Source organism: Phalangium opilio, unplaced genomic scaffold (assembly GCF_054372755.1).
Source record: "Phalangium opilio isolate 3A_F unplaced genomic scaffold, DU_Popi_V2 ptg001421l_1, whole genome shotgun sequence".
Lineage (NCBI taxonomy): Eukaryota > Metazoa > Arthropoda > Arachnida > Opiliones > Phalangiidae > Phalangium > Phalangium opilio.
Window position 1 is genome coordinate 3,835,179 of NW_028324258.1, and position 72,089 is coordinate 3,907,267.

Sequence of the window (72,089 nt, forward strand, 5' to 3'; positions counted from 1 at the left end):
CCATTGAGCCACGGAAGCTCAGAAAATAAATGGTTGTCACGTATTGTGGAAAGGTTTTGACTTTTTACGCTACATCTAAGACCACACAACACCTCTCCCGGGTGGGCTCGAACCACCAACCTTTCGATTAACAGCTGATCGCGCTAACCATTGCGCCAAGGAAGCCCAAAAATTAAATGTTCGTCAGGTATTCTGGAAAAACTCTGACATTTTACGTTACATCTGAAACGTCACAACACTGCTCCCGGGAGGGCTCAAACCACCAGTCTTTTGAATAGCAGCTGAACGCGCTAACCATTGCGCCACGGAAGCCCAAAAATTAAATGGTCGTCAGGTATTGTGGAAAAACCTTGACTTTTTACTTCACATCTGAGACGTCACAACACCGCTCCCGGATCGGCTCGAACCACGAACCTTTCGGTTAACAGCCGAACACGCTAACCATTGCGCCACGGAAGCCCAAAAATTAAATGGTCGTCAGGTATTGTGGAATAACTTTGGCTTTCTACGTTACATTTGAGATCCCACAACACTGCTCCCGGGTGGGCTCGAACCACCAACCTATTGTTTAACTGCCGAACGTGCTAACCATTGAGCCCCGCAAGCTCAGAAAATAAATGGTTGTCACGTATTGTGGAAAGGTTTTGACTTTTTACGCTACATCTAAGACCACACAACACCTCTCCCGGGTGGGCTCGAACCACCAACCTTTCGATTAAGAGCTGAACGCGCTAACCATTGCGCCACGGAAGCCCTATTATTAAATGTTCGTCAGGTAATGTGGAAAAACTCTGACATTTTACGTTACATCTGAGACGTCACAACACCGCTCCCGGGAGGGCTCAAACCACCAGTCTTTTAAATAGCAGCTGAACGCGCTAACCATTGCGCCACGGAAGCCCAAATATTAAATGGTCGTCAGGAATTGTGGAAAAACCTTGACTTTTTACGTCACATCTGAGACTTCACAACACCGCTCCCGGATGGGCTCGAACCACCAACCTTTTGGTCAACAGCCGAACGCGCTAACCATTGAGCCACGGAAGCTCAGAAATTAAATGGTTGTCAGGTATTGTGGAAAAGTTATGACTTTTTACGTTACATCTGAGACCCTACAACACATCTCCAGGGTGGGCTCGAAACACCAACCTTTCGGTTAACAGCCGAACGTGCTAACCATTGCGCCACGGAAGCCCAAAAATTAAATGATCGTCAGGTATTGTGGAATAACTTTGGCTTTCTACGTTACATTTGAGATCCCACAACACTGCTCCCGGGTGGGCTCGAACCACCAACCTATTGGTTAACAGCCGAACGCGCTTACCATTGAGCCACGGAAGCTCAGAAAATAAATGGTTGTCACGTATTGTGGAAAGGTTTTGACATTTTACGTTACACCTGAGACGTCACAACACCATTTTGAGTATTTTTTCACTATTTTCAAATATAACCACTGAACCTATTATTTTATTACTTTTTGCTTTATTTTAAGCAAATGTAACGATATTCATTCAAAAAACTGTTAAAATTCAATTTTCAATAAGACATCGTTGTGACGGGTTTTGTATGTAGAAGAAAAAAAACATGTAATTTTTTCGGTACACTTTTGAATGCATTTTTTTCTGGACAAATTTTTGACCGAATTCAGCTTAATTCCCTATAAAACACTCATTAAAAGTGATTTCATCTCGATTGAACAATAAATAAAAATGTACCTCGATATTTAATAATATTTTCAAAATCGACGTTTCTCGGCCAGAGAAACACATTTTGAGTATTTCTTCATTATTTTCAAATCTAACCACTGAAACCATTATTTTTGTCCTTTTTGCTTTAATTCAAGCAAATGTAGCGATATTCATTCAAAAAACTGTTAAAATTCAATTTTCAATAAGAAATCGTTGTGACGGACTTTGTATCTAGAAGAAAAAAAACATGCAAAATTATTGGTACACTTTTGAATGCATTTTTTTCTGAACAAAGTTTTGACCGAATTCAGCTTAATTCCCTTTAAAACACTCATTAAAAGTGATTTCATCTCGATTGAACAATAAATAAAAATGTACCTCGATTTTTAATGATATTTTCAAAATCGACGTTTCTCGGCCAGAGAAACACATTTTGAGTATTTCTTCACTATTTTCAAATATAACCACTGAAACCATTATTTTTGTCCTAGTTGCTTTATTTCAAGCAAATGTAACGATATTCATTCAAAAAACTGTTAAAATTCAATTTTCAATAAGAAATCGTTGTGACGGATTTTGTTTCTTGAAGAAAAACAACATGCGATTTTTTCGGTACACTTTTGAATGCATTTTTTTCTGTACAAATTTTTGATCGAATTCAGCTTAATTCCCTATAAAACACTCATTAAAAGTGATTTCATCTCGATTGAACAATAAATAAAAATGTACCTCGATTTTTAATGATATTTTCTAAATCGACGTTTCTCGGCCAGAGAAACACATTTAGAGTATTTCTTCACTATTTTCAAATATAACCACTGAAACCATTATTTTTGTACTTTTTGCTTTAATTCAAGCAAATGTAACGATATTCATTCAAAAAACTGTTAAAATTCAATTTTCAATAAGAAATCGTAGTGACGGATTTTTTATCTAGAAGAAAAAAAAACATGCAAAATTATTGGTACACTTTTGAAATCATTTTTTTCTGGACAAAGTTTTGACCGAATTCAGCTTAATTCCCTATAAAACACTCATTTAAAGTGATTTCATCTCGATTGAACAATAAATAAAAATGTACCTAGATTTTAATGATATTTTCAAAATCGACGTTTCTCGGCCAGAGAAACACATTTTGAGTATTTCTTCACTATTTTCAAATTTAACCACTGAAACCATTATTTTTTTCCTTTTTGCTTTATTTCAAGAAAATGTAACGATATTCATTAAAAAAACTGTTAAAATTCAATTTTCAAAAAGAAATCGTTGTGACGGATTTTGTTTCTTGAAGAAAAACAACATGCGATTTTTTCGGTACACTTTTGAATGCATTTTTTTCTGTACAAATTTTTGATCGAATTCAGCTTAACTCCCTATAAAACACTCATTAAAAGTGATTTAATCTCGATTGAACAATAAATAAAAATGTACCTCGATTTTTAATGATATTTTCAAAATCGACGTTTCTCGGCCAAAGGAACACATTTTGAGTTTTTCTTCACTATTTTCAAATATAACCACTGAAACAATTATTTTTGTCCTTTTTGCTTTAATTCAAGCAAATGTAACGATATTCATACAAAAAACTGTTAAAATTCAATTTTCAATAAGAAATCGTTGTGACGGATTTTGTATATAGAAGAAAAAACATGCAATATTATTGGTAAACTTTTGAATGCATTTTTTTCTGGACAAATTTTTGACCGAATTCAGCTTATTTCCCTATAAAACACTCATTCAAAGTGATTTCATCTCGATTGAACAATAAATAAAAATGTACCTCGATATTTAATAATATTTTCAAAATCGACGTTTCTCGGTTAGAGAAACACATTTTGAGTATTTCTTCATTATTTTCAAATTTAACCACTGAAACCATTATTTTTGTCCTTTTTGCTTTAATTCAAGCAAATGTAACGATATTCATTCAAAAAACTGTTAAAATTCAATTTTCAATAAGAAATCGTAGTCACGGATTTTGTATCTAGAAGAAAAAAAATGCAATTTTTTCGGTACACTTTTGAACGCATTTTTTTCTGGACAAAGTTTTGACCGAATTCAGCTTAATTCCCTATAAAACACTAATTTAAAGTGATTTCATCTCGATTGAACAATAGATAAAAATGTACCTCGATTTTTAATGATATTTTCAAAATCGGCGTTTCTCGGCCAGAGAAACACATTTTGAGTATTTCTTCACTATTTTCAAATTTAACCACTGAAACCATTATTTTTGTCCTAGTTGCTTTATTTCAAGCAAATGTAACGATATTCATTCAAAAAACTGTTAAAATTCAATTTTCAATAAGAAATCGTAGTCACGGATTTTGTATCTAGAAGAAAAAAAATGCAATTTTTTCGGTACACTTTTGAATGCATTTTTTTCTGGACAAATTTTTGATCGAATTCAACTTAATTCCCTATAAAACACTCATTAAAAGTGATTTCATCTCGATTGAACAATAAATAAAAATGTACCTCGATTTTTAATGATATTTTCTAAATCGACGTTTCTCGGCCAAAGTAACACATTTTGAGTATTCTTCACTATTTTCAAATATAACCACTGAAACCATTATTTTTGTCCTTTTTGCTTTAATTCAAGCAAATGTAGCGATATTCATTCAAAAAACTGTTAAAATTCAATTTTCAATAAGAAATCGTTGTGACGGACTTTGTATCTAGAAGAAAAAAAAACATGCAAAATTATTGGTACACTTTTGAATGCATTTTTTTCTGAACAAAGTTTTGACCGAATTCAGCTTAATTCCCTTTAAAACACTCATTAAAAGTGATTTCATCTCGATTGAACAATAAATAAAAATGTACCTCGATTTTTAATGATATTTTCAAAATCGACGTTTCTCGGCCAGAGAAACACATTTTGAGTATTTCTTCACTATTTTCAAATATAACCACTGAAACCATTATTTTTGTACTTTTTGCTTTAATTCAAGCAAATTTCACGATATTCATTCAAAAAACTGTTAAAATTCAATTTTCAATAAGAAATCGTTGTGACGGATTTTGTATGTAGAAGAAAAAAAAACATGCAATTTTTTCGGTACACTTTTGAATGCATTTTTTTCTGGACAAATTTTTGATCGAATTCAGCTTAATTCCCTATAAAACACTCATTAAAAGTGATTTCATCTCGATTGAACAATAAATAAAAATGTACCTCGATTTTTAATGATATTTTCTAAATCGACGTTTCTCGGCCAGAGAAACACATTTTGAGTATTTCTTCACTATTTTCAAAAATAACCACTGAAACCATTATTTTTGTACTTTTTGCTTTAATTCAAGCAAATTTCACGATATTCATTCAAAAAACTGTTAAAATTCAATTTTCAATAAGAAATCGTAGTCACGGATTTTGTATCAAGAAGAAAAAAAATGCAATTTTTTCGGTACACTTTTGAATGCATTTTTTTCCGTCAGATGTAACGTAAAAAGTCAGAGTTTTTCCACAATACCTGTGAACATTTAATTTTTGGGCTTCCGTGGCGCAATGGTTAGCGCGTTCGGCTGTTAACAGAAAGGTTAGTGGTTAAAGCACACCCGGGAGCGGTGCTATGAGGTCTCAGATGTAGCGTAAAAAGTCAAAGTTTTTCCACAATACCTGACGACCATTTAATTTCAGAGCTTCCGTGGCTCAATGGTTAGCGCGTTCGGCTTTTAACCGAAAGTTTGGAGGTTCGAGCCCATCCGGGAGCGTTTTGTGAGGTGTCAGATGTAGCGTAAAAAGTCAAACCTTTTCCACCATACGTGACAACCATTTAATTTCTGAGCTTTCGTGGCTCAATGTTTAGCGCGTTCGGCTGTTAACCAATAGGTTGGTGGTTCGAGCCCACCCGGGAGCGGTGTTGTGGGATCTCAAATGTAACGTATAAAGCCAAAGTTTTTCCGCAATACCTGACGACCATTTAATTTTTGGGCTTCCGTGGAGCAATGGTTAGCGCGTTCGGCTGTTAACCGAAAGGTTGGTGGTTCGAGCCCACCCAAGAGAGGTGTTGTGGGGTCTCAGATGTAGCGTAAAAAGTCAAAACGTTTCCACAATACGTGACAACCATTTAATTTCTGAGCTTCCGTGACTAATGGTTAGCGCGTTCGGCTGTTAAGCAATAGGTTGGTGGTTCGAGCCGGCCCGAGAGAGGTGTTGTGGGGTCTCAGATGTAGCGTAAAAAGTCAAAACTTTTCCACAAAACGTGACAACCATTTAATTTCTGAGCTTTCGTGGCTCAATGTATAGCGTGTTCGGCTGTTAACCAATAGGTTGGTGGTTCGGGCCCACCCGTTAGCGGTGTTGTGAGGTCTCAGATGTAACGAAAAAAGTAAGAGTTTTTCCACAAATTCTGACGAACATTTAATTATTGGGCTTCCGTGGCGCAATGGTTAGCGCGTTCAGCTGTTAACCGAAAGATTGGTCGTTCGACCCCACCCTAGAGAAGTGTTGTGGGGTCTCAGATGTAGCGTGAAAAGTCATAAATTTTTCACAATACCTGACAACCATTTAATTTCTGAGCTTTCGTGGCTCAATGGTTAGCGCGTTCGGCTGTTAACCAATAGGTTGGTGGTTCGAGCCCACCCAGGAGCGGTGTTGTGGGATCTCAAATGTAACGTATAAAGCCAAAGTTTTTCCACAAGACCTGACGACCATTTAATTTTTGGGCTTCCGTGGAGCAATGGTTAGCGCGTTCGGCTGTTAACCGAAAGGTTGGTGGTTCGAGCCCGCCCGGGAGAGGTGTTGTCGGGTCTCAGATGTAGCGTATAAAGTCAAAACATTTCCACAAAACGTGACAACAATTTAATTTCTGAGCTTTCGTGGCTGAGTGTTTAGCGCGTTCGGCTGTTAACCAATTGGTTGGTGGTTCGGGCCCACCCGTTAGCGGTGTTGTGAGGTCTCAGATGTAGCGTAAAAAGTCAAAACTTTTCCACAAAACGTGACAACCATTTAATTTCTGAGCTTTCGTGGCTCAATGTATAGCGTGTTCGGCTGTTAACCAATAGGTTGGTGGTTCGGGCCCACCCGTTAGCGGTGTTGTGAGGTCTCAGATGTAACGAAAAAAGTAAGAGTTTTTCCACAAATTCTGACGAACATTTAATTATTGGGCTTCCGTGGCGCAATGGTTAGCGCGTTCAGCTGTTAACCGAAAGATTGGTCGTTCGACCCCACCCTAGAGAAGTGTTGTGGGGTCTCAGATGTAGCGTGAAAAGTCATAAATTTTTCACAATACCTGACAACCATTTAATTTCTGAGCTTTCGTGGCTCAATGGTTAGCGCGTTCGGCTGTTAACCAATAGGTTGGTGGTTCGAGCCCACCCAGGAGCGGTGTTGTGGGATCTCAAATGTAACGTATAAAGCCAAAGTTTTTCCACAAGACCTGACGACCATTTAATTTTTGGGCTTCCGTGGAGCAATGGTTAGCGCGTTCGGCTGTTAACCGAAAGGTTGGTGGTTCGAGCCCGCCCGGGAGAGGTGTTGTCGGGTCTCAGATGTAGCGTATAAAGTCAAAACATTTCCACAAAACGTGACAACAATTTAATTTCTGAGCTTTCGTGGCTGAGTGTTTAGCGTGTTCGGCTGTTAACCAATAGGTTGGTGGTTCGGGCCCACCCGTTAGCGGTGTTGTGAGGTCTAAGATGTAACGAAAAAAGTAAGAGTTTTTCCACAAATTCTGACGAACATTTAATTATTGGGCTTCCGTGGCGCAATGGTTAGCGCGTTCAGCTGTTAACCGAAAGATTGGTCGTTCGACCCCACCCTAGAGAAGTGTTGTGGGGTCTCAGATGTAGCGTGAAAAGTCATAAATTTTTCACAATACCTGACAACCATTTAATTTCTGAGCTTTCGTGGCTCAATGGTTAGCGCGTTCGGCTGTTAACCAATAGGTTGGTGGTTCGAGCCCACCCAGGAGCGGTGTTGTGGGATCTCAAATGTAACGTATAAAGCCAAAGTTTTTCCACAAGACCTGACGACCATTTAATTTTTGGGCTTCCGTGGAGCAATGGTTAGCGCGTTCGGCTGTTAACCGAAAGGTTGGTGGTTCGAGCCCGCCCGGGAGAGGTGTTGTCGGGTCTCAGATGTAGCGTATAAAGTCAAAACATTTCCACAAAACGTGACAACAATTTAATTTCTGAGCTTTCGTGGCTGAGTGTTTAGCGCGTTCGGCTGTTAACCAATAGGTTGGTGGTTCGGGCCCACCCGTTAGCGGTGTTGTGAGGTCTCAGATGTAACGAAAAAAGTAAGAGTTTTTCCACAAATTCTGACGAACATTTAATTATTGGGCTTCCGTGGCGCAATGGTTAGCGCGTGCAGCTGTTAACCGAAAGATTGGTCGTTCGAGCCCACCCTAGAGAGGTGTTGTGGGGTCTCAGATGTAGCGTGAAAAGTCATAACTTTTTCACAATACCTGACAACCATTTAATTTCTGAGCTTTCGTGGCTCAATGGTTAGCGCGTTCGGCTGTTAACCAATAGGTTGGTGGTTCGAGCCCACCCGGGAGCGGTGTTGTGGGATCTCAAATGTAACGTATAAAGCCAAAGTTTTTCCACAATACCTGACGACCATTTAATTTTTGGGCTTCCGTGGAGCAATGGTTAGCGCGTTCGGCTGTTAACCGAAAGGTTGGTGGTTCGAGCCCACCCAAGAGAGGTGTTGTGGGGTCTCAGATGTAGCGTAAAAAGTCACAACTTTTCCACAATACGTGACAACCATTTAATTTCTGAGCTTCCGTGGCTCAATGTTTAGCGCGTTCGGCTGTTAACCAATAGGTTGGTGGTTCGAGACCACCCGGAACGGTGTTGTGGGGTCTCAAATGTAACGTTAAAAGGGAAAGTTTTTCCACAATACCTTACGATTATTTAATTTTTGGGCTTCCGTGGCGCTATGGTTAGCGCGTTCGGCTGTTAGTCGAAAGGTTGGTGGTTCGAGCCCATCCGGGAGCGGTGTTGTGAGGTATCAGATGGGACGTAAAAAGCCAAAGTTTTTCCACATTACCTGCCGACCATTTAATTTTTGGGCTTCCGTGGCGCAATGGTTAGCGCGCTCAGCTGTTATTCAAAAGGTTGGTGGTTCGAGCCCACCCGGGAGCGGTGTTGTGAGGTCTCAGATGTATCGTAAAAAGTAAGAGTTTTTCCACAATACCTGACGAACATTTAATTTTTGGGCTTCCGTGGCGCAATGGTTAGCGCGCTAAGCTGTTATTCAAAAGGTTGGTGGATCGAGACCACCCGGGAGAGGGGTTGTGGGATCTCAAATATAACGTACAAAGCCAAAGTTTTTCCACAATACCTGACGACCATTTAATTTTTGGGCTTCCGTGGCGCAATGGTTAGCGCAATCAGCTGTTAACCGAAAGATTGGTCGTTCGAGCCCACCCTAGAGAGGTGTTGTGGGGTCTCAGATGTGGCGTGAAAAGTCATAACTTTTTCACAATACCTGAAAACCATTTAATTTCTGAGCTTTCGTGGCTCAATGTTTAGCGCGTTCGGCTGTTAACCAATAGGTTGGTGGTTCGAGCCCACCCGGGAGCGGTGTTGTGGGATCTCAAATGTAACGTTCAAAGCCAAAGTTTTTCCACAATACCTGACGACCATTTAATTTTTGGGCTTCCGTGGGGCAATGGTTAGCGCGCTCAGCTGTTATTCACAAGGTTGGTGGTTCGAGCCCACCCGGGATCGGTGTTGTGAGGTCTCAGATGTATCGTAAAAAGTAAGAGTTTTTCCACATTACCTGCCGACCATTTAATTTTTGGGCTTCCGTGGCGCAATGGTTAGCGCGCTCAGCTGTTATTCAAAAGGTTGGTGGTTCGAGCCCACCCGGGAGCGGTGTTGTGAGGTCTCAGATGTAGCGTGAAAAGTCATAACTTTTTCACAATACGTGACAACCATTTAATTTCTGAGCTTTCGTGGCTCAATGTTTAGCGCGTTCGGCTGTTAACCAATAGGTTTGTGGTTCGAGCCCACCCGGGAGCGGTGTTGTGGGATCTCAAATGTAACGTACAAAGCCAAAGTTTTTCCACAAATTCTGACGAACATTTAATTGTTGGGCTTCCGTGGCGCAATGGTTAGCGCGGTCAGCTGTTAACCGAAAGATTGGTCGTTCGAGCCCACCCTAGAGAGGTGTTGTGGGGTCTCAGATGTAGCGTGAAAAGTCATAACTTTTTCACAATACCTGACAACCATTTAATTTCTGAGCTTCCATGGCTCAATGGTTAGCGCGTTCGGCTGTTAACCAATAGGTTGGTGGTTCGAGACCGACCGGGAGAGGTTTTGTGGGGTCTCATATGTAGCGTAAAAAGTCAAAACTTTACCAGAAAACGTGACAACCATTTAACTTCTGAGATTTCGTGGCTCAATGTTTAGCGCGTTCGGCTGTTAACCAATAGGTTGGTGGTTCGAGCCCACCCGGGAGCGGTGTTGTGGGATCTCAAATGTAACGTACAAAGCCAAAGTTTTTACACAATACCTGACGACCATTTAATTTTTGGGCTTCCGTGGGGCAATGGTTAGCGCGCTCAGCTGTTATTCACTAGGTTGGTGGTTCGAGCCCACTAGAGAGCGGTGTTGTGAGGTCTCAGATGTAACGAAAAAAGTATGAGTTTTTCCACAAATTCTGACGAACATTTAATTATTGGGCTTCCGTGGCGCAATGGTTACCGCGGTCAGCTGTTAACCGAAAGATTGGTCGTTCGAGCCCACCCTAGAGAAGTGTTGTGGGGTCTCAGATGTAGCGTGAAAAGTCATAACTTTTTCACAATACCTGACAACCATTTAATTTCTGAGCTTTCGTGGCTCAATGTTTAGCGCGTTCGGCTGTTAACCAATAGGTTGGTGGTTCGGGCCAACCCGTGAGCGGTGTTGTGAGGTCTCAGATGTAACGAAAATAGTAAGAGTTTTTCCACAAATTCTGACGAACATTTAATTTTTGGGCTTCCGTGGCGCAATGGTTAGCGCGTTCAGCTGTTTACCGAAAGGTTGGTGGTTTGAGCCCTCCCGGGAGCGGTGTTGTGGGGTCTCTGATGTAGCGTAAAAAGTCAAAACTTTTCCACAATACGTGACAACCATTTAATTTCTGAGCTTCCGTGGCTCAATGGTTTGCGCGTTCGGCTGTTAACCAATAGGTTGGTGGTTCGAGCCCTCCCGGGAGCGGTGTTGTGGGATCTCAAATGTAACGTATAAAGCCAAAGTTTTTCCACAATACCTGACGACCATTTAATTTTTGGGCTTCCGTGGAGCAATGGTTAGCGCGTTCGGCTGTTAATCGAAAGGTTGGTGGTTCGAGCCCACCCAAGAGAGGTGTTGTGGGGTCTCAGATGTAGCGTAAAAAGTCAAAACTTTTCCACAATACGTGACAACCATTTAATTTCTGAGCTTCCGTGGCTCAATGGTTTGCGCGTTCGGCTGTTAACCAATAGGTTGGTGGTTCGAGACCACCCGGAAGCGGTGTTGTGGGGTCTCAAATGTAACGTAAAAAGCGAAAGTTTTTCCACAATACCTGCATGACGACAATTTAATGTTTGGGCTTCCGTGGCGCAATGGTTAGCGCGTTCGGCTGTTAATCGAAAGGTTGGTGGTTCGAGCCCAACCGGGAGCGGTGTTGTGGGATCTCAAATGTAACGTACAAAGCCAAAGTTTTTACACAATACCTGACGACCATTTAATTTTTGGGCTTCCGTGGGGCAATGGTTAGCGCGCTCAGCTGTTATTCACAAGGTTGGTGGTTCGAGCCCACTCGAGAGCGGTGTTGTGAGGTCTCAGATGTAACGAAAAAAGTATGAGTTTTTCCACAAATTCTGACGAACATTTAATTATTGGGCTTCCGTGGCGCAATGGTTAGCGCGGTCAGCTGTTAACCGAAAGGTTGGTGGTTTGAGCCCTCCCGGGAGCGGTGTTGTGGGGTCTCAGATGTAGCGTAAAAAGTCAAAACTTTTCCACAATACGTGACAACCATTTAATTTCTGAGCTTTCGTGGCTCAATATTTAGCGCGTTCGGCTGTTAACCAATAGGTTGGTGGTTCGAGCCCTCCCGGGAGCGGTGTTGTGGGATCTCAAATGTAACGTATAAAGCCAAAGTTTGTCCACAATACCTGACGACCATTTAATTTTTGGGCTTCCGTGGAGCAATGGTTAGCGCGTTCGGCTGTTAATCGAAAGGTTGGTGGTTCGAGCCCACCCAAGAGAGGTGTTGTGGGGTCTCAGATGTAGCGTAAAAAGTCAAAACTTTTCCACAATACGTGACAACCATTTAATTTCTGAGCTTCCGTGGCTCAATGGTTTGCGCGTTCGGCTGTTAACCAATAGGTTGGTGGTTCGAGACCACCCGGAAGCGGTGTTGTGTGGTCTCAAATGTAACGTAAAAAGCGAAAGTTTTTCCACAATACCTGCATGACGACCATTTAATGTTTGGGCTTCCGTGGCGCAATGGTTAGCGCGTTCGGCTGTTAATCGAAAGGTTGGTGGTTCGAGCCCAACCGGGAGCGGTGTTGTGGGATCTCAAATGTAACGTACAAAGCCAAAGTTTTTCCACAATACCTGACGACCATTTAATTTTTGGGCTTCCGTGGCGCAATGGTTAGCGCAATCAGCTGTTGAGCCACGAAAGCTCAGAAATTAAATGGTTGTCACGTTTTGTGGAAAAGTTTTGACTTTTTACGCTACATCTGAGACCCCACAACACCTCACCCGGGCGGGCTCGAACCACCAACCTATTGGTTAACAGCCGAACGCGCTAACCATTAGCCACGGAAGCTCAGAAATTAAATGGTTGTCAGGTATTGTGAAAAAGTTATGACTTTTCACGCTACATCTGAGACCCCACAACACCTCTCCCGGGTAGTCTCGAACCACCAACCTTTCGGTTAACAGCTGAACGCGCTAACCATTGCGCCACGGAAGCCCATAAATTAAATGTTCGTCAGGTTTTGTGTAAAAACTCTTACTTTTTTTCGTTACATCTGAGACCTCACAACACCGCTCCCGGGTGGGCTCGAACCACCAACCTATTGGTTAACAGCCGAACGCGCTAACCATTGAGCCACGAAAGCTCAGAAATTGAATGGTTGTCAGGTATTGTGAAAACGTTATGACTTTTCACGCTACATCTGAGACCCCACAACACCTCTCTAGGGTGGGCTCGAACGACCAATCTTTCGGTTAACAGCTGAACGCGCTAACCATTGCGCCACGGAAGCCCAATAATTAAATGTTCGTCAGAATTTGTGGAAAAACTTTGCCTTTGTACGTTACCTTTGAGATCCCACAACACCGCTCCCGGGTGGGCTCGAACCACCAACCTATTGGTTAACAGCCGAACGCGCTAAACATTGAGCCACGAAAGCTCAGAAATTAGATGGTTGTCACGTATTGTGGAAAAGTTTTGACTTTTTACGCTACATCTGAGACCCCACAACACCTCTCCCGGGTGGTCTCGAACCACCAACCTTTCGGTTAACAGCTGAACGCGCTAACCATTGCGCCACGGAAGACCAAAAATTAAATGGTCGTCAGGTATTGTGGAAAAACTTTGGCTTTGTACGTTACATTTGAGATCCCACAACACCGCTCCCGGGTGGGCTCGAACCACCATCCTATTGGTTAACAGCCGAACGCGCTAAACATTGAGCCACGAAAGCTCAGAAATTAAATGGTTGTCACGTATTGTGGAAAAGTTTTGACTTTTTACGCTACATCTGAGACGCCACAACACCTCTCCCGGGTGGTCTCGAACCACCAACCTTTCGGTTAACAGCTGAACGCGCTAACCATTGCGCCACGGAAGCCCAAAAATTAAATGTGCTTCAGGTATTGTGGAAAAACTTTGCCTTTGTACGTTACATTTGAGATCCCACAACACCGCTCCCGGGTGGGCTCGAACCACCAACCTATTGGTTAACAGCCGAACGCGCTAACCATTGCGCCACGGAAGCTCAGAAATTAAATGGTTGTCACGTATTGTGGAAAAGTTTTGACTTTTTACGCTACATCTGAGACCCCAAAACACCTCTCCCGGGTGGTCTCGAACCACCAACCTTTCGGTTAACAGCTGAACGCGCTAACCATTGCGCCACGGAAGACCAAAAATTAAATGGTCGTCAGGTATTGTGGAAAAACTTTGGCTTTGTACGTTACATTTGAGATCCCACAACACTGCTCCCGGGTGGGCTCGAACCACCATCCTATTGGTTAACAGCCGAACGCGCTAAACATTGAGCCACGAAAGCTCAGAAATTAAATGGTTGTCACGTATTGTGGAAAAGTTTTGACTTTTTACGCTACATCTGAGACCCCACAACACCTCTCCCGGGTGGTCTCGAACCACCAACCTTTCGGTTAACAGCTGAACGCGCTAACCATTGCGCCACGGAAGCCCAAAAATTAAATGGTCTTCAGGTATTGTGGAAAAACTTTGCCTTTGTACGTTACATTTGAGATCCCACAACACCGCTCCCGGGTGGGCTCGAACCACCAACCTATTGGTTAACAGCCGAACGCGCTAAACATTGAGCCACGAAAGCTCAGAAATTAAATGGTTGTCACGTATTGTGGAAAAGTTTTGACTTTTTACGCTACATCTGAGACCCCACAACACCTCTCCCGGGTGGTCTCGAGTCACCAACCTTTCGGTTAACAGCTGAACGCGCTAACCATTGCGCCACGGAAGACCAAATATTAAATGGTCGTCAGGTATTGTGGAAAAACTTTGGCTTTATACGTTACATTTGAGATCCCACAACACCTCTCTTGGGTGGGCTCGAACCACCAACCTTTCGGTTAACAGCCGAACGCGCTAATCATTGCTCCACGGAAGTCCAAAAATTAAATGATCGTCAGGTATTGTGGTAACTTTCGCTTTGTACGTTACATTTGAGATCCCACAACACCGCTCCCGGGTGGGCTTGAACCACCAACCTTTCGGTTAACAGCTGAACGCGCTAACCATTGCGCCACGGAAGCCCAATAATTAAATGTTCGTCAGAATTTGTGGAAAAACTCCAAATATAACCACTGAAACCATTATTTTTGTACTTTTTGCTTTAATTCAAGCAAATGTAGCGATATTCATTCAAAAAACTGTTAAAATTCAATTTTCAATAAGAAATCGTTGTGACGGACTTTGTATCTAGAAGAAAAAAAACATGCAAAATTATTGGTACACTTTTGAATGCATTTTTTTCTGAACAAAGTTTTGACCGAATTCAGCTTAATTCCCTTTAAAACACTCATTAAAAGTGATTTCATCTCGATTGAACAATAAATAAAAATGTACCTCGATTTTTAATGATATTTTCAAAATCGACGTTTCTCGGCCAGAGAAACACATTTTGAGTATTTCTTCACTATTTTCAAATATAACCACTGAAACCATTATTTTTGTACTTTTTGCTTTAATTCAAGCAAATTTCACGATATTCATTCAAAAAACTGTTAAAATTCAATTTTCAATAAGAAATCGTTGTGACGGATTTTGTATGTAGAAGAAAAAAAAACATGCAATTTTTTCGGTACACTTTTGAATGCATTTTTTTCTGGACAAATTTTTGATCGAATTCAGCTTAATTCCCTATAAAACACTCATTAAAAGTGATTTCATCACGATTGAACAATAAATAAAAATGTACCTCGATTTTTAATGATATTTTCTAAATCGACGTTTCTCGGCCAGAGAAACACATTTTGAGTATTTCTTCACTATTTTCAAAAATAACCACTGAAACCATTATTTTTGTACTTTTTGCTTTAATTCAAGCAAATTTCACGATATTCATTCAAAAAACTGTTAAAATTCAATTTTCAATAAGAAATCGTAGTCACGGATTTTGTATCAAGAAGAAAAAAAATGCAATTTTTTCGGTACACTTTTGAATGCATTTTTTTCCGTCAGATGTAACGTAAAAAGTCAGAGTTTTTCCACAATACCTGTGAACATTTAATTTTTGGCTTCCGTGGCGCAATGGTTAGCGCGTTCGGCTGTTAACAGAAAGGTTAGTGGTTAAAGCACACCCGGGAGCGGTGCTATGAGGTCTCAGATGTAGCGTAAAAAGTCAAAGTTTTTCCACAATACCTGACGACCATTTAATTTCAGAGCTTCCGTGGCTCAATGGTTAGCGCGTTCGGCTTTTAACCGAAAGTTTGGAGGTTCGAGCCCATCCGGGAGCGTTTTGTGAGGTGTCAGATGTAACGTATAAAGCCAAAGTTTTTCCGCAATACCTGACGACCATTTAATTTTTGGGCTTCCGTGGAGCAATGGTTAGCGCGTTCGGCTGTTAACCGAAAGGTTGGTGGTTCGAGCCCACCCAAGAGAGGTGTTGTGGGGTCTCAGATGTAGCGTAAAAAGTCAAAACGTTTCCACAATACGTGACAACCATTTAATTTCTGAGCTTCCGTGACTAATGGTTAGCGCGTTCGGCTGTTAAGCAATAGGTTGGTGGTTCGAGCCGGACCGGGAGAGGTGTTGTGGGGTCTCAGATGTAGCGTAAAAGTCAAAACTTTTCCACAAAACGTGACAACCATTTAATTTCTGAGCTTTCGTGGCTCAATGTATAGCGTGTTCGGCTGTTAACCAATAGGTTGGTGGTTCGGGCCCACCCGTTAGCGGTGTTGTGAGGTCTCAGATGTAACGAAAAAAGTAAGAGTTTTTCCACAAATTCTGACGAACATTTAATTATTGGGCTTCCGTGGCGCAATGGTTAGCGCGTTCAGCTGTTAACCGAAAGATTGGTCGTTCGACCCCACCCTAGAGAAGTGTTGTGGGGTCTCAGATGTAGCGTGAAAAGTCATAAATTTTTCACAATACCTGACAACCATTTAGTTTCTGAGCTTTCGTGGCTCAATGGTTAGCGCGTTCGGCTGTTAACCAATAGGTTGGTGGTTCGAGCCCACCCAGGAGCGGTGTTGTGGGATCTCAAATGTAACGTATAAAGCCAAAGTTTTTCCACAATACCTGACGACCATTTAATTTTTGGGCTTCCGTGGAGCAATGGTTAGCGCGTTCGGCTGTTAACCGAAAGGTTGGTGGTTCGAGCCCGCCCGGGAGAGGTGTTGTCGGGTCTCAGATGTAGCGTATAAAGTCAAAACATTTCCACAAAACGTGACAACAATTTAATTTCTGAGCTTTCGTGGCTGAGTGTTTAGCGCGTTCGGCTGTTAACCAATAGGTTGGTGGTTCGGGCCCACCCGTTAGCGGTGTTGTGAGGTCTCAGATGTAACGAAAAAAGTAAGAGTTTTTCCACAAATTCTGACGAAAATTTAATTATTGGGCTTCCGTGGCGCAATGGTTAGCGCGTGCAGCTGTTAACCGAAAGATTGGTCGTTCGAGCCCACCCTAGAGAGGAGTTGTGGGGTCTCAGATGTAGCGTGAAAAGTCATAACTTTTTCACAATACCTGACAACCATTTAATTTCTGAGCTTTCGTGGCTCAATGGTTAGCGCGTTCGGCTGTTAACCAATAGGTTGGTGGTTCGAGCCCACCCGGGAGCGGTGTTGTGGGATCTCAAATGTAACGTATAAAGCCAAAGTTTTTCCACAATACCTGACGACCATTTAATTTTTGGGCTTCCGTGGAGCAATGGTTAGCGCGTTCGGCTGTTAACCGAAAGGTTGGTGGTTCGAGCCCGCCCGGGAGAGGTGTTGTCGGGTCTCAGATGTAGCGTATAAAGTCAAAACATTTCCACAAAACGTGACAACAATTTAATTTCTGAGCTTTCGTGGCTGAGTGTTTAGCGCGTTCGGCTGTTAACCAATAGGTTGGTGGTTCGGGCCCACCCGTTAGCGGTGTTGTGAGGTCTCAGATGTAACGAAAAAAGTAAGAGTTTTTCCACAAATTCTGACGAACATTTAATTATTGGGCTTCCGTGGCGCAATGGTTAGCGCGTGCAGCTGTTAACCGAAAGATTGGTCGTTCGAGCCCACCCTAGAGAGGTGTTGTGGGGTCTCAGATGTAGCGTGAAAAGTCATAACTTTTTCACAATACCTGACAACCATTTAATTTCTGAGCTTCCGTGGCTCAATGTTTAGCGCGTTCGGCTGTTAACCAATAGGTTGGTGGTTCGAGACCACCCGGAACGGTGTTGTGGGGTCTCAAATGTAACGTTAAAAGGGAAAGTTTTTCCACAATACCTTACGATTATTTAATTTTTGGGCTTCCGTGGCGCAATGGTTAGCGCGTTCGGCTGTTAGTCGAAAGGTTGGTGGTTCGAGCCCATCCGGGAGCGGTGTTGTGAGGTATCAGATGGGACGTAAAAAGCCAAAGTTTTTCCACATTACCTGCCGACCATTTAATTTTTGGGCTTCCGTGGCGCAATGGTTAGCGCGCTCAGCTGTTATTCAAAAGGTTGGTGGTTCGAGCCCACCCGGGAGCGGTGTTGTGAGGTCTCAGATGTATCGTAAAAAGTAAGAGTTTTTCCACAATACCTGACGAACATTTAATTTTTGGGCTTGCGTGGCGCAATGGTTAGCGCGCTAAGCTGTTATTCAAAAGGTTGATGGTTCGAGCCCACCCGGGAGAGGTGTTGTGGGGTCTCAGATGTAGCGTAAAAAGTCAAAACTTTTCCACAAAACCTGACGAACATTTAATTTTTGGGCTTCCGTGGCGCAATGTTTAGCGCGTTCAGCTGTTAACCGAAAGGTTGGTGGTTCGAGACCACCCGGGAGAGGGGTTGTGGGATCTCAAATGTAACGTACAAAGCCAAAGTTTTTCCACAATACCTGACGACCATTTAATTTTTGGGCTTCCGTGGCGCAATGGTTAGCGCAATCAGCTGTTAACCGAAAGATTGGTCGTTCGAGCCCACCCTAGAGAGGTGTTGTGGGGTCTCAGATGTGGCGTGAAAAGTCATAACTTTTTCACAATACCTGAAAACCATTTAATTTCTGAGCTTTCGTGGCTCAATGTTTAGCGCGTTCGGCTGTTAACCAATAGGTTGGTGGTTCGAGCCCACCCGGGAGCGGTGTTGTGGGATCTCAAATGTAACGTACAAAGCCAAAGTTTTTCCACAATACCTGACGACCATTTAATTTTTGGGCTTCCGTGGGGCAATGGTTAGCGCGCTCAGCTGTTATTCACAAGGTTGGTGGTTCGAGCCCACCCGGGATCGGTGTTGTGAGGTCTCAGATGTATCGTAAAAAGTAAGAGTTTTTCCACATTACCTGCCGACCATTTAATTTTTGGGCTTCCGTGGCGCAATGGTTAGCGCGCTCAGCTGTTATTCAAAAGGTTGGTGGTTCGAGCCCACCCGGGAGCGGTGTTGTGAGGTCTCAGATGTAGCGTGAAAAGTCATAACTTTTTCACAATACGTGACAACCATTTAATTTCTGAGCTTTCGTGGCTCAATGTTTAGCGCGTTCGGCTGTTAACCAAATAGGTTGGTGGTTCGAGCCCTCCCGGGAGCGGTGTTGTGGGATCTCAAATGTAACGTATAAAGCCAAAGTTTTTCCACAATACGTGACAACCATTTAATTTCTGAGCTTCCGCGGCTCAATGGTTTGCGCGTTCGGCTGTTAACCAATAGGTTGGTGGTTCGAGACCACCCGGAAGCGGTGTTGTGGGGTCTCAAATGTAACGTAAAAACGAAAGTTTTTCCACAATACCTGACGACCATTTAATGTTTGGGCTTCCGTGGCGCAATGGTTAGCGCAATCAGCTGTTAACCGAAAGATTGGTCGTTCAAGCCCACCCTAGAGAGGTGTTGTGGGGTCTTAGATGTGGCGTGAAAAGTCATAACGTTTTCACAATACCTGACAACCATTTAATTTCTGAGCTTTCGTGGCTCAATGTATAGCGTGTTCGGCTGTTAACCAATAGGTTGGTGGTTCGGGCCCACCCGTTAGCGGTGTTGTGAGGTCTCAGATGTAACGAAAAAAGTAAGAGTTTTTCCACAAATTCTGACGAACATTTAATTATTGGGCTTCCGTGGCGCAATGGTTAGCGCGTTCAGCTGTTAACCGAAAGATTGGTCGTTCGACCCCACCCTAGAGAAGTGTTGTGGGGTCTCAGATGTAGCGTGAAAAGTCATAAATTTTTCACAATACCTGACAACCATTTAGTTTCTGAGCTTTCGTGGCTCAATGGTTAGCGCGTTCGGCTGTTAACCAATAGGTTGGTGGTTCGAGCCCACCCAGGAGCGGTGTTGTGGGATCTCAAATGTAACGTATAAAGCCAAAGTTTTTCCACAATACCTGACGACCATTTAATTTTTGGGCTTCCGTGGAGCAATGGTTAGCGCGTTCGGCTGTTAACCGAAAGGTTGGTGGTTCGAGCCCGCCCGGGAGAGGTGTTGTCGGGTCTCAGATGTAGCGTATAAAGTCAAAACATTTCCACAAAACGTGACAACAATTTAATTTCTGAGCTTTCGTGGCTGAGTGTTTAGCGCGTTCGGCTGTTAACCAATAGGTTGGTGGTTCGGGCCCACCCGTTAGCGGTGTTGTGAGGTCTCAGATGTAACGAAAAAAGTAAGAGTTTTTCCACAAATTCTGACGAAAATTTAATTATTGGGCTTCCGTGGCGCAATGGTTAGCGCGTGCAGCTGTTAACCGAAAGATTGGTCGTTCGAGCCCACCCTAGAGAGGAGTTGTGGGGTCTCAGATGTAGCGTGAAAAGTCATAACTTTTTCACAATACCTGACAACCATTTAATTTCTGAGCTTTCGTGGCTCAATGGTTAGCGCGTTCGGCTGTTAACCAATAGGTTGGTGGTTCGAGCCCACCCGGGAGCGGTGTTGTTGGATCTCAAATGTAACGTATAAAGCCAAAGTTTTTCCACAATACCTGACGACCATTTAATTTTTGGGCTTCCGTGGAGCAATGGTTAGCGCGTTCGGCTGTTAACCGAAAGGTTGGTGGTTCGAGCCCGCCCGGGAGAGGTGTTGTCGGGTCTCAGATGTAGCGTATAAAGTCAAAACATTTCCACAAAACGTGACAACAATTTAATTTCTGAGCTTTCGTGGCTGAGTGTTTAGCGCGTTCGGCTGTTAACCAATAGGTTGGTGGTTCGGGCCCACCCGTTAGCGGTGTTGTGAGGTCTCAGATGTAACGAAAAAAGTAAGAGTTTTTCCACAAATTCTGACGAACATTTAATTATTGGGCTTCCGTGGCGCAATGGTTAGCGCGTGCAGCTGTTAACCGAAAGATTGGTCGTTCGAGCCCACCCTAGAGAGGTGTTGTGGGGTCTCAGATGTAGCGTGAAAAGTCATAACTTTTTCACAATACCTGACAACCATTTAATTTCTGAGCTTCCGTGGCTCAATGTTTAGCGCGTTCGGCTGTTAACCAATAGGTTGGTGGTTCGAGACCACCCGGAACGGTGTTGTGGGGTCTCAAATGTAACGTTAAAAGGGAAAGTTTTTCCACAATACCTTACGATTATTTAATTTTTGGGCTTCCGTGGCGCAATGGTTAGCGCGTTCGGCTGTTAGTCGAAAGGTTGGTGGTTCGAGCCCATCCGGGAGCGGTGTTGTGAGGTATCAGATGGGACGTAAAAAGCCAAAGTTTTTCCACATTACCTGCCGACCATTTAATTTTTGGGCTTCCGTGGCGCAATGGTTAGCGCGCTCAGCTGTTATTCAAAAGGTTGGTGGTTCGAGCCCACCCGGGAGCGGTGTTGTGAGGTCTCAGATGTATCGTAAAAAGTAAGAGTTTTTCCACAATACCTGACGAACATTTAATTTTTGGGCTTCCGTGGCGCAATGGTTAGCGCGTTCGGCTGTTAGTCGAAAGGTTGGTGGTTCGAGCCCATCCGGGAGCGGTGTTGTGAGGTATCAGATGGGACGTAAAAAGCCAAAGTTTTTCCACATTACCTGCCGACCATTTAATTTTTGGGCTTCCGTGGCGCAATGGTTAGCGCGCTCAGCTGTTATTCAAAAGGTTGGTGGTTCGAGCCCACCCGGGAGCGGTGTTGTGAGGTCTCAGATGTATCGTAAAAAGTAAGAGTTTTTCCACAATACCTGACGAACATTTAATTTTTGGGCTTGCGTGGCGCAATGGTTAGCGCGCTAAGCTGTTATTCAAAAGGTTGATGGTTCGAGCCCACCCGGGAGAGGTGTTGTGGGGTCTCAGATGTAGCGTAAAAAGTCAAAACTTTTCCACAAAACCTGACGAACATTTAATTTTTGGGCTTCCGTGGCGCAATGTTTAGCGCGTTCAGCTGTTAACCGAAAGGTTGGTGGTTCGAGACCACCCGGGAGAGGGGTTGTGGGATCTCAAATGTAACGTACAAAGCCAAAGTTTTTCCACAATATCTGACGACCATTTAATTTTTGGGCTTCCGTGGCGCAATGGTTAGCGCAATCAGCTGTTAACCGAAAGATTGGTCGTTCGAGCCCACCCTAGAGAGGTGTTGTGGGGTCTCAGATGTGGCGTGAAAAGTCATAACTTTTTCACAATACCTGAAAACCATTTAATTTCTGAGCTTTCGTGGCTCAATGTTTAGCGCGTTCGGCTGTTAACCAATAGGTTGGTGGTTCGAGCCCACCCGGGAGCGGTGTTGTGGGATCTCAAATGTAACGTACAAAGCCAAAGTTTTTCCACAATACCTGACGACCATTTAATTTTTGGGCTTCCGTGGGGCAATGGTTAGCGCGCTCAGCTGTTATTCACAAGGTTGGTGGTTCGAGCCCACCCGGGATCGGTGTTGTGAGGTCTCAGATGTATCGTAAAAAGTAAGAGTTTTTCCACATTACCTGCCGACCATTTAATTTTTGGGCTTCCGTGGCGCAATGGTTAGCGCAATCAGCTGTTAACCGAAAGATTGGTCGTTCGAGCCCACCCTAGAGAGGTGTTGTGGGGTCTCAGATGTGGCGTGAAAAGTCATAACTTTTTCACAATACCTGAAAACCATTTAATTTCTGAGCTTTCGTGGCTCAATGTTTAGCGCGTTCGGCTGTTAACCAATAGGTTGGTGGTTCGAGCCCACCCGGGAGCGGTGTTGTGGGATCTCAAATGTAACGTACAAAGCCAAAGTTTTTCCACAATACCTGACGACCATTTAATTTTTGGGCTTCCGTGGGGCAATGGTTAGCGCGCTCAGCTGTTATTCACAAGGTTGGTGGTTCGAGCCCACCCGGGATCGGTGTTGTGAGGTCTCAGATGTATCGTAAAAAGTAAGAGTTTTTCCACATTACCTGCCGACCATTTAATTTTTGGGCTTCCGTGGCGCAATGGTTAGCGCGCTCAGCTGTTATTCAAAAGGTTGGTGGTTCGAGCCCACCCGGGAGCGGTGTTGTGAGGTCTCAGATGTAGCGTGAAAAGTCATAACTTTTTCACAATACGTGACAACCATTTAATTTCTGAGCTTTCGTGGCTCAATGTTTAGCGCGTTCGGCTGTTAACCAAATAGGTTGGTGGTTCGAGCCCTCCCGGGAGCGGTGTTGTGGGATCTCAAATGTAACGTATAAAGCCAAAGTTTTTCCACAATACGTGACAACCATTTAATTTCTGAGCTTCCGCGGCTCAATGGTTTGCGCGTTCGGCTGTTAACCAATAGGTTGGTGGTTCGAGACCACCCGGAAGCGGTGTTGTGGGGTCTCAAATGTAACGTAAAAACGAAAGTTTTTCCACAATACCTGACGACCATTTAATGTTTGGGCTTCCGTGGCGCAATGGTTAGCGCAATCAGCTGTTAACCGAAAGATTGGTCGTTCAAGCCCACCCTAGAGAGGTGTTGTGGGGTCTTAGATGTGGCGTGAAAAGTCATAACGTTTTCACAATACCTGACAACCATTTAATTTCTGAGCTTCCGTGGCTCAATGGTTAGCGCGTTCGGCTGTTAACCAATAGGTTGGTGGTTCGAGCCCGACCGGGAGAGGTTTTGTGGGGTCTCATATGTAGCGTAAAAAGTCAAAACTTTTCCAGAAAACGTGACAACCATTTAATTTCTGAGCTTTCGTGGCTCAATGTTTAGCGCGTTCGGCTGTTAACCAATAGGTTTGTGGTTCGAGCCCACCCGGGAGCGGTGTTGTGGGATCTCAAATGTAACGTACAAAGCCAAAGTTTTTCCACAAATTCTGACGAACATTTAATTGTTGGGCTTCCGTGGCGCAATGGTTAGCGCGGTCAGCTGTTAACCGAAAGATTGGTCGTTCGAGCCCACCCTAGAGAGGTGTTGTGGGGTCTCAGATGTAGCGTGAAAAGTCATAACTTTTTCACAATACCTGACAACCATTTAATTTCTGAGCTTCCATGGCTCAATGGTTAGCGCGTTCGGCTGTTAACCAATAGGTTGGTGGTTCGAGACCGACCGGGAGAGGTTTTGTGGGGTCTCATATGTAGCGTAAAAAGTCAAAACTTTACCAGAAAACGTGACAACCATTTAACTTCTGAGATTTCGTGGCTCAATGTTTAGCGCGTTCGGCTGTTAACCAATAGGTTGGTGGTTCGAGCCCACCCGGGAGCGGTGTTGTGGGATCTCAAATGTAACGTACAAAGCCAAAGTTTTTACACAATACCTGACGACCATTTAATTTTTGGGCTTCCGTGGGGCAATGGTTAGCGCGCTCAGCTGTTATTCACAAGGTTGGTGGTTCGAGCCCACTCGAGAGCGGTGTTGTGAGATCTCAGATGTAACGAAAAAAGTATGAGTTTTTCCACATTGCCTGCCGACCATTTAATTTTTGGGCTTCCGTGGCGCAATAGTTAGCGCGCTCAGCTGTTATTCAAAAGGTTGGTGGTTCGAGCCCACCCGGGAGCGGTGTTGTGAGGTCTCAGATGTAGCGTGAAAAGTCATAACTTTTTCACAATACGTGACAACCATTTAATTTCTGAGCTTTCGTGGCTCAATGTTTAGCGCGTTCGGCTGTTAACCAAATAGGTTGGTGGTTCGAGCCCTCCCGGGAGCGGTGTTGTGGGATCTCAAATGTAACGTATAAAGCCAAAGTTTTTCCACAGTACCTGACGACCATTTAATTTTTGGGCTTCCGTGGAGCAATGGTTAGCGCGTTCGGCTGTTAACCGAAAGGTTGGTGGTTCGAGCCCACCCAAGAGAGGTGTTGTGGGGTCTCAGATGTAGCGTAAAAAGTCAAAACTTTTCCACAATACGTGACAACCATTTAATTTCTGAGCTTCCGCGGCTCAATGGTTTGCGCGTTCGGCTGTTAACCAATAGGTTGGTGGTTCGAGACCACCCGGAAGCGGTGTTGTGGGGTCTCAAATGTAACGTAAAAACGAAAGTTTTTCCACAATACCTGACGACCATTTAATGTTTGGGCTTCCGTGGCGCAATGGTTAGCGCAATCAGCTGTTAACCGAAAGATTGGTCGTTCAAGCCCACCCTAGAGAGGTGTTGTGGGGTCTTAGATGTGGCGTGAAAAGTCATAACGTTTTCACAATACCTGACAACCATTTAATTTCTGAGCTTCCGTGGCTCAATGGTTAGCGCGTTCGGCTGTTAACCAATAGGTTGGTGGTTCGAGCCCGACCGGGAGAGGTTTTGTGGGGTCTCATATGTAGCGTAAAAAGTCAAAACTTTTCCAGAAAACGTGACAACCATTTAATTTCTGAGCTTTCGTGGCTCAATGTTTAGCGCGTTCGGCTGTTAACCAATAGGTTTGTGGTTCGAGCCCACCCGGGAGCGGTGTTGTGGGATCTCAAATGTAACGTACAAAGCCAAAGTTTTTCCACAAATTCTGACGAACATTTAATTGTTGGGCTTCCGTGGCGCAATGGTTAGCGCGGTCAGCTGTTAACCGAAAGATTGGTCGTTCGAGCCCACCCTAGAGAGGTGTTGTGGGGTCTCAGATGTAGCGTGAAAAGTCATAACTTTTTCACAATACCTGACAACCATTTAATTTCTGAGCTTCCATGGCTCAATGGTTAGCGCGTTCGGCTGTTAACCAATAGGTTGGTGGTTCGAGACCGACCGGGAGAGGTTTTGTGGGGTCTCATATGTAGCGTAAAAAGTCAAAACTTTACCAGAAAACGTGACAACCATTTAACTTCTGAGATTTCGTGGCTCAATGTTTAGCGCGTTCGGCTGTTAACCAATAGGTTGGTGGTTCGAGCCCACCCGGGAGCGGTGTTGTGGGATCTCAAATGTAACGTACAAAGCCAAAGTTTTTACACTATACCTGACGACCATTTAATTTTTGGGCTTCCGTGGGGCAATGGTTAGCGCGCTCAGCTGTTATTCACAAGGTTGGTGGTTCGAGCCCACTCGAGAGCGGTGTTGTGAGATCTCAGATGTAACGAAAAAAGTATGAGTTTTTCCACATTGCCTGCCGACCATTTAATTTTTGGGCTTCCGTGGCGCAATAGTTTGCGCGCTCAGCTGTTATTCAAAAGGTTGGTGGTTCGAGCCCACCCGGGAGCGGTGTTGTGAGGTCTCAGATGTAGCGTGAAAAGTCATAACTTTTTCACAATACGTGACAAACATTTAATTTCTGAGCTTTCGTGGCTCAATGTTTAGCGCGTTCGGCTGTTAACCAAATAGGTTGGTGGTTCGAGCCCTCCCGGGAGCGGTGTTGTGGGATCTCAAATGTAACGTATAAAGCCAAAGTTTTTCCACAGTACCTGACGACCATTTAATTTTTGGGCTTCCGTGGAGCAATGGTTAGCGCGTTCGGCTGTTAACCGAAAGGTTGGTGGTTCGAGCCCACCCAAGAGAGGTGTTGTGGGGTCTCAGATGTAGCGTAAAAAGTCAAAACTTTTCCACAATACGTGACAACCATTTAATTTCTGAGCTTCCGCGGCTCAATGGTTTGCGCGTTCGGCTGTTAACCAATAGGTTGGTGGTTCGAGACCACCCGGAAGCGGTGTTGTGGGGTCTCAAATGTAACGTAAAAAGCCAAAGTTTTTCCACAAATTCTGACGAACATTTAATTGTTGGGCTTCCGTGGCGCAATGGTTAGCGCGGTCAGCTGTTAACCGAAAGATTGGTCGTTCGAGCCCACCCTAGAGAGGTGTTGTGGGGTCTCAGATGTAGCGTGAAAAGTCATAACTTTTTCACAATACCTGACAACCATTTAATTCCTGAGCTTCCATGGCTCAATGGTTAGCGCGTTCGGCTGTTAACCAATAGGTTGGTGGTTCGAGACCGACCGGGAGAGGTTTTGTGGGGTCTCATATGTAGCGTAAAAAGTCAAAACTTTACCAGAAAACGTGACAACCATTTAACTTCTGAGATTTCGTGGCTCAATGTTTAGCGCGTTCGGCTGTTAACCAATAGGTTGGTGGTTCGAGCCCACCCGGGAGCGGTGTTGTGGGATCTCAAATGTAACGTACAAAGCCAAAGTTTTTACACAATACCTGACGACCATTTAATTTTTGGGCTTCCGTGGGGCAATGGTTAGCGCGCTCAGCTGTTATTCACAAGGTTGGTGGTTCGAGCCCACCCAAGAGAGGTGTTGTGGGGTCTCAGATGTAGCGTAAAAAGTCAAAACTTTTCCACAATACGTGACAACCATTTAATTTCTGAGCTTTCGTGGCTCAATATTTAGCGCGTTCGGCTGTTAACCAATAGGTTGGTGGTTCGAGCCCTCCCGGGAGCGGTGTTGTGGGATCTCAAATGTAACGTATAAAGCCAAAGTTTTTCCACAATACCTGACGACCATTTAATTTTTGGGCTTCCGTGGAGCAATGGTTAGCGCGTTCGGCTGTTAATCGAAAGGTTGGTGGTTCGAGCCCACCCAAGAGAGGTGTTGTGGGGTCTCAGATGTAGCGTAAAAAGTCAAAACTTTTCCACAATACGTGACAACCATTTAATTTCTGAGCTTCCGTGGCTCAATGGTTTGCGCGTTCGGCTGTTAACCAATAGGTTGGTGGTTCGAGACCACCCGGAAGCGGTGTTGTGGGGTCTCAAATGTAACGTAAAAAGCGAAAGTTTTTCCACAATACCTGCATGACGACCATTTAATGTTTGGGCTTCCGTGGCGCAATGGTTAGCGCGTTCGGCTGTTAATCGAAAGGTTGGTGGTTCGAGCCCAACCGGGAGCGGTGTTGTGGGATCTCAAATGTAACGTACAAAGCCAAAGTTTTTACACAATACCTGACGACCATTTAATTTTTGGGCTTCCGTGGGGCAATGGTTAGCGCGCTCAGCTGTTATTCACAAGGTTGGTGGTTCGAGCCCACTCGAGAGCAGTGTTGTGAGGTCTCAGATGTAACGAAAAAAGTATGAGTTTTTCCACAAATTCTGACGAACATTTAATTATTGGGCTTCCGTGGCGCAATGGTTAGCGCGGTCAGCTGTTAACCGAAAGATTGGTCGTTCGAGCCCACCCTAGAGATGTGTTGTGGGGTCTCAGATGTAGCGTGAAAAGTCATAACTTTTTCACAATACCTGACAACCATTTAATTTCTGAGCTTTCGTGGCTCAATGTTTAGCGCGTTCGGCTGTTAACCAATAGGTTGGTGGTTCGGGCCCACCCGTGAGCGGTGTTGTGAGGTCTCAGATGTAACGAAAATAGTAAGAGTTTTTCCACAAATTCTGACGAACATTTAATTTTTGGGCTTCCGTGGCGCAATGGTTAGCGCGTTCAGCTGTTTACCGAAAGGTTGGTGGTTTGAGCCCTCCCGGGAGCGGTGTTGTGGGGTCTCAGATGTAGCGTAAAAAGTCAAAACTTTTCCACAATACGTGACAACCATTTAATTTCTGAGCTTTCGTGGCTCAATATTTAGCGCGTTCGGCTGTTAACCAATAGGTTGGTGGTTCGAGCCCTCCCGGGAGCGGTGTTGTGGGATCTCAAATGTAACGTATAAAGCCAAAGTTTTTCCACAATACCTGACGACTGTTTAATTTTTGGGCTTCCGTGGAGCAATGGTTAGCGCGTTCGGCTGTTAATCGAAAGGTTGGTGGTTCGAGCCCACCCAAGAGAGGTGTTGTGGGGTCTCAGATGTAGCGTAAAAAGTCAAAACTTTTCCACAATACGTGACAACCATTTAATTTCTGAGCTTCCGTGGCTCAATGGTTTGCGCGTTCGGCTGTTAACCAATAGGTTGGTGGTTCGAGACCACCCGGAAGCGGTGTTGTGTGGTCTCAAATGTAACGTAAAAAGCGAAAGTTTTTCCACAATACCTGCATGACGACCATTTAATGTTTGGGCTTCCGTGGCGCAATGGTTAGCGCGTTCGGCTGTTAATCGAAAGGTTGGTGGTTCGAGCCCAACCGGGAGCGGTGTTGTGGGATCTCAAATGTAACGTACAAAGCCAAAGTTTTTCCACAATACCTGACGACCATTTAATTTTTGGGCTTCCGTGGCGCAATGGTTAGCGCAATCAGCTGTTGAGCCACGAAAGCTCAGAAATTAAATGGTTGTCACGTTTTGTGGAAAAGTTTTGACTTTTTACGCTACATCTGAGACCCCACAACACCTCACCAGGGCGGGCTCGAACCACCAACCTATTGGTTAACAGCCGAACGCGCTAACCATTAGCCACGGAAGCTCAGAAATTAAATGGTTGTCAGGTATTGTGAAAAAGTTATGACTTTTCACGCTACATCTGAGACCCCACAACACCTCTCCCGGGTAGTCTCGAACCACCAACCTTTCGGTTAACAGCTGAACGCGCTAACCATTGCGCCACGGAAGCCCATAAATTAAATGTTCGTCAGGTTTTGTGTAAAAACTCTTACTTTTTTTCGTTACATCTGAGACCTCACAACACCGCTCCCGGGTGGGCTCGAACCACCAACCTATTGGTTAACAGCCGAACGCGCTAACCATTGAGCCACGAAAGCTCAGAAATTGAATGGTTGTCAGGTATTGTGAAAACGTTATGACTTTTCACGCTACATCTGAGACCCCACAACACCTCTCTAGGGTGGGCTCGAACGACCAATCTTTCGGTTAACAGCTGAACGCGCTAACCATTGCGCCACGGAAGCCCAATAATTAAATGTTCGTCAGAATTTGTGGATAAACTTTGCCTTTGTACGTTACCTTTGAGATCCCACAACACCGCTCCCGGGTGGGCTCGAACCACCAACCTATTGGTTAACAGCCGAACGCGCTAAACATTGAGCCACGAAAGCTCAGAAATTAGATGGTTGTCACGTATTGTGGAAAAGTTTTGACTTTTTACGCTACATCTGAGACCCCACAACACCTCTCCCGGGTGGTCTCGAACCACCAACCTTTCGGTTAACAGCTGAACGCGCTAACCATTGCGCCACGGAAGACCAAAAATTAAATGGTCGTCAGGTATTGTGGAAAAACTTTGGCTTTGTACGTTACATTTGAGATCCCACAACACCGCTCCCGGGTGGGCTCGAACCACCATCCTATTGGTTAACAGCCGAACGCGCTAAACATTGAGCCACGAAAGCTCAGAAATTAAATGGTTGTCACGTATTGTGGAAAAGTTTTGACTTTTTACGCTACATCTGAGACGCCACAACACCTCTCCCGGGTGGTCTCGAACCACCAACCTTTCGGTTAACAGCTGAACGCGCTAACCATTGCGCCACGGAAGCCCAAAAATTAAATGTGCTTCAGGTATTGTGGAAAAACTTTGCCTTTGTACGTTACATTTGAGATCCCACAACACCGCTCCCGGGTGGGCTCGAACCACCAACCTATTGGTTAACAGCCGAACGCGCTAACCATTGCGCCACGGAAGCTCAGAAATTAAATGGTTGTCACGTATTGTGGAAAAGTTTTGACTTTTTACGCTACATCTGAGACCCCAAAACACCTCTCCCGGGTGGTCTCGAACCACCAACCTTTCGGTTAACAGCTGAACGCGCTAACCATTGCGCCACGGAAGACCAAAAATTAAATGGTCGTCAGGTATTATGGAAAAACTTTGGCTTTGTACGTTACATTTGAGATCCCACAACACTGCTCCCGGGTGGGCTCGAACCACCATCCTATTGGTTAACAGCCGAACGCGCTAAACATTGAGCCACGAAAGCTCAGAAATTAAATGGTTGTCACGTATTGTGGAAAAGTTTTGACTTTTTACGCTACATCTGAGACCCCACAACACCTCTCCCGGGTGGTCTCGAACCACCAACCTTTCGGTTAACAGCTGAACGCGCTAACCATTGCGCCACGGAAGCCCAAAAATTAAATGGTCTTCAGGTTTTGTGGAAAAACTTTGCCTTTGTACGTTACATTTGAGATCCCACAACACCGCTCCCGGGTGGGCTCGAACCACCAACCTATTGGTTAACAGCCGAACGCGCTAATCATTGCTCCACGGAAGTCCAAAAATTAAATGATCGTCAGGTATTGTGGTAACTTTCGCTTTGTACGTTACATTTGAGATCCCACAACACCGCTCCCGGGTGGGCTCGAACCACCAACCTATTGGTTAACAGCCGAACGCGCTAACCATTGCGCCACGGAAGCTCAGAAATTAAATGGTTGTCACGTATTGTGGAAAAGTTTTGACTTTTTACGCTACATCTGAGACCCCAAAACACCTCTCCCGGGTGGTCTCGAACCACCAACCTTTCGGTTAACAGCTGAACGCGCTAACCATTGCGCCACGGAAGACCAAAAATTAAATGGTCGTCAGGTATTATGGAAAAACTTTGGCTTTGTACGTTACATTTGAGATCCCACAACACTGCTCCCGGGTGGGCTCGAACCACCATCCTATTGGTTAACAGCCGAACGCGCTAAACATTGAGCCACGAAAGCTCAGAAATTAAATGGTTGTCACGTATTGTGGAAAAGTTTTGACTTTTTACGCTACATCTGAGACCCCACAACACCTCTCCCGGGTGGTCTCGAACCACCAACCTTTCGGTTAACAGCTGAACGCGCTAACCATTGCGCCACGGAAGCCCAAAAATTAAATGGTCTTCAGGTTTTGTGGAAAAACTTTGCCTTTGTACGTTACATTTGAGATCCCACAACACCGCTCCCGGGTGGGCTCGAACCACCAACCTATTGGTTAACAGCCGAACGCGCTAATCATTGCTCCACGGAAGTCCAAAAATTAAATGATCGTCAGGTATTGTGGTAACTTTCGCTTTGTACGTTACATTTGAGATCCCACAACACCGCTCCCGGGTGGGCTTGAACCACCAACCTTTCGGTTAACAGCTGAACGCGCTAACCATTGCGCCACGGAAGCCCAATAATTAAATGTTCGTCAGAATTTGTGGAAAAACTCTTACTTTTTTCGTTACATCTGAGACCTCACAACACCGCTCACGGGTGGGCTCGAACCACCAACCTATTGGTTAAAAGCCGAACGCGCTAACCATTAGCCACGGAAGCTCAGAAATTAAATGGTTGTCAGGTATTGTGAAAAAGTTATGACTTTTCACGCTACATCTGAGACCCCACAACACCTCTCTAGGGTGGGCTCGAACGACCAATCTTTCGGTTAACAGCTGACCGCGCTAACCATTGCGCCACGGAAGCCCAATAATTAAATGTTCGTCAGAATTTGTGGAAAAACTCTTACTTTTTTCGTTACATCTGAGACCTTACAACACCGCCCTCGGGTGGGCTCGAACCACCAACCTTGTGAATAACAGCTGAGCGCGCTAACCATTGCCCCACGAAGGCCCAAAAATTAAATGGTCGTCAGGTATTGTGGAATAACTTTGGCTTTTTACGTCACATCTGAGACCTCACAACACCGCTCTCGGATGGGCTCGAACCACCAACCTTTCGATTAACAGCCAAACGCGCTAACCATTGCGCCACGGAAGCCCAAAAATTAATGGTCGTAAGGTATTGTGGAAAAACTTTCGCTTTTTACGTTACAATTGAGACCCCACAACACCGCTTCCGGGTGGTCTCGAACCACCAACCTATTGGTTAACAGCCGAACGCGCAAAACATTGAGCCACGGAAGCTCAGAAATTAAATGTTCGTCAGGTTTTGTGTAAAAACTCTTACTTTTTTTCGTTACATCTGAGACCTCACAACACCGCTCCCGGGTGGGCTCGAACCACCAACCAATTGGTTAACAGCCGAACGCGCTAACCATTGAGCCACGAAAGCTCAGAAATTAAATGGTTGTCAGGTATTGTGAAAACGTTATGACTTTTCACGCTACATCTGAGACCCCACAACACCTCTCTAGGTGGGGCTCGAACGACCAATCTTTCGGTTAACAGCTGAACGCGCTAACCATTGCGCCACGGAAGCCCAATAATTAAATGTTCGTCAGAATTTGTGGAAAAACTCTTACTTTTTTCGTTACATCTGAGACCTCACAACACCGCTCTCGGGTGGGCTCGAACCACCAACCTTGTGAATAACAGCTGAGCGCGCTAACCATTGCCCCACGAAAGCCCAAAAATTAAATGGTCGTCAGGTATTGTGGAAAAACTTTGGCTTTGTACGTTACATTTGAGATCCCACAACACCGCTCCCGGGTGGGCTCGAACCACCAACCTTTCGGTTAACAGCTGAACGCGCTAACCATTGCTCCACGGAAGTCCAAATATTAAATGGTCGTCAGGTATTGTGGAAAAACTTTGGCTTTATACGTTACATTTGAGATCTCACAACACCTCTCTTGGGTGGGCTCGAACCACCAACCGTTCGGTTAACAGCCGAACGCGCTAACCATTGCTCCACGGAAGTCCAAATATTAAATGGTCGTCAGGTATTGTGGAAAAACTTTGGCTTTATACGTTACATTTGAGATCCCACAACACCTCTCTTGGGTGGGCTCGAACCACCAACCTTTCGGTTAACAGCCGAACGCGCTAACCATTGCTCCACGGAAGTCCAAAAACTAAATGATCGTCAGGTATTGTGGAAAAACTTTGGCTTTATACGTTACATTTGAGATCCCACAACACCGCTTCCGGGTGGTCTCGAACCACCAACCTATTGGTTAACAGCCGAACGCGCAAACCATTGAGCCACGGAAGCTCAGAAATTAAATGGTTGTCAAGTATTGTGGAAAAGTTTTGACTTTTTACGCTACATCTGAGACCCCACAACACCGCTCCCGGATGGGCTCGAACCACCAACCTTTCGATTAACAGCCGAACGCGCTAACCATTGCGCCACGGAAGCCCAAAAATTAAATGGTCGTCAGGTATTGTGGAAAAACTTTCGCTTTTTACGTTACAATTGAGACCCCACAACACCGCTTCCGGGTGGTCTCGAACCACCAACCTATTGGTTAACAGCCGAACGCGCAAAACATTGAGCCACGGAAGCTCAGAAATTAAATGTTCGTCAGGTTTTGTGTAAAAACTCTTACTTTTTTTCGTTACATCTGAGACCTCACAACACCGCTCCCGGGTGGTTTCGAACCACCAACCTATTGGTTAACAGCCGAACGCGCTAACCATTTAGCCACGAAAGCTCAGAAATTAAATGGTTGTCAGGTATTGTGAAAACGTTATGACTTTTCACGCTACATCTGATACCCCACAACACCTCTCTAGGGTGGGCTCGAACGACCAATCTTTCGGTTAACAGCTGAACGCGCTAACCATTGCGCCACGGAAGCCCAATAATTAAATGTTCGTCAGAATTTGTGGAAAAACTCTTACTTTTTTCGTTACATCTGAGACCTCACAACACCGCTCTCGGGTGGGCTCGAACCACCAACCTTGTGAATAACAGCTGAGCGCGCTAACCATTGCCCCACGAAAGCCCAAAAATTAAATGGTCGTCAGGTATTGTGGAAAAACTTTGGCTTTGTACGTTACATTTGAGATCCCACAACACCGCTCCCGGGTGGGCTCGAACCACCAACCTATTGGTTAAAAGCCGAACGCGCTAACCATTAGCCACGGAAGCTCAGAAATTAAATGGTTGTCAGGTATTGTGAAAAAGTTATGACTTTTCACGCTACATCTGAGACCCCACAACACCTCTCTAGGGTGGGCTCGAACGACCAATCTTTCGGTTAACAGCTGACCGCGCTAACCATTGCGCCACGGAAGCCCAATAATTAAATGTTCGTCACGATTTGTGGAAAAACTCTTACTTTTTTCGTTACATCTGAGACCCCACAACACCTCTCTTGGGTGGGCTCGAACCACCAACCTTTCGGTTAACAGCCGAACGCGCTAACCATTGCTCCACGGAAGTCCAAATATTATATGGTCGTCAGGTATTGTGGAAAAACTTTGGCTTTATACGTTACATTTGAGATCCCACAACACCGCTTCCGGGTGGTCTCGAACCACCAACCTATTGGTTAACAGCCGAACGCGCAAACCATTGAGCCACGGAAGCTCAGAAATTAAATGGTTGTCAAGTATTGTGGAAAAGTTTTGACTTTTTACGCTACATCTGAGACCCCACAACACCGCTCCCGGATGGGCTCGAACCACCAACCTTTCGATTAACAGCCGAACGCGCTAACCATTGCGCCACGGAAGCCCAAAAATTAAATGGTCGTCAGGTATTGTGGAAAAACTTTCGCTTTTTACGTTACAATTGAGACCCCACAACACCGCTTCCGGGTGGTCTCGAACCACCAACCTATTGGTTAACAGCCGAACGCGCAAAACATTGAGCCACGGAAGCTCAGAAATTAAATGTTCGTCAGGTTTTGTGTAAAAACTCTTACTTTTTTTCGTTACATCTGAGACCTCACAACACCGCTCCCGGGTGGTTTCGAACCACCAACCTATTGGTTAACAGCCGAACGCGCTAACCATTTAGCCACGAAAGCTCAGAAATTAAATGGTTGTCAGGTATTGTGAAAACGTTATGACTTTTCACGCTACATCTGAGACCCCACAACACCTCTCTAGGGTGGGCTCGAACGACCAATCTTTCGGTTAACAGCTGAACGCGCTAACCATTGCGCCACGGAAGCCCAATAATTAAATTTTCGTCAGAATTTGTGGAAAAACTCTTACTTTTTTCGTTACATCTGAGACCTCACAACACCGCTCTCGGGTGGGCTCGAACCACCAACCTTGTGAATAACAGCTGAGCGCGCTAACCATTATCCCACGAAAGCCCAAAAATTAAATGGTCGTCAGGTATTGTGGAAAAACTTTGGCTTTGTACGTTACATTTGAGATCCCACAACACCGCTCCCGGGTGGGCTCGAACCACCAACCTATTGGTTAAAAGCCGAACGCGCTAACCATTAGCCACGGAAGCTCAGAAATTAAATGGTTGTCAGGTATTGTGAAAAAGTTATGACTTTTCACGCTACATCTGAGACCCCACAACACCTCTCTAGGGTGGGCTCGAACGACCAATCTTTCGGTTAACAGCTGACCGCGCTAACCATTGCGCCACGGAAGCCCAATAATTAAATGTTCGTCACGATTTGTGGAAAAACTCTTACTTTTTTCGTTACATCTGAGACCCCACAACACCTCTCTTGGGTGGGCTCGAACCACCAACCTTTCGGTTAACAGCCGAACGCGCTAACCATTGCTCCACGGAAGTCCAAATATTATATGGTCGTCAGGTATTGTGGAAAAACTTTGGCTTTATACGTTACATTTGAGATCCCACAACACCGCTTCCGGGTGGTCTCGAACCACCAACCTATTGGTTAACAGCCGAACGCGCAAACCATTGAGCCACGGAAGCTCAGAATTTAAATGGTTGTCAAGTATTGTGGAAAAGTTTTGACTTTTTACGCTACATCTGAGACCCCACAACACCTCTCTTGGGTGGGCTCGAACCACCAACCTTTCGGTTAACAGCCGAACGTGCTAACCATTGCGCCACCGAAGCCCAAAAATTAAATGGTCGGCAGGTAATGTGGAAAAACTTTGGCTTTTTACGTCACATCTGAGACCTCACAACACCGCTCTCGGATGGGCTCGAACCACCAACCTTTCGATTAACAGCCGAACGCGCTAACCATTGCTCCACGGAAGCCCAAAAATTAAATGGTCGTCAGGTATTGTGGAAAAACTTTGGCTTTATACGTTACATTAGAAATCCCACAACACCGCTCCCGGGTGGGCTCGAACCACCAACCTATTGGTTAACAGCCGAAAGCGCAAACCATTGAGCCACGGAAGCTCAGAAATTAAACGGTTGTCACGTATTGTGGAAAAGTTTTGACTTTTTACGCTACATCTGAGACACCACAACACCTCTCCCGGGTGGTCTCGAACCACCAACCTTTCGGTTAACAGCTGAACGCGCTAACCATTGCGCCACGGAAGCCCATAAATTAAATGTTCGTCAGGATTTGTGTAAAAACTCTTACTTTTTTTCGTTACATCTGAGACCTCACAACACCGCTCCCGGGTGGGCTCGTACCACCAACCTATTGGTTAACAGCCGAACGCGCTAAACATTGAGCCACGAAAGCTCAGAAATTAAATGGTTGTCACGTTTTGTGGAAAAGTTTTGACTTTTTACGCTACATCTGAGACCCCACAACACCTCTCCCGGGCGGGCTCGAACCACCAACCTATTGGTTAACAGCCTAACGCGCTAACCATTAGCCACGAAAGCTCAGAAATTAAATGGTTGTCAGGTATTGTGAAAACGTTATGACTTTTCACGCTACATCTGAGACCCCACAACACCTCTCTAGGGTGGGCTCGAACGACCAATCTTTCGGTTAACAGCTGAACGCGCTAACCATTGCGCCACGGAAGCCCAATAATTAAATGTTCGTCAGAATTTGTGGAAAAACTCTTACTTTTTTCGTTACATCTGAGACCTCACAACACCGCTCACGGGTGGGCCCGAACCACCAACCTATTGGTTTACAGCCGAACGCGCTAAACATTGAGCCACGAAAGCTCAGAAATTAAATGGTTGTCACGTTTTGTGGAAAAGTTTTGACTTTTTACGCTACATCTGAGACCCCCACAACATCTCTCCCGGGCGGGCTCGAACCACCAACCTATTGGTTAACAGCCGAACGCGCTAACCATTAGCCACGGAAGCTCAGAAACTAAATGTTCGTCAGGTTTTGTGTAAAAACTCTTACTTTTTTCGTTACATCTGAGAACTCACAACACCGCTCCCGGGTGGGCTCGAACCACCAACCTATTGGTTAACAGCCGAACGCGCTAAACATTGAGCCACGAAAGCTCAGAAATTAAATGGTTGTCACGTTTTGTGGAAAAGTTTTGACTTTTTACGCTACATCTGAGACCCCACAACACCTCTCCCGGGCGGGCTCGAACCACCAACCTATTGGTTAACAGCCGAACGCGCTAACCATTAGCCACGAAAGCTCAGAAATTAAATGGTTGTCAGGTATTGTGAAAACGTTATGACTTTTCACGCTACATCTGAGACCCCACAACACCTCTCTAGGGTGGGCTCGAACGACCAATCTTTCGGTTAACAGCTGAACGCGCTAACCATTGCGCCACGGAAGCCAAATAATTAAATGTTCGTCAGAATTTGTGGAAAAACTCTTACTTTTTTCGTTACATCTGAGACCTCACAACACCGCTCACGGGTGGGCCCGAACCACCAACCTATTGGTTTACAGCCGAACGCGCTAAACATTGAGCCACGAAAGCTCAGAAATTAAATGGTTGTCACGTTTTGTGGAAAAGTTTTGACTTTTTACGCTACATCTGAGACCCCCACAACATCTCTCCCGGGCGGGCTCGAACCACCAACCTATTGGTTAACAGCCGAACGCGCTAACCATTAGCCACGGAAGCTCAGAAATTAAATGTTCGTCAGGTTTTGTGTAAAAACTCTTACTTTTTTCGTTACATCTGAGAACTCACAACACCGCTCCCGGGTGGGCTCGAACCACCAACCTATTGGTTAACAGCCGAACGCGCTAGCCATTGAGCCACGAAAGCTCAGAAATTAAATGGTTGTCAGGTATTGTGAAAACGTTATGACTTTTCACGCTACATCTGAGACCCCACAACACCTCTCTAGGGTGTGCTCGAACGACCAATCTTTCGGTTAACAGCTGGACGCCCTAAGCATTGCTCCACGGAAGTCCAAATATTAAACGGTCGTCAGGTATTGTGGAAAAACTTTGGCTTTATACGTTACATTTGAGATCCCACAACACCGCTTCCGGGTGGTCTCGAACCACCAACCTATTGGTTAACAGCCGAACGCGCAAACCATTGAGCCACGGAAGCTCAGAAATTAAATGGTTGTCACGTATTGTGGAAAAGTTTTGACTTTTTACGCTACATCTGAGACCCCACAACACCTCTCCCGGTTGGTCTCGAACCACCAACCTTTCGGTTAACAGCTGAACGCGCTAACCATTGCGCCACGGAAGCCCATAAATTAAATGTTCGTCAGGTTTTGTGTAAAAACTCTTACTTTTTTCGTTACATCTGAGAACTCACAACACCGCTCACGGGTGGGCTGGAACCACCAACCTTGTGAATAACAGCTGAGCGCGCTAACCATTGCCCCACGAAAGCCCAAAAATTAAATGGTCGTCAGGTATTGTGGAAAAACTTTGGCTTTGTACGTTACATTTGAGATCCCACAACACCGCTCCCGGGTGGGCTCGAACCACCAACCTATTGGTTAACAGCCGAACGCGCTAAACATTGAGCCACGAAAGCTCCGAAATTAAATGGTTGTCACGTATTGTGGAAAAGTTTTGACTTTTTACGTTACATCTGAGACCCCACAACACCTCTCCCGGGTGGTCTCGAACCACCAACCTTTCGGTTAACAGCTGAACGCGCTAACCATTGCCCCACGAAAGCCCAAGAATTAAATGGTCGTCAGGTATTGTGGAAAAACTTTGGCTTTGTACGTTACATTTGAGATCCCACAACACCGCTCCCGGGTGGGCTCGAACCACCAACCTATTGGTTAAAAGCCGAACGCGCTAACCATTAGCCACGGAAGCTCAGAAATTAAATGGTTGTCAGGTATTGTGAAAAAGTTATGACTTTTCACGCTACATCTGAGACCCCACAACACCTCTCTAGGGTGGGCTCGAACGACCAATCTTTCGGTTAACAGCTGACCGCGCTAACCATTGCGCCACGGAAGCCCAATAATTAAATGTTCGTCACAATTTGTGGAAAAACTCTTACTTTTTTCGTTACATCTGAGACCCCACAACACCTCTCTTGGGTGGGCTAGAACCACCAACCTTTTGGTTAACAGCCGAACGCGCTAACCATTGCTCCACGGAAGTCCAAATATTATATGGTCGTCAGGTATTGTGGAAAAACTTTGGCTTTATACGTTACATTTGAGATCCCACAACACCGCTTCCGGGTGGTCTCGAACCACCAACCTATTGGTTAACAGCCGAACGCGCAAACCATTGAGCCACGGAAGCTCAGAATTTAAATGGTTGTCAAGTATTGTGGAAAAGTTTTGACTTTTTACGCTACATCTGAGACCCCACAACACCTCTCTTGGGTGGGCTCGAACCACCAACCTTTCGGTTAACAGCCGAACGTGCTAACCATTGCGCCACCGAAGCCCAAAAATTATATGGTCGGCAGGTAATGTGGAAAAACTTTGGCTTTATACGTCACATCTGAGACCTCACAACACCGCTCTCGGATGGGCTCGAACCACCAACCTTTCGATTAACAGCCGAACGCGCTAACCATTGCGCCACGGAAGCCCAAAAATTAAATGGTCGTAAGGTATTGTGGAAAAGTTTTGACTTTCTACGCTACATCTGAGACCCCACAACACCTCTCTTGGGTGGTCTCGAACCACCAACCTTTCGGTTAACAGCTGAACGCGCTAACTATTGCTCCACGGAAGCCCAAAAATTAAATGGTCGTCAGGTATTTTGGAAAAACTTTGGCTTTATACGTTACATTAGAAATCCCACAACACCGCTCCCGGGTGGGCTCGAACCACCAACCTATTGGTTAACAGCCGAAAGCGCAAACCATTGAGCCACGGAAGCTCAGAAATTAAACGGTTGTCACGTATTGTGGAAAAGTTTTGACTTTTTACGCTACATCTGAGACACCACAACACCTCTCCCGGGTGGTCTCGAACCACCAACCTTTCGGTTAACAGCTGAACGCGCTAACCATTGCGCCACGGAAGCCCATAAATTAAATGTTCGTCAGGATTTGAGTAAAAACTCTTACTTTTTTTCGTTACATCTGAGACCTCACAACACCGCTCCCGGGTGGGCTCGAACCACCAACCTATTGGTTAACAGCCGAACGCGCTAAACATTGAGCCACGAAAGCTCAGAAATTAAATGGTTGTCACGTTTTGTGGAAAAGTTTTGACTTTTTACGCTACATCTGAGACCCCACAACACCTCTCCCGGGCGGGCTCGAACCACCAACCTATTGGTTAACAGCCGAACGCGCTAACCATTAGCCACGAAAGCTCAGAAATTAAATGGTTGTCAGGTATTGTGAAAACGTTATGACTTTTCACGCTACATCTGAGACCCCACAACACCTCTCTAGGGTGGGCTCGAACGACCAATCTTTCGGTTAACAGCTGAACGCGCTAACCATTGCGCCACGGAAGCCCAATAATTAAATGTTCGTCAGAATTTGTGGAAAAACTCTTACTTTTTTCGTTACATCTGAGACCTCACAACACCGCTCACGGGTGGGCCCGAACCACCAACCTATTGGTTTACAGCCGAACGCGCTAAACATTGAGCCACGAAAGCTCAGAAATTAAATGGTTGTCACGTTTTGTGGAAAAGTTTTGACTTTTTACGCTACATCTGAGACCCCCACAACATCTCTCCCGGGCGGGCTCGAACCACCAACCTATTGGTTAACAGCCGAACGCGCTAACCATTAGCCACGGAAGCTCAGAAATTAAATGTTCGTCAGGTTTTGTGTAAAAACTCTTACTTTTTTCGTTACATCTGAGAACTCACAACACCGCTCCCGGGTGGGCTCGAACCACCAACCTATTGGTTAACAGCCGAACGCGCTAGCCATTGAGCCACGAAAGCTCAGAAATTAAATGGTTGTCAGGTATTGTGAAAACGTTATGACTTTTCACGCTACATCTGAGACCCCACAACACCTCTCTAGGGTGTGCTCGAACGACCAATCTTTCGGTTAACAGCTGAACGCCCTAAGCATTGCTCCACGGAAGTCCAAATATTAAACGGTCGTCAGGTATTGTGGAAAAACTTTGGCTTTATACGTTACATTTGAGATCCCACAACACCGCTTCCGGGTGGTCTCGAACCACCAACCTATTGGTTAACAGCCGAACGCGCAAACCATTGAGCCACGGAAGCTCAGAAATTAAATGGTTGTCACGTATTGTGGAAAAGTTTTGACTTTTTACGCTACATCTGAGACCCCACAACACCTCTCCCGGTTGGTCTCGAACCACCAACCTTTCGGTTAACAGCTGAACGCGCTAACCATTGCGCCACGGAAGCCCATAAATTAAATGTTCGTCAGGTTTTGTGTAAAAACTCTTACTTTTTTCGTTACATCTGAGAACTCACAACACCGCTCCCGGGTGGGCTCGAACCACCAACCTTGTGAATAACAGCTGAGCGCGCTAACCATTGCCCCACGAAAGCCCAAAAATTAAATGGTCGTCAGGTATTGTGGAAAAACTTTGGCTTTGTACGTTACATTTGAGATCCCACAACACCGCTCCCGGGTGGGCTCGAACCACCAACCTATTGGTTAACAGCCGAACGCGCTAAACATTGAGCCACGAAAGCTCCGAAATTAAATGGTTGTCACGTATTGTGGAAAAGTTTTGACTTTTTACGCTACATCTGAGACCCCACAACACCTCTCCCGGGTGGTCTCGAACCACCAACCTTTCGGTTAACAGCTGAACGCGCTAACCATTGCGCCACGGAAGCCCAAAAATTAAATGTTCGTCAGGTTTTGTGTAAAAACTCTTACTTTTTTTCGTTACACCTGAGACCTCACAACACCGCTCCCGGGTGGGCTCGAACCACCAACCTATTGGTTTACAGCCGAACGCGCTAAACATTGAGCCACGAAAGCTCAGAAATTAAATGGTTGTCACGTTTTGTGGAAAAGTTTTGACTTTTTACGCTACATCTGAGACCCCCACAACATCTCTCCCGGGCGGGCTCGAACCACCAACCTATTGGTTAACAGCCGAACGCGCTAACCATTAGCCACGGAAGCTCAGAAATTAAATGGTTGTCAGGTATTGTGAAAAATTATGACTTTTCACGCTACATCTGAGACCCCACAACACCTCTCTAGGGTGGGCTCGAACGACCAATATTTCGGTTAACAGCTGACCGCGCTAACCATTGCGCCACGGAAGCCCAATAATTAAATGTTCGTCAGAATTTGTGGAAAAACTCTTACTTTTTTCATTACATCTGAGACCCCACAACACCTCTCTTGGGTGGGCTCGAACCACCAACCTTTCGGTTAACAGCCGAACGCGCTAACCATTGCTCCACGGAAGCCCAAATATTAAATGGTCGTCAGGTATTGTGGAAAAACTTTGGCTTTATACGTTACATTTGAGATCCCAAAACACCGCTTCCGGGTGGTCTCGAGCCACCAACCTATTGGTTAACAGCCTAACGCGCAAACCATTGAGCCACGGAAGCTCAGAAATTAAATGGTTGTCACGTATTGTGGAAAGGTTTTGACTTTTTACGCTACATCTGAGACCCCACAACACCTCTCCCGGTTGGTCTCGAACCACCAACCTTTTGAATAACAGCTGAGCGCGCTAACTATTGCGCCACGGAAGCCCAAAAATTAAATGATCGTCAGGTATTGTGGTAACTTTCGCTTTGTACGTTACATCTGAGACCCCACAACACCTCTCTTGGGTGGGCTCGAACCACCAACCTTTCGGTTAACAGCCGAACGCGCTAACCATTGCTCCACGGAAGTCCAAATATTAAATGGTCGTCAGGTATTGTGGAAAAACTTTGGCTTTATACGTTACATTTGAGATCCCACAACACCGCTCCCGGGTGGGCTCGGACCACCAACCTTTCGGTTAACAGCTGAACGCGCTAACCATTGCGCCACGGAAGCCCAATAATTAAATGTTCGTCAGGTTTTGTGTAAAAACTCTTACTTTTTTCGTTACATCTGAAAACTCACAACACCGCTCCCGGGTGGGCTCGAACCACCAACCTATTGGTTAACAGCCGAACGCGCTAGCCATTGAGCCACGAAAGCTCAGAAATTAAATGGTTGTCAGGTATTGTGAAAACGTTATGACTTTTCACGCTACATCTGAGACCCCACAACACCTCTCTAGGGTGTGCTCGAACGACCAATCTTTCGGTTAACAGCTGAACGCCCTAAGCATTGCTCCACGGAAGTCCAAATATTAAACGGTCGTCAGGTATTGTGGAAAAACTTTGGCTTTATACGTTACATTTGAGATCCCACAACACCGCTTCCGGGTGGTCTCGAACCACCAACCTATTGGTTAACAGCCGAACGCGCAAACCATTGAGCCACGGAAGCTCAGAAATTAAATGGTCGTCAGGTTTTGTGGAAAAGTTTTGACTTTTTACGCTACATCTGAGACCCCACAACACCTCTCCCGGTTGGTCTCGAACCACCAACCTTTCAGTTAACAGCTGAACGCGCTAACCATTGCGCCACGGAAGCCCATAAATTAAATGTTCGTCAGGTTTTGTGTAAAAACTCTTACTTTTTTCGTTACATCTGAGAACTCACAACACCGCTCCCGGGTGGGCTCGAACCACCAACCTTGTGAATAACAGCTGAGCGCGCTAACCATTGCCCCACGAAAGCCCAAAAATTAAATGGTCGTCAGGTATTGTGGAAAAACTTTGGCTTTGTACGTTACATTTGAGATCCCACAACACCGCTCCCGGGTGGGCTCGAACCACCAACCTATTGGTTAACAGCCGAACGCGCTAAACATTGAGCCACGAAAGCTCCGAAATTAAATGGTTGTCACGTATTGTGGAAAAGTTTTGACTTTTTACGCTACATCTGAGACCCCACAACACCTCTCCCGGGTGGGCTCGGACCACCAACCTTTCGGTTAACAGCTGAACGCGCTAACCATTGCGCCACGGAAGCCCAATAATTAAATGTTCGTGAGGTTTTGTGTAAAAACTCTTACTTTTTTCGTTACATCTGAGACCCCACAACACCTCTTTCGGGCGGGCTCGAACCACCAACCTATTGGTTAACAGCCGAACGCGCTAACCATTAGCCGCGGAAGCTCAGAAATTAAATGGTTGTCAGGTATTGTGAAAAAGTTATGACTTTTCACGCTACATCTGAGACTCCACAACACCTCTCTAGGGTGGGCTCGAACGACCAATTTTTCGGTTAACAGCTGAACGCGCTAACCATTGCGCCACGGAAGCCCAATAATTAAATGTTCGTCAGAATTTGTGGAAAAACTCTTACTTTTTTCGTTACATCTGAGAACCCACAACACCGCTCCCGGGTGGGCTCGGACCACCAACCTTTCGGTTAACAGCTGAACGCGCTAACCATTGCGCCACGGAAGCCCAATAATTAAATGTTCGTCAGGTTTTGTGTAAAAACTCTTACTTTTTTCGTTACATCTGAGAACTCACAACACCGCTCCCGGGTGGGCTCGAACCACCAACCTATTGGTTAACAGCCGAACGCGCTAACCATTGAGCCACGAAAGCTCAGAAATTAAATGGTTGTCAGGTATTGTGAAAACGTTATGACTTTTCACGCTACATCTGAGACCCCACAACACCTCTCTAGGGTGTGCTCGAACGACCAATCTTTCGGTTAACAGCTGAACGCCCTAAGCATTGCTCCACGGAAGTCCAAATATTAAACGGTCGTCAGGTATTGTGGAAAAACTTTGGCTTTATACGTTACATTTGAGATCCCACAACACCGCTTCCGGGTGGTCTCGAACCACCAACCTATTGGTTAACAGCCGAACGCGCAAACCATTGAGCCACGGAAGCTCAGAAATTAAATGGTTGTCACGTATTGTGGAAAAGTTTTGACTTTTTACGCTACATCTGAGACCCCACAACACCGCTCCCGGGTGGGCTCGGACCACCAACCTTTCGGTTAACAGCTGAACGCGCTAACCATTGCGCAACGGAAGCCCATAAATTAAATGTTCGTCAGGTTTTGTGTAAAAACTCTTACTTTTTTCGTTACATCTGAGAACTCACAACACCGCTCCCGGGTGGGCTCGAACCACCAACCTATTGGTTAACAGCCGAACGCGCTAACCATTGAGCCACGGAAGCCCAAAAATTAAATGGTCGTCAGGTATTGTGGAAAAACTCTTACTTTTTTCGTTACATCTGAGACCTCACAACACCGCTCTCGGGTGGGCTCGAACCACCAACCTTTTGAATAACAGCTGAGCGCGCTAACTATTGCGCCACGGAAGCACAAAAATTAAATAATCGTCAGGTATTGTGGTAACTTTGGCTTTGTACGTTACATTTGAGATCCCACAACACCGCTCCCGGGTGGGCTCGAACCACCAACCTATTGGTTAACAGCCGAACGCGCTAAACATTGAGTCACGAAAGCTCAGAAATTAAAAGGTTGTCACGTTTTGTGGAAAAGTTTTGACTTTTTACGCTACATCTGAGACCCCACAACACCTCTTTAGGGTGGGCTCGAACGACCAATCTTTCGGTTAACAGCTGACCGCGCTAACCATTGCGCCACGGAAGCCCAAAAATTAAATGGTCGTCAGGTATTGTGGAAAAACTCTTACTTTTTTCGTTACATCTGAGACCTCACAACCCCTCTCCCGGGTGGTCGCGAACCACCAACCTTTCGCTTAACAGCTGAACGCGCTAACCATTGCGCCACGGAAGCCCAAAAATTAAATGGTCGTCAGGTATTGTGGAAAAACTCTTACTTTTTTCGTTACATCTGAGACCTCACAACCCCTCTCCCGGGTGGTCGCAAACCACCAACCTTTCGCTTAACAGCCGAACGTGCTAACCATTGCGCCACGGAAGCCCAAAAATTAAATGGTCGGCAGGTAATGTGGAAAAACTTTGGCTTTTTACGTCACATCTGAGACCTCACAACACCGCTCCCGGATGGGCTCGAACCACCAACCTTTCGATTAACAGCCGAACGCGCTAACCATTGCACCACGGAAGCCCAAAAATTAATTGGTCGTAAGGTATTGTGGAAAAACTTTCGCTTTTTACGTTACATTTGAGACCCCACAACACCGCTTCAGGGTGGTCTCGAACCACCAACCTATTGGTTAACAGCCGAACGCGCAAACCATTGAGCCACGGAAGCTCAGAAATTAAATGGTTGTCACGTATTGTGGAAAAGTTTTGACTTTTTACTCTACATCTGAGACCCCACAACACCTCTTTAGGGTGGGCTCGAACGACCAATCTTTCGGTTAACAGCTGACCGTGCTAACCATTGCGCCACGGAAGCCCAAAAATTAAATGGTCGTCAGGTATTGTGGAAAAACTCTTACTTTTTTCGTTACATCTGAGACCTCACAACCCCTCTCCCGGGTGGTCGCGAACCACCAACCTTTCGCTTAACAGCCGAACGTGCTAACCATTGCGCCACGGAAGCCCAAAAATTAAATGGTCGGCAGGTAATGTGGAAAAACTTTGGCTTTTTACGTCACATCTGAGACCTCACAACACCGCTCCCGGATGGGCTCGAACCACCAACCTTTCGATTAACAGCCGAACGCGCTAACCATTGCACCACGGAAGCCCAAAAATTAATTGGTCGTAAGGTATTGTGGAAAAACTTTCGCTTTTTACGTTACATTTGAGACCCCACAACACCGCTTCAGGGTGGGCTCGAACGACCAATCTTTCGGTTAACAGCTGACCGCGCTAACCTTTGCGCCACGGAAGCCCAAAAATTAAATGGTCGTCAGGTATTGTGGAAAAACTCTTACTTTTTTCGTTACATCTGAGACCTCACAACCCCTCTCCCGGGTGGTCGCGAACCACCAACCTTTCGCTTAACAGCTGAACGCGCTAACCATTGCGCCACGGAAGCCCAAAAATTAAATGGTCGTCAGGTATTGTGGAAAAACTCTTACTTTTTTCGTTACATCTGAGACCTCACAACCCCTCTCCCGAATGGTCGCAAACCAACAACCTATTGGTTAACAGGCGAACGCGCAAACCATTGAGCCACGGAAGCTCAGAAATTAAATGGTTGTCACGTATTGTGGAAAAGTTTTGTCTTTTTACGCTACATCTGAGACCCCACAACACCTCTCTTGGGTGGGCTCGAACCACCAATCTTTCGGTTAACAGCCGAACGTGCTAACCATTGCGCCACGGAAGCCCAAAAATTAAATGGTCGTCAGGTATTGTGGAAAAACTCTTACTTTTTTCGTTACATCTGAGACCTCACAACACCGCTCTCGGGTGGGCTCGAACCACCAACCTTTTGAATAACAGCTGAGCGCGCTAACTATTGCGCCACGGAAGCACAAAAATTAAATGATCGTCAGGTATTGTGGTAACTTTGGCTTTGTACGTTACATTTGAGATCCCACAACACCGCTCCCGGGTGGGCTCGAACCACCAACCTATTGGTTAACAGCCGAACGCGCTAAACATTGAGTCACGAAAGCTCAGAAATTAAAAGGTTGTCATGTATTGTGGAAAAGTTTTGACTTTTTACGCTACATCTGAGACCCCACAACACCTCTCCCGGGTGGTCTCGAACCTCCAACCTTTCGGTTAACAGCCGAACGCGCTAACCATTGCACCACGGAAGCCCAAAAATTAATTGGTCGTAAGGTATTGTGGAAAAACTTTCGCTTTTTACGTTACATTTGAGACCCCACAACACCGCTTCAGGGTGGGCTCGAACGACCAATCTTTCGGTTAACAGCTGACCGCGCTAACCTTTGCGCCACGGAAGCCCAAAAATTAAATGGTCGTCAGGTATTGTGGAAAAACTCTTACTTTTTTCGTTACATCTGAGACCTCACAACCCCTCTCCCGGGTGGTCGCGAACCACCAACCTTTCGCTTAACAGCTGAACGCGCTAACCATTGCGCCACGGAAGCCCAAAAATTAAATGGTCGTCAGGTATTGTGGAAAAACTCTTACTTTTTTCGTTACATCTGAGACCTCACAACCCCTCTCCCGGGTGGTCGCAAACCAACAACCTATTGGTTAACAGGCGAACGCGCAAACCATTGAGCCACGGAAGCTCAGAAATTAAATGGTTGTCACGTATTGTGGAAAAGTTTTGTCTTTTTACGCTACATCTGAGACCCCACAACACCTCTCTTGGGTGGGCTCGAACCACCAATCTTTCGGTTAACAGCCGAACGTGCTAACCATTGCGCCACGGAAGCCCAAAAATTAAATGGTCGTCAGGTATTGTGGAAAAACTCTTACTTTTTTCGTTACATCTGAGACCTCACAACACCGCTCTCGGGTGGGCTCGAACCACCAACCTTTTGAATAACAGCTGAGCGCGCTAACTATTGCGCCACGGAAGCACAAAAATTAAATGATCGTCAGGTATTGTGGTAACTTTGGCTTTGTACGTTACATTTGAGATCCCACAACACCGCTCCCGGGTGGGCTCGAACCACCAACCTATTGGTTAACAGCCGAACGCGCTAAACATTGAGTCACGAAAGCTCAGAAATTAAAAGGTTGTCATGTATTGTGGAAAAGTTTTGACTTTTTACGCTACATCTGAGACCCCACAACACCTCTCCCGGGTGGTCTCGACCCTCCAACCTTTCGGTTAACAGCTGAACGCGCTATCCATTGCGCCACGGAAGCCCAATAATTAAATGTTCGTCAGAATTTGTGGAAAAACTCTTACTTTTTTCGTTACATCTGAGACCTCACAACACCGCTCACGGGTGGGCCCGAACCACCAACCTATTGGTTAACAGCCGAACGCGCTAAAAATTGAGCCACGAAAGCTCAGAAATTAAATGGTTGTCACGTTTTGTGGAAACGTTTTGAATTTTTACGCTACATCTGAGACCCCACAACACCTCTTTAGGGTGGGCTCGAACGACCAATCTTTCGGTTAACAGCTGACCGCGCTAACCATTGCGCCACGGAAGCCCAAAAATTAAATGGTCGTCAGGTATTGTGGAAAAACTCTTACTTTTTTCGTTACATCTGAGACCTCACAACCCCTCTCCCGGGTGGTCGCGAACCACCAACCTTTCGCTTAACAGCCGAACGTGCTAACCATTGCGCCACGGAAGCCCAAAAATTAAATGGTCGGCAGGTAATGTGGAAAAACTTTGGCTTTTTACGTCACATCTGAGGCCTCGCAACACCGCTCCCGGATGGGCTCGAACCACCAACCTTTCGATTAACAGCCGAACGCGCTAACCATTGCACCACGGAAGCCCAAAAATTAATTGGTCGTAAGGTATTGTGGAAAAACTTTCGCTTTTTACGTTACATTTGAGACCCCACAACACCGCTTCAGGGTGGTCTCGAACCACCAACCTATTGGTTAACAGCCGAACGCGCAAACCATTGAGCCACGGAAGCTCAGAAATTAAATGGTTGTCACGTATTGTGGAAAAGTTTTGACTTTTTACTCTACATCTGAGACCCCACAACACCTCTCCTGGGTGGGGTCGAACCACCAACCTTTCGGTTAACTGCCGAACGCGCTAACCATTGCTCCACGGAAACCCAAAAATTAAAGGGTCGTCAGGTATTGTGGAAAAACTTTGGCTTTATACGTTACATTTGAAATCCCACAACACCGCTCCCGGGTGGGCTCGAACCAACAACCTATTGGTTAACAGGCGAACGCGCTAAACATTGAGCCACGAAAGATCAGAAATTAAATGGTTGTCACGTATTGTGGAAAATTTTGTCTTTTTACGCTACATCTGAGACCCCACAACACCTCTCTTGGGTGGGCTCGAACCACCAATCTTTCGGTTAACAGCCGAACGTGCTAACCATTGCGCCACGGAAGCCCAAAAATTAAATGGTCGTCAGGTATTGTGGAAAAACTCTTACTTTTTTCGTTACATCTGAGACCTCACAACACCGCTCTCGGGTGGGCTCGAACCCCCAACCTTTTGAATAACAGCTGAGCGCGCTAACTATTGCGCCACGGAAGCACAAAAATTAAATGATCATCAGGTATTGTGGTAACTTTGGCTTTGTACGTTACATTTGAGATCCCACAACACCGCTCCCGGGTGGGCTCGAACCACCAACCTATTGGTTAACAGCCGAACGCGCTAAACATTGAGTCACGAAAGCTCAGAAATTAAAAGGTTGTCATGTATTGTGGAAACGTTTTGACTTTTTACGCTACATCTGAGACCCCACAACACCTCTCCCGGGTGGTCTCGAACCTCCAACCTTTCGGTTAACAGCTGAACGCGCTATCCATTGCGCCACGGAAGCCCTATAATTAAATGTTCGTCAGAATTTGTGGAAAAACTCTTACTTTTTTCGTTACATCTGAGACCTCACAACACCGCTCTCGGGTGGGCTCGAACCCCCAACCTTTTGAATAACAGCTGAGCGCGCTAACTATTGCGCCACGGAAGCACAAAAATTAAATGATCATCAGGTATTGTGGTAACTTTGGCTTTGTACGTTACATTTGAGATCCCACAACACCGCTCCCGGGTGGGCTCGAACCACCAACCTATTGGTTAACAGCCGAACGCGCTAAACATTGAGTCACGAAAGCTCAGAAATTAAAAGGTTGTCATGTATTGTGGAAACGTTTTGACTTTTTACGCTACATCTGAGACCCCACAACACCTCTCCCGGGTGGTCTCGAACCTCCAACCTTTCGGTTAACAGCTGAACGCGCTATCCATTGCGCCACGGAAGCCCTAGAATTAAATGTTCGTCAGAATTTGTGGAAAAACTCTTACTTTTTTCGTTACATCTGAGACCTCACAACACCGCTCACGGGTGGGCCCGAACCACCAACCTATTGGTTAACAGCCGAACGCGCTAAACATTGAGCCACGAAAGCTCAGAAATTAAATGGTTGTCACGTTTTGTGGAAAAGTTTTGACTTTTTACGCTACATCTGAGACCCCACAACACCTCTTTAGGGTGGGCTCGAACGACCAATCTTTCGGTTAACAGCTGACCGCGCTAACCATTGCGCCACGGAAGCCCAAAAATTAAATGGTCGTCAGGTATTGTGGAAAAACTCTTACTTTTTTCGTTACATCTGAGACCTCACAACCCCTCTCCCGGGTGGTCGCGAACCACCAACCTTTCGCTTAACAGCTGAACGCGCTAACCATTGCGCCACGGAAGCCCAAAAATTAAATGGTCGTCAGGTATTGTGGAAAAACTCTTACTTTTTTCGTTACATCTGAGACCTCACAACACCGCTCTCGGGTGGGCTCGAACCACCAACCTTGTGAATAACAGCTGAGCGCGCTAACCATTGCCCCACGGAAGCCCAAAAATTAAATGTTCGTCAGGTATTGTGGAAAAACTTTGCCTTTGTACGTTACATTTGAGTTCCCACAACACCGCTCCCGGGTGGGCTCGAACCACCAACCTATTGGTTAACAGCCGAACGCGCTAAACATTGAGCCACGAAAGCTCAGAAATTAAATGGTTGTCACGTATTGTGGAAAAGTTTTGACTTTATACGCTACATCTGAGGCCCCACAACACCTCTCTTGTTAGGGCTCGAGCCACCAACCTTTCGGTTAACAGCCGAACGTGCTAACCATTGCGCCACGGAGGCCCAAAAATTAAATGGTCGTCACGTATTGTGGAAAAACTTTGGCTTTATACGTTACATTTGAAATCCCACAACACCGCTCCCGGGTGGGCTCGAACCAACAACCTATTGGTTAACAGGCGAACGCGCTAAACATTGAGCCACGAAAGATCAGAAATTAAATGGTTGTCACGTATTGTGGAAAAGTTTTGTCTTTTTACGCTACATCTGAGACCCCACAACACCTCTCTTGGGTGGGCTCGAACCACCAATCTTTCGGTTAACAGCCGAACGTGCTAACCATTGCGCCACGGAAGCCCAAAAATTAAATGGTCGTCAGGTATTGTGGAAAAACTCTTACTTTTTTCGTTACATCTGAGACCTCACAACACCGCTCTCGGGTGGGCTCGAACCACCAACCTTTTGAATAACAGCTGAGCGCGCTAACTATTGCGCCACGGAAGCACAAAAATTAAATGATCGTCAGGTATTGTGGTAACTTTGGCTTTGTACGTTACATTTGAGATCCCACAACACCGCTCCCGGGTGGGCTCGAACCACCAACCTATTGGTTAACAGCCGAACGCGCTAAACATTGAGTCACGAAAGCTCAGAAATTAAAAGGTTGTCATGTATTGTGGAAACGTTTTGACTTTTTACGCTACATCTGAGACCCCACAACACCTCTCCCGGGTGGTCTCGAACCTCCAACCTTTCGGTTAACAGCTGAACGCGCTATCCATTGCGCCACGGAAGCCCAATAATTAAATGTTCGTCAGAATTTGTGGAAAAACTCTTACTTTTTTCGTTACATCTGAGACCTCACAACACCGCTCACGGGTGGGCCCGAACCACCAACCTATTGGTTAACAGCCGAACGCGCTAAACATTGAGCCACGAAAGCTCAGAAATTAAATGGTTGTCACGTTTTGTGGAAAAGTTTTGACTTTTTACGCTACATATGAGACCCCACAACACCTCTTTAGGGTGGGCTCGAACGACCAATCTTTCGGTTAACAGCTGACCGCGCTAACCATTGCGCCACGGAAGCCCAAAAATTAAATGGTCGTCAGGTATTGTGGAAAAACTCTTACTTTTTTCGTTACATCTGAGACCTCACAACCCCTCTCCCGGGTGGTCGCGAACCACCAACCTTTCGCTTAACAGCTGAACGCGCTAACCATTGCGCCACGGAAGCCCAAAAATTAAATGGTCGTCAGGTATTGTGGAAAAACTCTTACTTTTTTCGTTACATCTGAGACCTCACAACACCGCTCTCGGGTGGGCTCGAACCACCAACCTTGTGAATAACAGCTGAGCGCGCTAACCATTGCCCCACGGAAGCCCAAAAATTAAATGTTCGTCAGGTATTGTGGAAAAACTTTGCCTTTGTACGTTACATTTGAGTTCCCACAACACCGCTCCCGGGTGGGCTCGAACCACCAACCTATTGGTTAACAGCCGAACGCGCTAAACATTGAGCCACGAAAGCTCAGAAATTAAATGGTTGTCACGTATTGTGGAAAAGTTTTGACTTTATACGCTACATCTGAGACCCCACAACACCTCTCTTGTTAGGGCTCGAGCCACCAACCTTTCGGTTAACAGCCGAACGTGCTAACCATTGCGCCACGGAGGCCCAAATATTAAATGGTCGTCACGTATTGTGGAAAAACTTTGGATTTATATGTTACATTTGAGATCCCACAACACCGCTCCCGAGTGGACTCGAACCACCAACCTATTGGTTAACAGGCGAACGCGCTAAACATTGAGCCACGAAAGCTCAGAAATTAAATGGTTGTCACGTATTGTGGAAAAGTTTTGACATTTTACCCTACATCTGAGACCCCACAACACCTCTTTAGGGTGGGCTCGAACGACCAATCTTTCGGTTAACAGCTGACCGCGCTAACCATTGCGCCACGGAAGCCCAAAAATTAAATGGTCGTCAGGTATTGTGGAAAAACTCTTACTTTTTTCGTTACATCTGAGACCTCACAACCCGTCTCCCGGGTGGTCGCGAACCACCAACCTTTCGCTTAACAGCTGAACGCGCTAACCATTGCGCCACGGAAGCCCAAAAATTAAATGGTCGTCAGGTATTGTGGAAAAACTCTTACTTTTTTCGTTACATCTGAGACCTCACAACACCGCTCTCGGGTGGGCTCGAACCACCAACCTTGTGAATAACAGCTGAGCGCGCTAACCATTGCCCCACGGAAGCCCAAAAATTAAATGGTCGTCAGGTATTGTGGAAAAACTTTGCCTTTGTACGTTACATTTGAGATCCCACAACACCGCTCCCGGGTGGGCTCGAACCACCAACCTATTGGTTAACAGCCGAACGCGCTAAACATTGAGCTACGAAAGCTCAGAAATTGAATGGTTGTCACGTATTGTGGAAAATTTTGACTTTTTACGCTACATCTGAGGCCCCACAACACCTCTATTGGGTGGGCTCGAACCACCAACCTTTCGGTTAACAGCCGAACGTGCTAACCATTGCGCCACGGAAGCCCAAAAATTAAATGGTCGGCAGGTAATGTGGAAAAACTTTGGCTTTTTACGTCACATCTGAGACCTCACAACACTGCTCCCGGATGGGCTCGAACCACCAACCTTTCGATTAAAAGCCGAACGCGCTAACCATTGCGCCACGGAAGCCCAAAAATTAAATGGTCGTCAGGTATTGTGGAAAAACTCTTACTTTTTTCGTTACATCTGAGACCTCATAACCCCTCTCCCGGGTGGTTTCGAACCACCAACCTTTCGCTTAACAGCTGAACGCGCTAACCATTGCGCCACGGAAGCCCAAAAATTAAATGGTCGTCAGTTATTGTGGAAAAACTCTTACTTTTTTCGTTACAACTGAGACCTCACAACACCGCTCTCGGGTGGGCTCGAACCACCAACCTTGTGAATAACAGCTGAGCGCGCTAACCATTGCCCCACGGAAGCCCAAAAATTAAATGGTCGTCAGGTATTGTGGAAAAACTTTGCCTTTGTACGTTACATTTGAGATCCCACAACACCGCTCCCGGGTGGGCTCGAACCACCAACCTATTGGTTAACAGCCGAACGCGCTAAACATTGAGCCACGAAAGCTCAGAAATTAAACGGTTGTCACGTATTGTGGAAAAGTTTTGACTTTATACGCTACATCTGAGACCCCACAACACTTCTCTTGTTAGGGCTCGAACCACCAACCTTTCGGTTAACAGCCGAACGAACTAACCATTGCGCCACGGAAGCCCAAAAATTAAATGGTCGTCACGTATTGTGGAAAAACTTTGGATTTATATGTTACATTTGAGATCCCACAACACCGCTCCCGAGTGGGCTCGAACCACCAACCTATTGGTTAACAGGCGAACGCGCTAAACATTGAGCTACGAAAGCTCAGAAATTGAATGGTTGTCACGTATTGTGGAAAATTTTGACTTTTTACGCTACATCTGAGGCCCCACAACACCTCTATTGGGTGGGCTCGAACCACCAACCTTTCGGTTAACAGCCGAACGTGCTAACCATTGCGCCACGGAAGCCCAAAAATTAAATGGTCGGCAGGTAATGTGGAAAAACTTTGGCTTTTTACGTCACATCTGAGACCTCACAACACTGCTCCCGGATGGGCTCGAACCACCAACCTTTCGATTAAAAGCCGAACGCGCTAACCATTGCGCCACGGAAGCCCAAAAATTAAATGGTCGTCAGGTATTGTGGAAAAACTTTCGCTTTTTACGTTACATTTGAGACCCCACAACACCGCTTTTGGGTGGTCTCGAACCACCAACCTATTGGTTAACAGCCGAACGCGCAAACCATTGAGCCACGGAAGCTCAGAAATTAAATGGTTGTCACGTATTGTGGAAAAGTTTTGACTTTTTACGCTACATCTGAGACCCCACAACACCGCTCCCGGATGGGCTCGAACCACCAACCTTTCGATTAACAACCGAAAGCGCTAACCATTGCGCCACGGAAGCCCAAAAATTAAATGGTCGTCCGGTATTGTGGAAAAACTTTGGCTTTATACGTTACATTAGAAATCCCACAACACCGCTCCCGGGTGGGCTCGAACCACCAACCTATTGGTTAACAGGCGAAAGCGCTAAACATTGAGCCACGAAAGCTCAGAAAATAAATGGTTGTCACGTATTGTGGAAAAGTTTTGACTTTTTACGCTACATCTGAGACCCCACAACACCTCTCTTGGGTGGGCTCGAACCACCAACCTTTCGGTTAACAGCCGAACGTGCTAACCATTGCGCCACGGAAGCCCAAAAATTAAATGGTCGGCAGGTAATGTGGAAAAACTTTGGCTTTTTACGTCACATCTGAGACCTCACAACACCGCTCCCGGATGGGCTCGAACCACCAACCTTTCGATTAACAGCCGAACGCGCTAACCATTGCGCCACGGAAGCCCAAAAATTAAATGTTCGTCAGGTATTGTGGAAAAACTTTGCCTTTGTACGTTACATTTGAGTTCCCACAACACCGCTCCCGGGTGGGCTCGAACCACCAACCTATTGGTTAACAGCCGAACGCGCTAAACATTGAGCCACGAAAGCTCAGAAATTAAATGGTTGTCACGTATTGTGGAAAAGTTTTGACTTTATACGCTACATCTGAGACCCCACAACACCTCTCTTGTTAGGGCTCGAGCCACCAACCTTTCGGTTAACAGCCGAACGTGCTAACCATTGCGCCACGGAGGCCCAAAAATTAAATGGTCGTCACGTATTGTGGAAAAACTTTGGATTTATATGTTACATTTGAGATCCCACAACACCGCTCCCGAGTGGGCTCGAACCACCAACCTATTGGTTAACAGGCGAACGCGCTAAACATTGAGCCACGAAAGCTCAGAAATTAAATGGTTGTCACGTATTGTGGAAAAGTTTTGACATTTTACGCTACATCTGAGACCCCACAACACCTCTTTAGGGTCGGCTCGAACGACCAATCTTTCGGTTAACAGCTGACCGCGCTAACCATTGCGCCACGGAAGCCCAAAAATTAAATGGTCGTCAGGTATTGTGGAAAAACTCTTACTTTTTTCGTTACATCTGAGACCTCACAACCCGTCTCCCGGGTGGTCGCGAACCACCAACCTTTCGCTTAACAGCTGAACGCGCTAACCATTGCGCCACGGAAGCCCAAAAATTAAATGGTCGTCAGGTATTGTGGAAAAACTCTTACTTTTTTCGTTACATCTGAGACCTCACAACACCGCTCTCGGGTGGGCTCGAACCACCAACCTTGTGAATAACAGCTGAGCGCGCTAACCATTGCCCCACGGAAGCCCAAAAATTAAATGTTCGTCAGGTATTGTGGAAAAACTTTGCCTTTGTACGTTACATTTGAGTTCCCACAACACCGCTCCCGGGTGGGCTCGAACCACCAACCTATTGGTTAACAGCCGAACGCGCTAAACATTGAGCCACGAAAGCTCAGAAATTAAATGGTTGTCACGTATTGTGGAAAAGTTTTGACTTTATACGCTACATCTGAGACCCCACAACACCTCTCTTGTTAGGGCTCGAGCCACCAACCTTTCGGTTAACAGCCGAACGTGCTAACCATTGCGCCACGGAGGCCCAAAAATTAAATGGTCGTCACGTATTGTGGAAAAACTTTGGATTTATATGTTACATTTGAGATCCCACAACACCGCTCCCGAGTGGGCTCGAACCACCAACCTATTGGTTAACAGGCGAACGCGCTAAACATTGAGCCACGAAAGCTCAGAAATTAAATGGTTGTCACGTATTGTGGAAATGTTTTGACATTTTACGCTACATCTGAGACCCCACAACACCTCTTTAGGGTGGGCTCGAACGACCAATCTTTCGGTTAACAGCTGACCGCGCTAACCATTGCGCCACGGAAGCCCAAAAATTAAATGGTCGTCAGGTATTGTGGAAAAACTTTGGCTTTTTACGTCACATCTGAGACCTCACAACACTGCTCCCGGATGGGCTCGAACCACCAACCTTTCGATTAAAAGCCGAACGCGCTAACCATTGCGCCACGGAAGCCCAAAAATTAAATGGTCGTCAGGTATTGTGGAAAAACTTTCGCTTTTTACGTTACATTTGAGACCCCACAACACCGCTTTTGGGTGGTCTCGAACCACCAACCTATTGGTTAACAGCCGAACGCGCAAACCATTGAGCCACGGAAGCTCAGAAATTAAATGGTTGTCACGTATTGTGGAAAAGTTTTGACTTTTTACGCTACATCTGAGACCCCACAACACCGCTCCCGGATGGGCTCGAACCACCAACCTTTCGATTAACAACCGAAAGCGCTAACCATTGCGCCACGGAAGCCCAAAAATTAAATGGTCGTCCGGTATTGTGGAAAAACTTTGGCTTTATACGTTACATTAGAAATCCCACAACACCGCTTCCGGGTGGGCTCGAACCACCAACCTATTGGTTAACAGGCGAAAGCGCTAAACATTGAGCCACGAAAGCTCAGAAAATAAATGGTTGTCACGTATTGTGGAAAAGTTTTGACTTTTTACGCTACATCTGAGACCCCACAACACCTCTCTTGGGTGGGCTCGAACCACCAACCTTTCGGTTAACAGCCGAACGTGCTAACCATTGCGCCACGGAAGCCCAAAAATTAAATGGTCGGCAGGTAATGTGGAAAAACTTTGGCTTTTTACGTCACATCTGAGACCTCACAACACCGCTCCCGGATGGGCTCGAACCACCAACCTTTCGATTAACAGCCGAACGCGCTAACCATTGCGCCACGGAAGCCCAAAAATTGAATGGTCGTCAGGTATTGTGGAAAAACTTTCGCTTTTTACGTTACATTTGAGACCCCACAACACCGCTTCCGGGTGGTCTCGAACCACCAACCTATTGGTTAACAGCCGAACGCGCAAACCATTGAGCCACGGAAGCTCAGAAATTAAATGGTTGTCACGTATTGTGGAAAAGTTTTGACTTTTTACGCTACATCTGACACCTCACAACCCCTCCTTCGGGTGGTCTCGAACCACCAACCTTTCGCTTAACAGCTGAACGCGCTAACCATTGCGCCACGGAAGCCCAAAAATTAAATGGTCGTCAGGTATTGTGGAAAAACTCTTATTTTTTTCGTTACATCTGAGACCTCACAACACCGCTCTCGGGTGGGCTCGAACCACCAACCTTGTGAATAACAGCTGAGCGCGCTAACCATTGCCCCACGGAAGCCCAAAAATTAAATGGTCGTCAGGTATTGTGGAAAAACTTTGCCTTTGTACGTTACATTTGAGATCCCACAACACCGCTCCCGGGTGGGCTCGAACCACCAACCTATTGGTTAACAGCCGAACGCGCTAAACATTGAGCTACGAAAGCTCAGAAATTGAATGGTTGTCACGTATTGTGGAAAATTTTGACTTTTTACGCTACATCTGAGGCCCCACAACACCTCTATTGGGTGGGCTCGAACCACCAACCTTTCGGTTAACAGCCGAACGTGCTAACCATTGCGCCACGGAAGCCCAAAAATTAAATGGTCGGCAGGTAATGTGGAAAAACTTTGGCTTTTTACGTCACATCTGAGACCTCACAACACTGCTCCCGGATGGGCTCGAACCACCAACCTTTCGATTAAAAGCCGAACGCGCTAACCATTGCGCCACGGAAGCCCAAAAATTAAATGGTCGTCAGGTATTGTGGAAAAACTCTTACTTTTTTCGTTACATCTGAGACCTCATAACCCCTCTCCCGGGTGGTTTCGAACCACCAACCTTTCGCTTAACAGCTGAACGCGCTAACCATTGCGCCACGGAAGCCCAAAAATTAAATGGTCGTCAGGTATTGTGGAAAAACTCTTACTTTTTTCGTTACAACTGAGACCTCACAACACCGCTCTCGGGTGGGCTCGAACCACCAACCTTGTGAATAACAGCTGAGCGCGCTAACCATTGCCCCACGGAAGCCCAAAAATTAAATGGTCGTCAGGTATTGTGGAAAAACTTTGCCTTTGTACGTTACATTTGAGATCCCACAACACCGCTCCCGGGTGGGCTCGAACCACCAACCTATTGGTTAACAGCCGAACGCGCTAAACATTGAGCCACGAAAGCTCAGAAATTAAACGGTTGTCACGTATTGTGGAAAAGTTTTGACTTTATACGCTACATCTGAGACCCCACAACACTTCTCTTGTTAGGGCTCGAACCACCAACCTTTCGGTTAACAGCCGAACGTGCTAACCATTGCGCCACGGAAGCCCAAAAATTAAATGGTCGTCACGTATTGTGGAAAAACTTTGGATTTATATGTTACATTTGAGATCCCACAACACCGCTCCCGAGTGGGCTCGAACCACCAACCTATTGGTTAACAGGCGAACGCGCTAAACATTGAGCTACGAAAGCTCAGAAATTGAATGGTTGTCACGTATTGTGGAAAATTTTGACTTTTTACGCTACATCTGAGGCCCCACAACACCTCTATTGGGTGGGCTCGAACCACCAACCTTTCGGTTAACAGCCGAACGTGCTAACCATTGCGCCACGGAAGCCCAAAAATTAAATGGTCGGCAGGTAATGTGGAAAAACTTTGGCTTTTTACGTCACATCTGAGACCTCACAACACTGCTCCCGGATGGGCTCGAACCACCAACCTTTCGATTAAAAGCCGAACGCGCTAACCATTGCATTGCGCCACGGAAGCCCAAAAATTAAATGGTCGTCAGGTATTGTGGAAAAACTTTCGCTTTTTACGTTACATTTGAGACCCCACAACACCGCTTTTGGGTGGTCTCGAACCACCAACCTATTGGTTAACAGCCGAACGCGCAAACCATTGAGCCACGGAAGCTCAGAAATTAAATGGTTGTCACGTATTGTGGAAAAGTTTTGACTTTTTACGCTACATCTGAGACCCCACAACACCGCTCCCGGATGGGCTCGAACCACCAACCTTTCGATTAACAACCGAAAGCGCTAACCATTGCGCCACGGAAGCCCAAAAATTAAATGGTCGTCCGGTATTGTGGAAAAACTTTGGCTTTATACGTTACATTAGAAATCCCACAACACCGCTCCCGGGTGGGCTCGAACCACCAACCTATTGGTTAACAGGCGAAAGCGCTAAACATTGAGCCACGAAAGCTCAGAAAATAAATGGTTGTCACGTATTCTGGAAAAGTTTTGACTTTTTACGCTACATCTGAGACCCCACAACACCTCTCTTGGGTGGGCTCGAACCACCAACCTTTCGGTTAACAGCCGAACGTGCTAACCATTGCGCCACGGAAGCCCAAAAATTAAATGGTCGGCAGGTAATGTGGAAAAACTTTGGCTTTTTACGTCACATCTGAGACCTCACAACACCGCTCCCGGATGGGCTCGAACCACCAACCTTTCGATTAACAGCCGAACGCGCTAACCATTGCGCCACGGAAGCCCAAAAATTGAATGGTCGTCAGGTATTGTGGAAAAACTTTCGCTTTTTACGTTACATTTGAGACCCCACAACACCGCTTCCGGGTGGTCTCGAACCACCAACCTATTGGTTAACAGCCGAACGCGCAAACCATTGAGCCACGGAAGCTCAGAAATTAAATGGTTGTCACGTATTGTGGAAAAGTTTTGACTTTTTACGCTACATCTGAGACCCCACAACACCTCTCCCGGGTGGTCTCGAACCACCAACCTTTCGGTTAACAGCTGAACGCGCTAACCATTGCGCCACGGAAGCCCAAAAATTAAATATTCGTCAGGTTTTGTGTAAAAACTCTTACTTTTTTTCGTTACATCTGAGACCTCACAACACCGCTCCCGGGTGGGCTCGAACCACCAACCTTTCGATTAACAACCGAAAGCGCTAACCATTGCGCCACGGAAGCCCAAAAATTAAATGGTCGTCCGGTATTGTGGAAAAACTTTGGCTTTATACGTCACATTAGAAATCCCACAACACCGCTCCCGGGTGGGCTCGAACCACCAACCTATTGGTTAACAGGCGAAAGCGCTAAACATTGAGCCACGAAAGCTCAGAAAATAAATGGTTGTCACGTATTGTGGAAAAGTTTTGACTTTTTACGCTACATCTGAGACCCCACAACACCTCTCTTGGGTGGGCTCGAACCACCAACCTTTCGGTTAACAGCCGAACGTGCTAACCATTGCGCCACGGAAGCCCAAAAATTAAATGGTCGGCAGGTAATGTGGAAAAACTTTGGCTTTTTACGTCACATCTGAGACCTCACAACACCGCTCCCGGATGGGCTCGAACCACCAACCTTTCGATTAACAGCCGAACGCGCTAACCATTGCGCCACGGAAGCCCAAAAATTGAATGGTCGTCAGGTATTGTGGAAAAACTTTCGCTTTTTACGTTACATTTGAGACCCCACAACACCGCTTCCGGGTGGTCTCGAACCACCAACCTATTGGTTAACAGCCGAACGCGCAAACCATTGAGCCACGGAAGCTCAGAAATTAAATGGTTGTCACGTATTGTGGAAAAGTTTTGACTTTTTACGCTACATCTGAGACCCCACAACACCTCTCCCGGGTGGTCTCGAACCACCAACCTTTCGGTTAACAGCTGAACGCGCTAACCATTGCGCCACGGAAGCCCAAAAATTAAATATTCGTCAGGTTTTGTGTAAAAACTCTTACTTTTTTTCGTTACATCTGAGACCTCACAACACCGCTCCCGAGTGGGCTCGAACCACCAACCTATTGTTTAACAGCCGAACGCGCTAACCATTGAGCCACGAAAGCTCAGAAATTAAATGGTCGTCAGGTATTGTGGAAAAACTCTTACTTTTTTCGTTACATCTGAGACCTCACAACACTGCTCTCGGGTGGGCTCGAACCACCAACCTTTTGAATAACAACTGAGCGCGCTAACTATTGCGCCACGGAAGCCCAAAAATTAAATGATCGTCAGGTATTGTGGTAACTTTGGCTTTGTACGTTACATTTGAGATCCCACAACACCGCTCCCGGGTGGGCTCGAACCACCAACCTATTGGTTAACAGCCGAACGCGCTAAACATTGAGTCACGAAAGCTCAGAAATTAAAAGGTTGTCATGTATTGTGGAAAAGTTTTGACTTTTTACGCTACATCTGAGACCCCACAACACCTCTCCCGGGTGGTCTCGAACCACCAACCTTTCGGTTAACAGCTGAACGCGCTAACCATTGCGCCACGGAAGCCCAAAAATTAAATGTTCGTCAGGTTTTGTGTAAAAACTCTTACTTTTTTTCGTTACATCTGAGGCCTCTCAACACCGCTCCCGGGTGGGTTCGAACCACCAACCTATTGGTTAACAGCCGAACGCGCTAACCATTGAGCCACGAAAGCTCAGAAATTAAATGGTTGTCAGGTATTGTGAAAAAGTTATGACTTTTCACGCTATATCTGAGACCCCACAACACCTCTCTAGGGTGGGCTCGAACGACCAATCTTTCGGTTAACAGCTGAACGCGCTAACCATTGCGCCACGGAAGCCCAATAATTAAATGTTCGTCAGAATTTGTGGAAAAACTCTTACTTTTTTCGTTACATCTGAGACCTCACAACACCGCTCACGGGTGGGCCCGAACCACCAACCTATTGGTTAACATCCGAACGCGCTAAACATTGACCCACGAAAGCTCAGAAATTAAATGGTTGTCACGTTTTGTGGAAATGTTTTGACTTTTCACGCTACATCTGAGACCCCACAACACCTCTCTAGGGTGGGCTCGAACGACCAATCTTTCGGTTAACAGCTGAACGCGCTAACCATTGCGCCATGGAAGCCCAATAATTAAATGTTCGTCAGAATTTGTGAAAAAACTCTTACTTTTTTCGTTACATCTGAGACCTCACAACACCGCTCTCGGGTGGGCTCGAACCACCAACCTTGTGAATAACAGCTGAGCGCGCTAACCATTGCCCCACGAAAGCCCAAAAAACCGCTTCCGGGTGGTCTCGAACCACCAACCTATTGGTTAACAGCCGAACGCGCAAACCATTGAGCCACGGAAGCTCTGAAATTAAATGGTTGTCACGTATTGTGGAAAAGTTTTGACTTTTTACGCTACATCTGAGACCCCACAACACCTCTCTTGGGTGGGCTCGAACCACCAACCTTTCGGTTAACAGCCGAACGCGCTAACCATTGCTCCACGGAAGCCCAAAAATAAAATGGTCGTCAGGTATTGTGGAAAAACTTTGGCTTTATACGTTACATTTGAGATCCCACAACACCACTCCCGGGTGGGCTCGAACCACCAACCTATTGGTTAACAGCCGAACGCGCTAAACATTGAGCCACGAAAGCCCAAAAATGAAATGGCCGTCAGGTATTGTGGAAAAACTTTGAATTTTTACGTCACATCTGAGACCACACAACACCGCTCCCGGGTGGGCTCGAATCACCAACCTTTTGAATAACAGCTGAACGGGCTAACCATTGCGCCACGGAAGCCCAAAATTTATATGGTCGTCAGGTATTGTGGAAAAACTTTGACTTTTTACGTCACATCTGAGAAATCACAACACCGCTCCCGGATGGGCTCGTACCACCAACCTTTCGGTTAACAGCCGAACGCGCTAACCAATGCGCCACGGAAGCCCAAAAATGAAATGGTCGTCAGGTATTGTGGAAAAACCTTGACTTTTTTCGTCACATCTGAGACCTCACAACACCGCTCTAGGGTGGGCTCGAATCACCAACCTTTAGAATAACAGCTGAACGCGCTAACCATTGCGCCACGGAAGCCCAAAATTTATATGGTCGTCAGGTATTGTGGAAAAACTCTGGCATTTTACGTTACATCTGAGACGTCACAACACCGCTTCCGGGAGGGCTCAAACCACCAGTCTTTGAATAGCAGCTGAACGCGCTAACCATTACACCACGGAAGCCCAAAAATTAAATGTTCGTCAGATATTGTGGAAAAACTCTGACATTTTACGTTACATCTGAGACGTCACAACACCGCACCCGGGAGGGCTCAAACCACCAGTCTTTTGAATAGCAGCTGAACGCGCTAACCATTGCGCCACGGAAGCCCAAAAATTAAATGTTCGTCAGGTATTGAGGAAAAACCTTGACTTTTTACGTAACATCTGAGACCTCACAACACCGCTCCCGGATGGGCTCGAACCACCAACCTTTCGGTTAACAGCCGAACGCGCTAACCATTGCGAATCGAAAGCCCAAAAATTAAATGGTCGTCAGGTATTGTGGAAAAACTTTGACTTTTTACCTCACATCTGAGACCTCACAACACCGCTCCCGGATGGGCTCGAACCACCAAACTTTCGGTTAACAGCCGAACGCGCTAACCATTGAGCCACGGAAGCTCTGAAATTAAATGGTCGTCAGGTATTGTGGAAAAACTTTGACATTTTACGTAACATCTGAGACCTCATGGCACCGCTCCCGGGTGTGCTTGAACCACCAACCTTTCCGTTAACAGCCGAACGCGCTAACCATTGCGCCACGGAAGCTCAAAAATTAAATGTTCACAGGTATTGTGGAAAAACTCTGACTTTTTACGTTACATTTCAGACCTCACAACACCGCTCCCGGATGGGCTCGAACCACCAACCTTTCGGTTAACAGCCGAACGCGCTAACCATTGCGAATCGAAAGCCCAAAAATTAAATGTTCACAGGTATTGTGGAAAAACTCTGACATTTTACGTTACATCAGAGACGTCACAACACCGCTCCCGGGAGGGCTCAAACCACCAGTCTTTTTAATAGCAGCTGAACGCGCTAACCATTGCGCCACGGAAGCCCTAAAATTAAATGGTCGTCAGGTACTGTGGAAAAACCTTGACTTTTTACGTCACATCTGAGACGTCACAACACCGCTCCCGGATGGGCTCGAACCACCAACCTATTGGTTAACAACCGAACGCGCTAACCATTGAGCCACGGAAGCTCAGAAATTATATGGTTGTCAGGAATTGTGGAAAAGTTATGACTTTTTACGTTACATCTGAGACCCTACAAAACCTCTCCAGGGTGTTCTCGAACCACCAACCTTTCGGTTAACAGCCGAACGCGCTAACAATTGCGCCACGGAAGCCCAAAAATAAAATTGTCGTCAGGTATTGTGTAAAACCTTTGGCTTTCTACGTTACATTTGAGATCCCACAACACCGCTCCCGGGTAGGCTCGAACCACCAACCTATTGGTTAACAGCCGAACGCGCTAACCATTGAGCCACGGAAGCTCAGAAATTAAATGATTGTCACGTATTGTGGAAAATGTTTGACTTTTTACGCTACATCTGAGACCCCACAACACCTCTCCCGGGTGGGCTCGAACCACCAACCTTTCGATTAACAGCTGAACACGCTAACCATTGCGCCACGGAAGCCCAAACATTAAACGTTCGTCAGGTATTGTGGAAAAACTCTGGCATTTTACGTTACATCTGAGACGTCACAACACCGCTTCCGGGAGGGCTCAAACCACCAGTCTTTGAGTAGCAGCTGAACGCGCTAACCATTACACCACGGAAGCCCAAAAATTAAATGTTCGTCAGATATTGTGGAAAAACTCTGACATTTTACGTTACATCTGAGACGTCACAACACCGCACCCGGGAGGGCTCAAACCACCAGTCTTTTGAATAGCAGCTGAACGCGCTAACCATTGCGCCACGGAAGCCCAAAAATTAAATGTTCGTCAGGTATTGAGGAAAAACCTTGACTTTTTACGTAACATCTGAGACCTCACAACACCGCTCCCGGATGGGCTCGAGCCACCAACCTTTTGGTTAACAGCCGAACGCACTAACCTTTGCGCCACGGAAGCCCAAAAATTAAATGGTCGTCAGGTATTGTGGAAAAACTTTGACATTTTACGTAACATCTGAGACCTCATAGCACCGCTCCCGGGTGTGCTTGAACCACCAACCTTTCCGTTAACAGCCGAACGCGCTAACCATTGCGCCACGGAAGCTCAAAAATTAAATGTTCACAGGTATTGTGGAAAAACTCTGACTTTTTACGTTACATTTCAGACCTCACAACACCGCTCCCGGATGGGCTCGAACCACCAACCTTTCGGTTAACAGCCGAACGCGCTAACCATTGCGCCTCGAAAGCCCAAAAATTAAATGTTCACAGGTATTGTGGAAAAACTCTGACTTTTTACGTTACATCTGAGACCTCACAAAACGCTCCCGGATGGGCTCGAACCACCAAACTTTCGGTTAAAAGCCGAACGCGCTAACCATTGCGCCACGGTAGCCCAAAAATTAAATGATCGTCAGGTATTGTGGAAAAACCTTGACTTATTACGTCACATCTGAGACCTCACAACACCGCTCCCGGGTGGGCTCGAACCACCAACTTTTTGAATAACAGCTGAGCGCGCTAACCATTGCGCCACGGAAGCCCAAGATTTAAATGGTCGTCAGGTATTTCGGAAAACCTTTGACTTTTTACGTCACATCTGAGTCCTAACAACACCGCTCCCGGGTGAGCTCGAACAACCAACCTATTGGTTAACAGCCGAACGCGCTAACCATTGAGCCACGAAAGCTCATAAAGTAAATGGTTATCACGTATTGTGGAAAAGTTTTGAATTTTTACGTTACATCTGAGACCTCACTGCTCCGCTCCCGCGCGGGCTCGAACCACCAACCTTTTGAATAACAGCTAAGCGCGCTAACCGTTGCGCCACGGAAGCCCAAAAATTAAATGATCGTCAGGTATTGTGGAAAAAATCTGACTTTTTACGTTACATCTGAGACCTCACATAACGCTCCCGGATGGGCTCGAACCACCAAACATTCGGTTAAAAGCCGAACGCGCTAACCGTTGAGCCACGGAAGCTCTGAAATTAAATGGTCGTCAGGTATTGTGGAAAAACTTTGACTATTTACGTCACATCTGAGACCTCACAACACAGCTCACGGATGGGCTCGAACCACCAACCATTTGGTTAACAGCCGAACGCGCTACTCATTGATCCACGGAAGCTCAGAAGTTAAATGGTTGTCACGTATTGTGGAAAAGCTTTGACTTTTTACGCTACATCTGAGACCCACCACACCTCTCCCGGGTGGGCTCGAACCACCAACCCTTCGGTTAACAGCTGAAAGCGCTAACCATTGCGCCACGGAAGCCCAAAAATTAAATGTTCGTCAGGTATTGTGGAAAAATTCTCACATTTTACGTTACATCTGAGACGTCACAACACCGCTCCCGGGAGGGCTCAAACCACCAGTCTTTTTAATAGCAGCTGAACGCGCTAACCATTGCGCCACGGTAGCCCAAAAATTAAATGGTCGTCAGGTATTGTGGAAAACCTTTGGCTTTCTACGTTACATTTGAGATCCCACAACACCGCTCCCGGGTAGGCTCGAACCACCAACCTATTGGTTAACAGCCGAACGCACTAACCTTTGCGCCACGGAAGCTCAAAAATTAAATGGTCGTCAGGTATTATGGAAAAACTTTGACTTTTTACCTCACATCTGAGACCTCACAACACCGCTCCCGGATGGGCTCGAACCACCAAACTTTCGGTTAACAGCCGAACGCGCTAACCATTGAGCCACGGAAGCTCAAAAATTAAACGTTCGTCAGGTATTGTGGAAAAACTCTGGCATTTTACGTTACATCTGAGACGTCACAACACCGCTTCCGGGAGGGCTCAAACCACCAGTCTTTGAATAGCAGCTGAACGCGCTAACCATTACACCACGGAAGCCCAAAAATTAAATGTTCGTCAGATATTGTGGAAAAACTCTGACATTTTACGTTACATCTGAGACGTCACAACACCGCACCCGGGAGGGCTCAAACCACCAGTCTTTTGAATAGCAGCTGAACGCGCTAACCATTGCGCCACGGAAGCCCAAAAATTAAATGTTCGTCAGGTATTGAGGAAAAACCTTGACTTTTTACGTAACATCTGAGACCTCACAACACCGCTCCCGGATGGGCTCGAACCACCAACCTTTCGGTTAACAGCCGAACGCGCTAACCATTGCGAATCGAAAGCCCAAAAATTAAATGGTCGTCAGGTATTGTGGAAAAACTTTGAGTTTTTACCTCACATCTGAGACCTCACAACACCGCTCCCGGATGGGCTCGAACCACCAAACTTTCGGTTAACAGCCGAACGCGCTAACCATTGAGCCACGGAAGCTCTGAAATTAAATGGTCGTCAGGTATTGTGGAAAAACTTTGACATTTTACGTAACATCTGAGACCTCATAGCACCGCTCCCGGGTGTGCTTGAACCACCAACCTTTCCGTTAAAAGCCGAACGCGCTAACCATTGCGCCACGGAAGCCCAAAAATTAAATGTTCACAGGTATTGTGGAAAAACTCTGACTTTTTACGTTATATCTGAGACCTCACAAAACGCTCCCGGATGGGCTCGAACCACCAAACTTTCGGTTAACAGCCGAACGCGCTAACCGTTGAGCCACTGAAGCTCAGAAATTAAATGGTTGTCACGTATTGTGGAAAATTTTTGACTTTTTACGCTACATCTGAGACCCCACAACACCGCTCCCGGGAGGGCTCAAACCACCAGTCTTTTTGAATAGCAGCTGAACGCGCTAACCATTGCGCCACGGAAGCCCAAAAATTAAATGTTCGTCAGATATTGTGGAAAAACTCTGACATTTTACGTTACATCAGAGACGTCACAACACCGCTCCCGGGAGGGCTCAAACCACCAGTCTTTTTAATAGCAGCTGAAGGCGCTAAGCATTGCGCTACGGAAGCCCTAAAATTAAATGGTCGTCAGGTACTGTGGAAAAACCTTGACTTTTTACGTCACATCTGAGACGTCACAACACCGCTCCCGGATGGGCTCGAACCACCAACCTATTGGTTAACAGCCGAACGCGCTAACCATTGAGCCACGGAAGCTCAGAAATTAAATGATTGTCACGTATTGTGGAAAAGTTATGACTTTTTACGTTACATCTGAGACCCTACAAAACCTCTCCAGGGTGTTCTCGAACCACCAACCTTTCGGTTAACAGCCGAACGCGCTAACAATTGCGCCACGGAAGCCCAAAAATTAAATTGTCGTCAGGTATTGTGGAAAACCTTTGGCTTTCTACGTTACATTTGAGATCCCACAACACCGCTCCCGGGTAGGCTCGAACCACCAACCTATTGGTTAACAGCCGAACGCGCTAACCATTGAGCCACGGAAGCTCAGAAATTAAATGATTGTCACGTATTGTGGAAAATGTTTGACTTTTTACGCTACATCTGAGACCCCACAACACCTCTCCCGGGTGGGCTCGAACCACCAACCTTTCGATTAACAGCTGAACACGCTAACCATTGCGCCACGGAAGCTCAAAAATTAAACGTTCGTCAGGTATTGTGGAAAAACTCTGGCATTTTACGTTACATCTGAGACGTCACAACACCGCTTCCGGGAGGGCTCAAACCACCAGTCTTTGAATAGCAGCTGAACGCGCTAACCATTACACCACGGAAGCCCAAAAATTAAATGTTCGTCAGATATTGTGGAAAAACTCTGACATTTTACGTTACATCTGAGACGTCACAACACCGCACCCGGGAGGGCTCAAACCACCAGTCTTTTGAATAGCAGCTGAACGCGCTAACCATTGCGCCACGGAAGCCCAAAAATTAAATGTTCGTCAGGTATTGAGGAAAAACCTTGACTTTTTACGTAACATCTGAGACCTCACAACACCGCTCCCGGATGGGCTCGAACCACCAACCTTTCGGTTAACAGCCGAACGCGCTAACCATTGCGAATCGAAAGCCCAAAAATTAAATGGTCGTCAGGTATTGTGGAAAAACTTTGACTTTTTACCTCACATCTGAGACCTCACAACACCGCTCCCGGATGGGCTCGAACCACCAAACTTTCGGTTAACAGCCGAACGCGCTAACCATTGAGCCACGGAAGCTCTGAAATTAAATGGTCGTCAGGTATTGTGGAAAAACTTTGACATTTTACGTAACATCTGAGACCTCATGGCACCGCTCCCGGGTGTGCTTGAACCACCAACCTTTCCGTTAACAGCCGAACGCGCTAACCATTGCGCCACGGAAGCTCAAAAATTAAATGTTCACAGGTATTGTGGAAAAACTCTGACTTTTTACGTTACATTTCAGACCTCACAACACCGCTCCCGGATGGGCTCGAACCACCAACCTTTCGGTTAACAGCCGAACGCGCTAACCATTGCGAATCGAAAGTCCAAAAATTAAATGTTCACAGGTATTGTGGAAAAACTCTGACATTTTACGTTACATCAGAGACGTCACAACACCGCTCCCGGGAGGGCTCAAACCACCAGTCTTTTTAATAGCAGCTGAACGCGCTAACCATTGCGCCACGGAAGCCCTAAAATTAAATGGTCGTCAGGTACTGTGGAAAAACCTTGACTTTTTACGTCACATCTGAGACGTCACAACACCGCTCCCGGATGGGCTCGAACCACCAACCTATTGGTTAACAACCGAACGCGCTAACCATTGAGCCACGGAAGCTCAGAAATTATATGGTTGTCAGGTATTGTGGAAAAGTTATGACTTTTTACGTTACATCTGAGACCCTACAAAACCTCTCCAGGGTGTTCTCGAACCACCAACCTTTCGGTTAACAGCCGAACGCGCTAACAATTGCGCCACGGAAGCCCAAAAATAAAATTGTCGTCAGGTATTGTGGAAAACCTTTGGCTTTCTACGTTACATTTGAGATCCCACAACACCGCTCCCGGGTAGGCTCGAACCACCAACCTATTGGTTAACAGCCGAACGCGCTAACCATTGAGCCACGGAAGCTCAGAAATTAAATGATTGTCACGTATTGTGGAAAATGTTTGACTTTTTACGCTACATCTGAGACCCCACAACACCTCTCCCGGGTGGGCTCGAACCACCAACCTTTCGATTAACAGCTGAACACGCTAACCATTGCGCCACGGAAGCCCAAAAATTAAACGTTCGTCAGGTATTGTGGAAAAACTCTGGCATTTTACGTTACAT

At 45.9% G+C, this 72,089-nt stretch overlaps 5 non-coding genes across 5 annotated transcripts; all 5 read right to left on the reverse strand.

The window, feature by feature from the left end:
- Positions 1 to 680: 680 nt before the first annotated feature.
- Positions 681 to 753, reverse strand: TRNAK-CUU (transfer RNA lysine (anticodon CUU)). Its single transcript has one exon. It is a non-coding gene; the product is annotated as a tRNA-Lys (tRNA).
- A 53,936-nt stretch (positions 754 to 54,689) lies between these two features.
- On the reverse strand, positions 54,690 to 54,762 carry TRNAK-UUU (transfer RNA lysine (anticodon UUU)). The gene has a single exon. It is a non-coding gene; the product is annotated as a tRNA-Lys (tRNA).
- Positions 54,763 to 55,717: 955 nt separating this feature from the next.
- On the reverse strand, positions 55,718 to 55,790 carry TRNAK-UUU (transfer RNA lysine (anticodon UUU)). The gene has a single exon. It is a non-coding gene; the product is annotated as a tRNA-Lys (tRNA).
- A 2,279-nt stretch (positions 55,791 to 58,069) lies between these two features.
- On the reverse strand, positions 58,070 to 58,142 carry TRNAK-UUU (transfer RNA lysine (anticodon UUU)). The gene has a single exon. It is a non-coding gene; the product is annotated as a tRNA-Lys (tRNA).
- A 1,543-nt stretch (positions 58,143 to 59,685) lies between these two features.
- On the reverse strand, positions 59,686 to 59,758 carry TRNAK-UUU (transfer RNA lysine (anticodon UUU)). The gene has a single exon. It is a non-coding gene; the product is annotated as a tRNA-Lys (tRNA).
- Between the last annotated feature and the right edge of the window lie 12,331 nt (positions 59,759 to 72,089).